This window comes from Hemiscyllium ocellatum, chromosome 17, assembly GCF_020745735.1.
Source record: "Hemiscyllium ocellatum isolate sHemOce1 chromosome 17, sHemOce1.pat.X.cur, whole genome shotgun sequence".
In the NCBI taxonomy this organism is placed as follows: domain Eukaryota; kingdom Metazoa; phylum Chordata; class Chondrichthyes; order Orectolobiformes; family Hemiscylliidae; genus Hemiscyllium; species Hemiscyllium ocellatum.
In genome coordinates, this window is record NC_083417.1 from 11949567 (window position 1) to 12021655 (window position 72089).

Sequence of the window (72089 nt, forward strand, 5' to 3'; positions counted from 1 at the left end):
TGTACCATAGTGATCAAGTTCTGACGAGAAGACAAATCCAATAGCCCATTGGTTTACCTGAGACATCAGCTTGAGAAATAACACAGGGAATATTGGATTGCAAGAGTCCTAAACCAATATGGCAGGGGTGATTTCACCTGGCACATTACAGAGCTTTAATTTCTAAAGAAGTATTACGTAGAGCGCTATCAATCAAATGCAGTCAACGTTCAGAAAAACTAACAAACAAAAAATATTAACAGTGAAATTATTACTTATTTATGGTTGACTTCTGAAATTTTGCAGGATGCATTGTACCACTAAAAAGGACCAAACATATCTCAAAGAGGAAATATATTTGAGGTTAGTATGTTGCCAGTCACAAGAAAGTTGAGGCTATTATTTGTTTGAACTTGAAGAGGTTGCCACCATGATTAAGTTAACAAACTCAAATATTACAGCCCTCACCTGCTTGGTCCAGTGTCACACACTGTAATTCCTAACAGAACTCTGTCAGTCCCAAAAATATCAACCACCTGCCAAAAAATGCTGTTTAGTAAAGATACAGGTCTACTCAGTCCTCACTTATTTCTCTAACCTGTCACGTGGAAGCTTTTGCTGTTAGATTATTAAATTAAGAGCAGAGAAGGCTGAGGGCCGATCTAACTGGTCTCTTGAAAATTGTAAAGGAGATTGATGGTATAGATTTAGAGATGTCTCTACTTGTCAAAGAGATGAAAACTTAAGTCCATAAATACAAGATGTTCACAAATAAAACTATTAAGAATCTAGGCACTATATCTTCACCTGGAAAGTTATGTGAATAAGCAACTTTGTGATTTTGAGGTGAATACATTTGTTATATTGAAGGCAAAGCCAGTGCATGAGAAAGAGTGGAAGGATGGAGTAAATTTGTCCTCAAGTCTGGAGTTTAGACTTACTGAGATGTATAAGGTCCTGAAGGGGCTTGACAAGATGGATGCTGGGAGGTTCTTCCACTGTTTGGTCTATCTAGAACCCAAAGGTACAGTCACAGAATTAGGGTTTAATCATATTGCACTATGATGAAGAGAAACTACTTCAATTAAGGGGTTGAGAATCTATGAAATTCTACGGCCCAAAGAGTTGATGATGCTCCATCATTCAACATATCCAAGGCTGAGATAGACAGATCTTCACATGCTCTGGAATCAAAGGACATAATGGGCAGGACATAAAAATTGAGTGAGGTCCAAGATCCCATGGCATATGGGAGCAGGCTCGGACAGACCATGTGGTCTATTTCTTCTGCTTTTTTTCACATTCATTCATGGGATGTGGGCATCATTGGCTAAGCCAACATTTATTGCCCATGCCTAATTGCTTAGAAAGCAGTTAAGAGCCAACCACTTTGCTGTAGGTCTGGAGTCACGTGTAGGACAGATCAAGTAAGGATGGCAGTTTCCTTCCCTGAATTATATGAGTGAACCAGATGTATTTTTCTGAAAATTGACAGTAGCTTTGTAGTCACCATTAGACTCTTAATCCCAGATATTCATTGAATTCAAATTCCATTTGTCATGGAGGGATTCAAACCTAGGTCCCCAGAACATTACCTGGATTACCAGTTTAATGATAATACCACTAGGCCATTGCCTCCCTATTCTTGCGAAAGAATATGCTGGTAAAGAAGGTTGGGATGATGTTCACACCAGCTTTAACCAGTGAGGCTGAATATCCTGTAATTTCTATGTATTCCAATGGGACCTTTCTCAATAGATTCATGAGTAGGAAAATTAAAAAGAATTCTATACTATGTCTCTAATCAATAAGGCATGTTGACAAGAGTAACCACCAATGATTAATCCATCAGTTTATAAAGTTTCATAAATGAATATCCAATGTCTATTCCAAATTTTTATCTTTATGTACACCTTAAGTCTATTGTTAAACAAGCTAATAGCAATTTGTACATGCTTCAGAAACTGAAATATCATTCTGTCTCCAGGGAATTGGCTGGGAATTAATTATCTGACAGCAGCATGGCATGTACAACATTTGCTAATGTTGAGTCAATGTCAGCAGTAGGTAAATTGATCATGAGCAGTTTTCCTTAAATCGCTGGTTCTAATTTATGCCTTTTGTCTAACCCAGGAACTCCAGGTGTCTCACAGGCAGTAGTTCAGGAAGACGATGATGACTGCTCAGTAGAGGTTGTACAATTTAGCAATGCATCTTCACAAGGCTCCAGTTGTCTACACAACAGCTCAATACTCACCCTTCAGTGGGAACAGTCAGAAAGATGATTGGGTTTTCACACATGCAGTGACTCATATGTAGCAAATGGAGACAACAACAGCAATACAGAGGTTTAATCTTAGAATCATGGAATCCTTACAGTGTGAAAAGAGGTCATTTGGCAGATCGAGTCTCTACCTACCCTCCATAAAGCATCCCACTCAGACCCCTGCCCTATTCCCATAACCCCACATCTACCATGACTAATCTACCTCGCCTGCACATCTGTAGACACATCAGGAAAGTTAGCATGAGCAATCCACTTGCATATCATTGGACAGTGGGAGGAGACAAGAGTACCCGGCAGAAACCCACACAGACCTGGGGAGAATGTGCAAACGCTATGCACTCACCCAAGGTTGGAACCAAACTCAGGTCCCCCGCACTGTGAGGTAGTAGTGCTAACCACTGAGCTACTACGCTGCCCATTATTGTTCATCATATGTGAATATATACAATCTTATAAATCTCCTCAACCAGGCCCTGGAAGGACCCAAAGGTAAATAAGTGAGAGTCAGGGCACAATTGACAGCCCCTAGTAAAGAGTGGCTATCCCAACTCCAGTTGGCAGTTTCACATTCCAGCAGGCTACAATTATCCCTACCTCCTCACATACCATCCTAAGCCCCCTGAGACTCTCACATTCCAACTTGTCTAGACGGTTTCCCCTCAGCTTTACAGGATGTGGCCTCCTGTGATCTGCCCCTTTCAGCTGAGACTACCCCTCTCTCACCCATCCAGTGGGACTGCAGGCCCTGTGAGTACCTGCTGCTCCTGATCCATTTGTAGCTGCTCCAACCAGGCTGTGGTGCTTAGACTGTCCCAAAGTCCAAGGGAAACCAGCCACACTTTACTAAGTGTCATGACCGTGTCCTTGAGTGGGTCACAAGCCTTGCTGGTCTCCACCTCCTGAGCCATTGTCCCACTAATTTGCTCAGATCTTCACCCTCATCCATCGAGCCCAGACTGGAAGGGTGATTGTAACCCTTTATTCCCTCTTTAGACCAGATGAGATTCAGGTTTCTTTGTTGAAATATCTCTTAATGCGTGCGTGGGAGATGCACACAGCAAAAGCTGGCAGATAGCTCAAACTTTATTAATAACAAAAGTTTTATTGCTATTTTACTGATAGCAAGCTTTTCATCATCTATTTCTATAGATTATAATTGCCAGTCAAAGGGTTATGATTTAATCATCTATTTCTCTATCTTGCAGTGTTCACAGTCTACATTTGAGACTAGAATACATGATGATATTATCCAATTATATTAAAGCACATGCAACTAGCTGGCACAGGTTTAGACTGAGAAGGGAAAGATTTAAAAGGGACCTAAGGACAGCTTTTTCACACAGAGGGTGGTGCATGTATGGAATGAGTTGCCAAAGGAAGTGGTGGACGCTGCTACAATAACATTTAAAAGGCATCTGGATGGGTATACGAACATGAAGAGTTTAGAGGGATATGGACCAAATGCTGGAAAGTGGGACTAGATTAATTTAGGATATCTGGTCAGCATGGACGAGTTGGACTGAAGGGTCTGTTTCCGTGGTGTACAGCTCTATGACTGCAAGTGGTTATATTATCCAACTACATGTTCAAATTTTCAAACTGTAAGAACATCTAAACACAGGGAGGTAGCTGTGATTACCAGAAAACCTATACTGCCTCCCCCTTTCAGTGCTCATCAGAGAGGATGAATTTCCCTACTCCCCAACCACCAGACCAGCTGTTGCTGATGGATCATACCCTTTTGTTTTACACAATTACTGAATGGAGATCCCAGGATGCGGCCTCTGGAATGCACAACCAGCTACTTGGAGTCTGAAATGAGAGTGTGAGACTGCCGCCCACCAAATCAAGGATACTAGGCCTTACAAACCTCTCCTATGTATTCCCTTGCCCCCATCATCTTGGCTCTTATCTGACAGTCAATGGAAATGCAATATCAGCTGCCTTCCTGTAGCACACATCAGATGCTCAAACCTACAATGTGTAGGTGTCTCCTTCTAAGTTGAAAAGGTAGCCTCTCTGCCTAACTGCTATGGCCTAATTCTTTCATGCAAGTGACAGAGAAACAGCTGTGGGATGTCTGTACTTATTTCCTTCAACAAAATGCTTTGACTCCCGGCCCCACCCAACCCTCCACGGCTGCTACGTTCACATCTTGCTTTCTTTGTTAAGTTCCGAGAAGTCCACAGTTAAAGCTACATTATTTTCAAGCGGTTGATCGAAATTGCAATTAAAGTTGACGAACCTGCCTCTCATGAAGGGGAGATGCTCACAGCCTGGAGTATTGCAGGTCAATGTGGAAGGTCAGCAGGATTCAGCCACCATACCAACAAGTTTCATTTTCCAGACCTCAAACCACTTTTGCTCCACCCAGCCTCTCTCAGAGGACCATTAATATTTGTTATTCGAATTTCAGCAGACATCAGGTCATTGAATGTATCCAGGCTGAATTCGATGGAGTATTAATTGATGAAAGAGACAAGACATTTAGGGAGTGGACAGGAACATGAGGTTGAGGCCACGTCAGATCAACCATGATCTCATTGAATGGGACAGGGGCATTGGAAAGGCAGAATGGCCTACTGTTCCTCCTAGTTCTTACATTCCTCCTGATTTCAAGCATAAAGAACTACTACAGGACAGATATACCATACAGAGACCGAAACCCAATGAACTGTACCTCAACAAAGGGTTAATTCATAAAGGCTGCTCAGAAAGAGAATAAAGAAAAATAAACTGCATGTATGTGTTTCTGTGAACAAAGGAATGTTCCTTTCATTTCCCACCAATCAGCCTGGTCATTAACACAGGATACATTGTTGAAATTTAACAGAAAGCATAATATTATGTTAACGGTAAGAATTTAATCCAACAGAGCACCATACTTGAGAGATGACAATACGTTGACTTACAACAATGATGGAGATATATCAGCTCTGTCGCAAAATATTAACTACTCCAGTAACTTGACAATGTAGGAGCAAAGCTGAGTCATTTATTACAAGGAGAAATGGAAGAAAAAGTCTAGGGATGATCACAAATTTCTGATCCATCTATGTTTACATTCATGTCTTTCATTCCTTGAAGAGTGTGGTTTAAATGGAGATGAACCTTTACAGAGTAGGTCTTCTGGACAGTGAATTAGTGTATAGGAAAACCTTTGATCCTAGGTATCCTGATCAAAATGAAAGAAGAGCTTACTTTATGCCTCATATTCTAGGATGTCCCAAACACGGTCATACCCAGCTAAAGCTTTTTGAATATTGTTTGTCCATTATGTAAACCATCAACCATTCTGTGGTCACAGTGTGTTCTATTCATAGGTTGCATTGCAGAAAATCACCAGCTGTCTTCAATAGCAGCCCCACCCAAACCCACAATCTACACAATTCCAGAAAGGGTGAGACAGAGGCTTAGTGGCAACATTACTAGACTAGTAAATCCAGGAACCCAGATTAATGGTCTCACACATGGATTTGAATCACATCACAGCAGGTGGTGAAATTTGTATTCAATGAAAATCTAAATCATGTCAGTGTCAATTCTTGTAAAATCCCATTAGATTCACCTTTGCTTCACTCAGGAAACCTGCTGTCCTTATTTGGTCTGGCCTACAGATTCACAACAATGTGGTTAATTCTTAACTGGCCTCTAGGCAATAGGGGTGGAGAATGAATGCTGGCCCAGCCAGCGACTGCACATCCAATACATTAAGAAAATGCACCTGTTGCAAATGGAAGATAATGACTTCATCTCCAAATTCATACACAATCCTGAATGACAATGTCTTCATTATTATGGGATAAATGTACACAGTCAGCAACCCTGCTGTACATAGACAGCGACCCTGCCGTAAACAGTCAGAGACCCTGCTGTACACAGACTGAGACCCTGATGTACAGAGAGACCGTTCCATACAGAGTCAGAGACCCTGCTGTCCACAGTCAGAGACCCAGCTGTACACAGTCAGCAACCCTGCCATACACAGACAGAGACCGTGACGTACACAGACAGCGACCCTGCAGTACAAAGGCAGAGACCTGCTGTACACAGAGACCCTGCTGTACACAGAGAGAGACCCTGTTGTAAACAGTCAGAGACCCTGCTGTACACAGACAGAGACCCTGCCATACACAGACAGAGACCGTTCTGTACGCAGTCAGAAACCATGCCGTACACAGTCAGTGACCCTGCAGTCCACAGACCGAGACCCTGCCGTAAACAGTCAGAGACCATGCTGTACACAGTCAGAGACCCTGCCGTACGCAGACAGAAACCCTGTGCTGTACACAGTCAGAGACCCTGCCATACATAGACAGCGACCCTGCAGTACACAGTCAGAGACCCTGCAGTACCCAGACAGCTGTGAGTCAGAAGGAGGCTCTCCATCATCTTCCCAAAAAAAACAAGGAATTCCATTGACCTCGCCAGCAACATTAACTGAATGATTATTTTTATAAATGCAGCAGACAATTTTCAAGTCATTGTTAAAACAAAAAAATGCGCCAAGTTAATCAACCACATAGATGAATTAGAATTAGAATTGTCTATATTGTCACATGTATTCACATGAGTACAGTGAAAGATGGACAAGTCACCACTTACCGTGACATCGTAGGTACAAAGGTACAGAGGTACAGATACTTAAGTACACATTCTTAGGAAAAAATAGAAACATAAAGAAATAAAATGGCCAGCAATAAATTAGAATAATAGAGCAATTAAAGTTCAGAATGACAGTCCTTCTAAACCAGTCCACGCCAGGCTTCACCATGAGACTGGAAGTGGTAGGAGTTTGTGTTCGCACTGAGGCCAGGAGTTCAAGCCCATACTGAGGCCGGGAGTTTGAGTCCACACTGAGGCCGGGAATTCAAGCCCACACTGAGGCCGGGAATTCAAGCCCACACTGAGGCCGGGAGTTCGAGTCCACACTGAAACCGGAGTCTGTGTCCAGACTGAGGCCGATAGTCCAGTTTCAGACTGAGGCTGGGTGTCCAGGTTCACACTGAAGCCAGGATTCTGTGTCCATGCAAAGACCGGGAGTGTGGGTCCCTATTGAGGCTGAGAGTCTGGGTCCACATTGAGGCCAGGAGTCTGTGTCCATGCTGAGGTCAGGTGCACACCAAGACCATAAGTCTGTGCCCATGCAAAGGCCAGGAGCCCAGGTCCATGCTGAGGCCAAGAGTCTAAGTTCACTCAGAGGCTTGCAGTCCATGTCCATGCTGAGGCTGGGAGTCTGAGTCCACACTGAGGCCTGGAGTCTGAGACCATGCTGAGATGCGGAGTTTGAGTCCACGGTGAGGTCAGGAGTCTATGTCCACTCTGAGGCCGGGGGTTTGATTCCATGTTGAGGCTGCGAGTTTGAGTCTGTGCTGAAGTCGGGAGTCCAAGTCCACACTGAAGCCATGAGTCTGTGACCATGCTGAGGCTGGGAGTTCAAGTCCACACTATGGCCAGGAGTCCATGTTGACTTTCACCTCACACATCGGTGAGGCCACAGGGAGTATTTATGGACAGAAAATCTGTATCAATGTTTCCTATCATTGACTGTTCATATCATAGGTGAAATATTGCTGGGATTGGAGGTACTGGGGGGGTGGGGGGCGGGGATGTGGGGATTATGGGTGCAACTGTGTAACCCCAGAAAGTCAGCTATCTCCCACACAACCAGAAAGAAGTTGGTCCCAGTCGTAATGCTCTGAGGGGTTAAGTGAATGAATGGTAGGACTTTCTGTTCTGTCCCTTAGTGGGAGGAAGTCCTGCCCCCTGGAACGACCTGCCAATTGGTTTGCTTCTGCTGTCCCAGCAGTACCAAGAGCTAATAGCTGCATCCATCCCCAAAAGGAACGTACGCCCTAGGGAACACTCCCAGTCCCTGAAAAGAAAACATACCCACTCTATTTTAAGCACACACCCAGAACATAAACATGCCTGTAGGTGCCACCCAACACCCAGGCTACAAATTGATTCTCTCTCCATCACAGATAGAGTCAGACCTGCTGATTATTTCATCCAATTGCTGGGTTTATACTGCACCCACAGTACTTTTGGTTTTGTAAAAGTCTGATCAATTAACTTTTTGTGATTTTTGTTGAAGGACACGTTTTATTCAAAGCCAGGACTCAGCAATCCCTCGGTGATACTGCTTTTGTCTTTTGCATTGATCAACATAGACATAGAACAGCCGTATCTCCTAACTGTGACACATCAACAAGAGCTCCCCTTACACTGGCATAGTCAGCTTACTTTCATTCATTCATGGGTTGGACGCACTGTTGTCTGGTCCCACAATTATTGTCCATCCTCCATAGCGCTGGAGACAGAGAAGGTGAATTACATTGTTGTGGTTCTGTTCGCCGAGCTGGGAGTTTTTATTGCAAACGTTTCGTCCCCTTTCTAGGTGACATCCTCAGTGCATGGGAGCCTCCTGTGAAGCTCTTCTGTGCTGATTCCTCTGGCATTTATACTGGTTTGAATCTGCCGCTTCCGGTTGTCAGTTGCTGCCCGCTGCAGTGGCCGGTATATAGGGTCTAGGTCGATGTGTCTCTCACCAGACACATCGACCTTGACCCTATATACCGGCCACTGCAGCGGACAGCAACTGACAACCGGAAGCGGCAGATTCAAACCAGTATAAATGCCGGAAGAATCAGCACAGAAGCGCTTCACAGGAGGCTCCCAAGCACTGAAGATGTCACCTAGAAAGGGTACGAAACGTTTGCAACAAAAACTCCCAGCTCGGCGAACAGAACCACAACAATGAGCACCCGAGCTACAAATCTTCTCACAAACTTTGAGGTGAATTACATTCTTGAACCACAGCAGTCTTTGAGGTGTAGGTACAGCCTGAGTGCTGTCAGAAAGAGACACTACACAAATTAAGGAATAGCAATTACAGTTCTTAGTCAGGATACTGTCTGGCTTGGAGGGGATTCTGTAAGTGGTAGTGTTCTCAAGCATTGGTTTTCTTTGTCATCCTCCATGGAGAGGTCACAGGTTTGGTGGGTTGTGCCTGAGGAGTTACAGTGGTGCATCCTGTCAATGGCACATACTGCTGCCACTGTGATGAAAAGAGTGAATGTTAAAGATAGTGGATGAGGTGCCACACAAATAGGCTGCTTTGTCCGAGGTGGTTTCAAGCTTTCTGGAGTTGCACCCATTCAGGAAAGTGTTCCATCAGGTTCCTGACTCATGCCTTGCAGCGAGCAGATAGGCTTTGGGGAGTCAGGAGGTGAGATACTTGCTGTAGGATTCCAAGCCTTTGGCCTGCTCCTGTAGCCATATTATTTATATGGCTTGTTCAGTTCGGTTTCTGGTCAATGGTAAGCCAAGGATGTTGATGGCAAGTGATTCAGCGATAGTGACATGATTGAACATCAAGGACCAACAGTTAGATTCTCTCTTGTCAAAGGTATATGCATGCCAGCTGTTGAACCCACAACCTTGAGTCAGGGAGGAGAGTATTATAAATTAAGTAAAGATACTTTAACGTTCTCATCAATGCTGAACTCTAATTCATATGACATCTGTCCTTGTTACCACTTTCTGTCACCCGATCACCAAGAAAATGAATTGGCCTTTCAAACATCCAGATCAAAATACAAACAATCAATGTGTGGGCAGTCAGCTTACTTTCACAGCCTTGAGACCACTCTCACTGGAAACAACGAGTTGAACACAGACCAGGGACTCTCAGAGTTGAACAATTCACTAAATAAACTCACAAAGCATTCAGGGGAAGTTTACTTTAACATTTTCATTGCAGTGACAGGACTTGAACTGTAATCAGAAATTAAACTACTTTAGCAAGTAAAGTTGAATGATTCTCTCAGTAGAGTTAAATACTGAGACAGACATTAGCAGGCAGTCTCGTAATGTGTCTTATAAATCATGTTGTCATCGGCAAGCCAAACAAATGTTGGCTTGCTAAGTGAGATAACCTGCTATCTCACCCCCAGATGCATTGCTTTCTCCTCCTATTAATTTGCACCTTATCAGCTGATAAAACCAAGAGCATACCAAAATCCTAGGAGGGTTAATTACTGCACATAGAGCAAAACCGTGAATAAATCATACTTAATTTTAAAAATTGCTAGATCATCATTTCAAACTTACTGCTAAATCTCATCTCAATGATTTGTGTTTTTTTGCAGCTTGACTTAGTTGTTTGCAGCTTTGAGTCAAAAGGTTATAGATTCAAATTTGGTCCCAGACTTAAGCACTTAAATTAAGCAGAGATTCCAATGCATTATTGAGGGAGTGCTGCATCACTGAAGGTAGGAAGGCATAAGGTATACTTGCATTTATCAGCAAAAGCATTGAAGACAAGAACAAGGATGTTACAGTGACTTAGTCCACAGCTAGAGTACTGTGTATAGTTCTGGTTGCCACACTATAGGGAGGATGCAGTTGCACTAGAGACAGTGCAGGGTGGATTCACCAGGATGTTCCTGAGTCTGGAACGATTCAGCTGCAAAGAAAAATTCAATAGCTCAGGGTTGGTTTTCTTAGAGCAAAGAAGGCTGTTGTGTACAGAGTTACAAAGAGCATTGACAGAGTCGGGAGGAAGAAATGTTCCATCTTAGTACAGGAGTTAATAAGGAGGGTACAAGGTAAATAAGGAGAAGGAGAGTTAGAGGAAATTTGAGGAAACATCTTTTCACTCAGAAGGTGCACAGTAGCATTCAATCTCAAAAGACAATACCTCATAGAGTCATAGAGATTCTATACAGCTCAGAAAGAGGCCCTTCAACCCATTGTGTCCATGCTAGTCATTCAGCATCTATCCACTCTAATCCTATTTTCCAGCACTCAGTCTTGTATGCTATGGTGTTTCTAGTAGACATCCAAGTAGTTCTTAAATGCTTGAAGGTTTGCATTACCACCTCTCTCTTAGACAGTGGGTTCCAGATACCCAGAACACTCTTGGTGAAAAGCAAATCCTCAAAACCCCTCGAAACCTCCTGCTACTTCGCTTAAAACTGTGCTCCTGAGCATGTGGTTTCAAAAGGATTGGAGGATTTTCTTTTTACAAAGAGAAGGGAACCTTCAAAACATTTACTGATCCTCTACTAATTGAAAAAGTTCCTCTCTATCCATCCTATCTTTGCACCTCAGATCTTTGTTCACCTTATACAGGACCCTTCACACCAAGGTAACAGGAAGTGAGGACTGCAGATGCTGGAGATCAGTTTTGAGAGTGTGGTGCTGGAAAGGCACAGCAGGTCAGGCAGCATCCGAGGAGCAGAAGAATCAACGTTTCAGGTATAAGCCCTTCATCAGGATAAAAGCCCTGAGGTCCTGATGAAGGGCTTATACCTGAATCGTCGATTCTCCTGCTCCTTGGATGCTGCCTGACTTGCTGTGCATTTCCAGCACTCCTTCACACCAAGTCTACTCTGCTCTCAGGAAAGCAGCCTAATCTATCTAGGCTTTCTGCATCCTTCCTCAGATGGAATATCCTTCCTAATTTTGGTCATCAAGATACAAGGGAGACGTTCATCCCTCAAAGCTGGTTAGAGAGACTTGAGTTTATAAAGAAAGACAAGATATCAATGATAGTTAAAAAAAACAGAATGACACTTTCGAATGAACTATGGCATTAAGACAAAGAGATTTCAGTTTCAAACCAGCATAAGAAAACTTTAGAACTGATGTTAGGAAGTTTATCTTAAGGTGAAAAGTGAGTGTGTTGAGTAGATGTTTGCATCTTGCATCAGAGAGAAAAGAAATCTCACTTCTAGAATCATAGTCATAGAGTCATACAGCATGGAAACAGATCCTCTGGTCTAATTAGTCCATGCCAACCTCCCATACTAATCCTACTTGCCTACATTTGGCCTGTAATCCTCCAAATCTCTCCAATTGAAGTACTTACTGTAATTTTTTTTTGTAAATTAGATTCCCTACAGTGTGGAAACAGGTCCTTCAACCCAACAAGTCCACACTGACTCTCTGAAGAGCAACCCACCCAGACCCATTCCACTACATGTACCCCTTTACCCAACACTACGGGCAATTTAGCATGGCCAATTCACCTAACCTGCACATTTTTGGACTGTGGGAGGAAACCCATACAGACACAGGGAGAATGTGCAAACTCCACATGGACAGTTGCCTGAGGCGGGAATTGAACTCAGGTCTTCTGGTGCCGTGAGGCAGCAGTGCTAACCACTGTGCCACTGTGCCGCCCAATTTAGAAGATATCCAAATATCTTCTAAATATTGTAACTGTACCTGCATCCATCACTTTCTATGGCAGTTCATTCCACACATGAACTACTCTCTGTGTAAAAACCCCTCATGTTCATTTTAAACTTTTTCCTCTCTCCTTAAAAATACACCCTATTGTTTTGAGTTCCAACACCTGCGGGAAAAGACCCTTGCTATTTACTTTTTGTATGACTGTTATGACTTTATGTCTGTAAGGTTACCCCTCAACTTTCCACGTTCCATTTAAAAAGGTTCTCACCTATCCAGCCTATTTTTATAAATCAAACTCTCCATTCCCGGCAACATCCTGGTAAATCTTTTCTGACCCCTCGCCAATTGAAGAATATCCTTCCTATAGCAGGGTGACCAGATCTGCACACAGTACTCCAGAAGAGGCCTCACCAACATCAATTACAACCTCAACATGACGTCTCAATTCCCATACACAAAGGTCTGAGCAATGAAGGCAAGCATGTTAAATACATTTTTGACCACCCTATCTATGATGCAAACTTCAAAGAATTATGTCCTCGAACCCCTACGTCTCTCTGTTCTACAACATTAACCAAGGCCTGACCATTAATCGTGTAAATCCTACACTTGTTTGTTTTACCAAAATGCAATACGTTGCATTTATTCAAATTAAACTCCATCTGCCACTCCTCAGTCCATTGACGCAATGGATCAAGATTTCTTTGTAATCTTTACTGTCCACTACACCACTAATTTTGATGTCATTCAAAGACATACTAACCATGCCTCCTATATTCTCATCCAAATCATTTATACAAATGAACAACAAAGTTTTGATTTAAAAGACTCTTGGTCATGGAGATGGGAGAGATGTTTGACTGCATCTAGGTGGATGAGATAAAATGGCTCAATTGATCTTCCACTTTCCTGTCCATTCAAAAATCTGACACACAATAAATGATCTGGTCACACAGACATATATAAAAGGATTCAGGCTTTAGGGCAGGCAAATGGGGAGACCTATTTTGCTGTTAACACAACATACAGATATTGGGAGTCAAGAGTAATAACTTCAAATACTCCCAACTATTTAACTATTAGCCAACTCCCTGGCTGATGTATGTGCACATGATCTTGTTAACGTTAATTTATTAGTGAAGGGTCCCATGGAATCTATGGCTCTGAACTGAGCCTCAATCATAGAATCAGGGAAGATTGGAAAGCTGGTTAATGAGCCTGCAAAGAAGTTTAAGTGTGTGGGAGGCTTAATTGCTATCACAATTTAAGGATAAATTAAGTGTAATTGCTATTAATGGCCACCGGTTTCCTCTGAGACAGCAGCGTTTAAAGTAATGTCTCTCTATATAACACTAATTGAAGGGCTTTTGTGGCACAGTGGTAATGTTCTTATATCTGAGTCAGAGACTGGGGTTCAAGTACCACCTGCTCCAGATGCGTGTCACAATATGTCTGAACAGGTTGATTAAAAATATCTATAATGGTAACTTAGGGACTCTAGTGGCATGCTGGTAGTGTCCCTACTACTGGGCTAGAAGGCCTTGGTTCAAGTTCCACTTACCCCAGAGTTATTTAATAACATATCTGTATAGATTGATTAATAAAATCTGTAATGTTAATGTAGAGCATCAACACTATCCACATTATTCAGCCTCATACAGGCATTGCATTATCACAGGATTGAAGTACTGACATGAATTCACATTTACTTTTTGTGCACTTTGCTATCCTTCATATCATATAAGGGTTAATAGATACAATGCTAATAATTATATTATATCATCAAATAATGTCCTATCACATGTAAGTGGATGATAAAGCCCCACAACAGACTATTCTATGGAAAATAGTTGCCCTTGCCCCTTCCCATCACTCACAACAGCATGATCGGGTCCCCTTTGCTCTCACTTTTCATCCCACCAGCCTCCGAATTCAAAGGATCATTCTCTGCCATTTCAAACACCTCCAGCAGAACGTCACTACCAAACATATTCTCTCCTCACTTGCTCATTTGCATTTTGCAGCGATCATTCCCTCTGAAACATCCTACACTATTCCATGACTGCCAACATCACTCCACCTTCCCGCAGCACCTCCCCATATAACCGCAGGTTGTGCAACACCTGCCCCTTCACCTCCTCCCTGCTCACCATCCAAGGGCCTAAACAGTCTTTCCAGGTGAAGCACATTCCACCCGTACCTCCTCCAATCTTGTGTATTATATTCGCTGCACCCAGTGTGGCCTAATCTACATTGGAGAAACCAAACGCAGACTGGGTGACTGTTTTGTGGAACACTCCAATCCATATGAAAGCATGACCCCAACTTTCCCACAGCCTCATTTTAACACAGCATCCTACTCACATGCCCACGTGTCTGTCCTTGGCATGCTGCAGTACTCCAATGAATCACAACACAAACTAGAGGAACAACATCTTATCTTCAAACTAGGCACTTTACAGTTTCTGGGCTCGATATTGAGTTCAACACCTTCAGATTGTGAACCAATTCCAATTCCTTCCCTTTCTTTTAGCTTTACTTGTTACATTCTCTGTCACCATGTCCTCTCTCACTACCCCCCTCCCAGTGGACCTGTCTGTTTTTTCCAGTCTAGTAGATGGACACACCATTGTTCTGGGAGAAAGTGAGGACTGTAGCTGCTGAAGATCAGAGTTAAAGAGTGTGGTGCTGGAAAAGCACAGCAGGTCAGGCAGCATCCGAGGAGCAGGAGAGTTGATGTTTCGAGCATAGACTCCATTATTCTGTCTTTCTCACATTCTGATCAATTAATGTAGACTATCAACGTCCTTTCTCCCTCAACACTCCACCCGTTCACATTGCATAAACGCGGCCCTCACATCAGCTTCACATCAGCTCTGTTGAAGAGTCATCTAGACTCAAAACATTAGCTTGCTCTCTTTCCATGGATGCTGTCTGACCCGCTGTGATGTACAGTATTTTTTTCTCTTTTCAGCCAATAACTTTGATTAGTTCTTCCAAGTTAATCTGTGGGTGCAACTACTAGGCTAGTTAAAAGACAACAACTCCTTTGTCAGCTTTGCATGGTCAGGGAGGAGAGATCAAATCCAAAGTGAGACACAGTCTGAGTTATTGTCTAGGTCAGGGATCATGGAGAAGTGTGAAATTTCTGCGCAGAGGAGAAAAGGTGCTTTACGTTTGCTTTATTGGTTCATAGTTTGGAAATTCTTTTTAACAGGATAAACTGAAGCCCAGAATCAGGGGTCAGCATAGACCGAAGAGTAACATCACAGGGGTAACATCACAGGAGTAGCACAATAGAACAGACAACAATACATACAACAACACAGAACAGAACAGGCCCTTCAGCCCTCGATGTTGCACCGACCTGTGAACTATTCTCAGCTCGTCCCCCTACACTATCCCAAAATCATCCGTGTGCTTAGCTAAGGATTGTTTAAATCTCCCTAATGTGGCTGAGTTGACTACGTTAGCAGGTAGGGCAATCCATGCTCTTACCACTCTCTGAGTAAAGAATCTGCCTCTGACATCTGTCTTAAATCTATCACCCCTCAATTTGTAGTTATGCCCCCTCGTCCAAGCTGACATCACCAGCCTGTCTACCCTATCTAATCCTCTGATCATCTTATATGTCTCTATCAAATCCCCCCTTAGCCTTCTTCTTTCCAATGGGAACAGACCCACGTCTTTCAGTCTTTCCTCATAAGACCTTCCCTCCAGACCAGACAATATCCTGGTAAACCTCCTCAGCACCTTTTCCAATGCTTCCACATCCTTCCAGTAATGAGGCGACCAGAACTGTACACAATATTCCAAGTGTGGCCTCACCAGCGTTTTGTATTTGTGGGTGCAACTACTAGACTAGTTAAAAGGCAACAACTCCTTTGTAAGCTCTGCATGGTCAGGGCAGAGTAACATCACAGGACACATTCAGAAAAAAGATAAATTGGAGAAATATTTGCAGAATGTAAACTAAAAGACAAAATAGGAAATGTTTAAAAATCAAATTAAGAACTAAGTAAATAAAATAGAGATGCAGGGCTATAATAAAACTGCATAATGTGGGAGCTGGTAGATTCATTTGGAATACTGCACACAGTTCTGGTCCCCACATTACCAAAAGGATGTGGATGCTTTAGAGAAGGTGCAGAGGAGCTTCACCAGAATGTTGCCTGGTATGGAGGGCGCTAGCTATGAAGAGATGTTGAGTAGACTAGGACTATTTTCTTTCGAAAGAGGAAGGTTAAGGGGGAACCTGACTGATGTCTACAAAATCATGAGAGGTACAGATAGGGTGGATAGCAAGAAGCTTTTTCCCAGAGTAGGGTCTCAATTGCTAGGGGTGATGAGTTCAAAGTGAGAGGGGAAACATTTAGGGGAGATATGCATGGAAAGTTCTTTACACAGAGGGTGGTGGGTGCCTGGAAGGCGTTGTCAGCAGAGGTGGTAAAGACAGACACAATAGCGTCTTTTAAGATGTATCTAGACAGACACATGAGTGGACAGAAAGCAGAGGGATACAGATCCTTAGAAAATAAGCGACAGGTTTAGATCGAGGATCTGGATCAGCACAGGTTTGGAGGACCGAAGGGCCTGTTCCCATGCTGTAATCTTCTTTGTTCTTTATTCTTTCAGTCAGCCACACCCGTTAGATTAAAATCTCAAATTCAGTTGGTGGTCAGGCGCAGGAGGGTGTGACTATGAACGAGGCAGGTCGAGGGATCCAGGAGGTCATGCTGAAAGAGCCGCAGCTCTTGAGCTTGTCTAACAAGTTTGAGATTGTTGGTCCCTTTGTGGATGAGAGCAAGGGCTATAGGTAGGATGAGAAAACTGATCATAGCACCATGGTCCACGGAGGCATACAAGAGAGGGGAGAAAAGAGAAATGTGGTTGTAATTGGAGTAGTATAATCAGGGGAATCGACGCAGTTCACGACGGCCAGGACTCTGAGTCCTGAAGACTGTGTTGCCTGCCTGGTACTCGGGTTCAGGACATTCCATCTGGACTACTGAGGAACTTGGAGTGGGAGCGGAAAGATCCATTTGTCACGATCCATGTAGTTACATGGAAAGAAAAAAGAAGTTTTGCTGAGGGAATATGCGCAGCTAGGAGCTAAATTAAAAAGCAGATCCAAAAAGGTAATAATCTCTGGATTTTAAACCAAGCCATCAACTAATTGGCACAGGGTCAACAAGATTAAAGAGGTAAGCACATGGCTCAGAGATTGGTGTGGGAGAAATGGATTTGAACTTTTGGGACAAAGGCACTAGGGACTATTGCAAAGGAATGGTTCCACCTGAATCATGTCGAGATCATAGTCTTGGTGAATCACATATCCAGGACTATGGATAGGACCTCAAACTAAGTAGTGGGACGGTGGATTCCCATTGCATGGAAAATTATAAAACCAAAGGCGAAGGAGAGGATAGATTTGCATGCTCATGATGGGGTTAATTGTCACCAGAAAATAAAAGGAATGGGCAGAATGTGTAAATGTCATGTTGTACTAAGGAATCATAAAAGTGTAGGGAAATGTGATAATAAACAAACACAAAGGCTTTGTATCTTAACTCATGAAGCATTTGGGATAAGATGGATACTTGACAGTGCAAATGAAGGTTTGCAAATATGGTTTCATAGCAATTACAGAAACATGGTTACAAGGAGATGAAAATCAGGAACTAAACCTTCAGGAATATTTAACCAGTCAAGGAGACAGGAAGGATGGAAAAGGTGGTGAGGTAGTACTATTGATAAGAAATGACATGGGAGATGATCTATGTTTGGATGGAAATAAAAGAAATCAGCAAGGGAAAGAAGCCATAGGTAGGAGTAGTGTACAGACGCCCAAACAGTAGCCTCACTGTGGGAAAGGCCATAAATTTACAAGTAATAAGTGTATGTAAAAGAAATTGAGAACATTTATGGGTAACTTTAATCTTCGTGTTGATTGAATTAATCAAATTGGGAAAGTTAATTCCAATCACTAATTCATAGAATGTATTACGGATTGTTTCCTACAGCAATATGTCACACAATCATCCAAGGAACAGATTCTCTTAAATGGTAATGAGGCAGGTTTGATAAATGACCTTAGAGTAAAACGTTCCCTAGGAAGTAGTAACCATGACATGATAGAATTTAATATTCAGTTTGGTAATGAGAAACCTCGGTTAGAAATAACTGTGTTTAACTTAAGTCAAGGGATTTACAATAAAATGAGAATACAGTGAGCTAGAGTGAACTGAGCAGATAGATAAGCAGGATTGACAGTCAGCAAACAGTGCCAGGCATTTATGACTCTCGGCAAACATATATCCCAGCAAGGAAGAAAAATTCTAAGAGAGGGAGAATCCGACCGTGGTAAACTAAGGAAGATGAGGAGAGTATTAAGCTGAAAGAAAAAGCATATATGGAGTCCTTGGATAAATTCAGAAACTAAGGCAGGACTAAAAAGGTGGCATTGTGGCTTAATGGTTAGCACTGCTGCCTCAGAGTGCCAGAGACCTGGGTTTGATTCCAGGCTTGGCGACTGTCTGTGTAGAGTTTGCACGTTCTCCTCGTGTCTGGCTGGTCCAGTATCCTCCCAAAGATGTGCAGATTACATAAATTGGTCATGCTAAGTTGCCCAGAGTGTTCAGGGATGTGTAGGTTAGGTGCACGCCGTGACGTCGAACAATTCTTCCGTCGCCTCTGCCTCCGAGCTTACTTTCACAATCAGGATTCCCGCCCACCTTCCGAGGACCCCTTCGCCCACCTCCAACACACTGCATCCACCTGGACACCCTGTGCTGGCCTATTACCTGCCCTCGGCCCCTTCATTTCCAACTGTCGCCGGGACATTAACCGCCTAAACCTGTCTACCCCCCTTCCCCACTCCAACCTCTCACCCTCACAATGCGCAGCCCTCCAATCCCTCTGCTCCAATCCCAACCTCACCATTAAGCCAGCGGATAAAGGGGGTGCAGTGGTAGTCTGGCGCACTGACCTCTACACCGCTGAAGCCAAATGCCAACTCGAGGACACCTCTTCCTACTGCCTCCTAGACCATGACTCCAACCCCCATCACCAAACCATCATCTCCCAGACCATACAGAACCTCATCACCTCAGGAGATCTCCCACCCACAGCTTCCAACCTCATAGTCCGGGAACCCCGCACTGCCCGGTTCTACCTCCTTCCCAAGATCCACAAGCCTGACCACCCTGGCCGACCCGTTGTCTCAGCATGCTCCTGCCCCACTGAACTCATCTCTACCTACCTCGACACTGTCCTATCCCCCCTAGTCCAGGAACTCACAACATATGTTCGAGACACCACCCACGCCATCCACCTCCTCCAAGACTTCCGTTTCCCCGGCCCACAACGCCTCATCTTCACCATGGATATCCAACCCCTCTACACCTCCATCCGCCATGACCAGGGCCTCCAAGCCCTCTGTTTTTTCCTCTCCAGACATCCCCAACAGTACCCTTCCACCGACACTCTCATTCATTTGGCCGAACTGGTCCTCACCCTTAACAATTTCTCCTTTGAATCCTCCCATGTCCTCCAGACCAAAGGGGTAGCCATGGGCACACGTATGGGCCCCAGCTATGCTTGTCTCTTTGTTGGCTACGTAGAACAGTTGATCTTCCGTAATTACACCAGCACCATTCCCCACCTCTTCCTCCGCTACATTGATGACTGCATTGGCACCACCTCGTGCTCCCACGAGGTGGTTGAGCAATTCATCAACTTCACCAACACATTCCACCCTGACCTTAAATTTACCTGGACCATCTCTGACACCTCCCTCCCCTTCCTGGACCTCTCCATCTCCCTTAATGATGACCGACTTGACACAGACATTTTTTACAAACCCACCGACTCCCACAGCTACTTGGATTACACCTCTTCCCACCCTATGTCTTGAAAAAATGCCATCCTGTATTCCCAATTCCTCCGCCTCAGCCGTATGTGCTCCCAGGAGGACCAGTTCCACCATAGAACACACTAGATGGCCTCCTTCTTTAGAGACTGCAATTTCCCTTCCCACGTGGTTCAAGATGCCCTCCAACGCATCTCGTCCACATCCCGCACCTCCGCCCTCAGACCACACCCCTCCAACCGTAACAAGGACAGAACGCCTCTGGTGCTCAACTTCCACCCTACAAACCTTCGCATAAACCAAATCATCCGCCAACATTTCCGCCACCTCCAAAAAGACCCCACCACCAGGGATATATTTCCCTCCCCACCCCTTTCCGCCTTCCACAAAGACCGTTCCCTCCATGACTACCTGGTCAGGTCCATGCCCCCCTACGACCCACCCTCCCAACCTGGCACTTTCCCCTGCCACCGCAGGAACTGTAAAACCTGTGCTCATACCTCCTCCCTCACCTCTATCCAAGGCCCTAAAGGAGCCTCCCACATCCATCAAAGTTTTACCTGCACATCCACTAATATCATTTATTGTATCCATTGCTCCCGATGCGGTCTCCTCTCCATTGGGGAGACTGGGCGCCTCCTAGCAGAGCGCTTTAGGGAGCATCTCCGAGATACCCTCACCAATCAACCACACCGCCCCGTGGTCCAACATTTCAACTCCCCCTCCCACTCTGCCGAGGACATGGAGGTCCAGGGCCTCCTTCACCGCTACTCCCTCACCACCAGACGCCTGGAGGAAGAACGCCTCATCTTCCGCCTCGGAACACTTCAACCCAGGGCATCAATGTGGACTTCAACAGCTTCCTCATTTCCCCTTCCCCCACCTCATCCTAGTTTCAAACTTCCAACTCTGCACTCCTCCCATGACCTGTCCGAACTTGTCCAACCGGCTTATCTTCTTTTCCACCTATCCACTCCACCTTCTCCTCCCTGACCTATCACCTTCATCTCCTTCCCCACTCACCCATTGTACTCTATGCTACTCTCTCCCCACCCCACCCTGCTCTAGCTTATCTCTCCATGCTTCCAGCTCACTGCCTTTATTCCTGATGAAGGGCTTTTGCCTGAAACGTCGATTTCACTGCTCGTTGGATGCTGCCTGAACTGCTGTGCTCTTCGAGCACCACTAATCCAGAATCTGGTTTCCAGCATCTGCAGTCATTGTTTTTACCTAGGTTAGGTGCATTAGTCAGGGGAAATATAGAGTAATAGAGTTGGGGAGTTGCTCTGGGTGGGATACACTTTAGAGGGTCGGTGTGGACTTGTTGGAACAAAGGACCTGTTTCCACACATTAGGGATTCTAATTCTAAAGATCATAAAGACAGAAAAAATAAATGCAGGATCCATCTAGAGAGGAATATCAAAAACTGACAGTAAGAGCTTCTTTATAATAAAAGAAGAGAGAAGTCAAAGTGAACTTTGAAAATGAAGTTCAGGAAATGTACATTTAAGGAAGGAATGAAGTGGCAGAGTCATTGATATTCTAGAGTCATTGAATTTTTATGTTACAGAAGGAGGCCATTCAGCCCATCATTTCTGTCCTGACTCCTGAAAGAGCTACCCAGCTAGTCCTCCTCTCCAGCCCTATCTCTGTAGCTCTCTAAATTTATTCCTTTCAATTATATATTCAGCTCTCTTTTGAAACCACCTATGGAATCTGACTCCACTATTCTTCCAGGCAGTGCATTCCAAATCTAGACAGCTCTCTGAGTAAAGAAGTTTCTCCACGTCTCATTTCTAGCACTCTTGATGGCAAGCCAGAATTTGTGGCCCTTAGTTACTGACATGCCAACTAGTGGAAACGGAACATCCTTCTTTACCCTGTCAAAATTGTTCATAATTTTGAACACCTCGATAAGGTCACCTCTTAATTTCTTCTGCTTCAAGGACCAATAAGCTCAATTTCTCTAATCATTCTTTGTCTGTAAAATCTCCATGGTGTCCTTTTCCAACTTAATATTGAACTTTATTATGTTATAATCGCTATTTCCCAAATGTTCGCCACTCCAAAGATTTCCACTTGGTGTGTCTTCTTTCCTAGGACCTGATCCAGCACAGCTTCCTGCCTGGCAGAACTGGAAATGTTCTGTTCCAAAATGTTCTCCTGCACACATCGATGGGAATGTTCCCCTTCCATAACCCACTCTGTACTTTTTTCCCAGTCTACTTGATTGTAATTTAAACCACCAACAATCACAATCCTCCTTGTCCTGCAGGTTTCACTGTCTACAAACACTATTTCTTTCTACTTCCTCCCCAACTTTCTCCTCCTACTTCTTGCTTGTCTTCTCCCTAAGATTATAAAGTTAACTCTCTTCTGCCAATATTTTCTGTTTCTATTTTAGATCTCCAAAATAGTCAGTATTTTGCCTATTTGCAACAATATTTCTTATTGCCTCTCCAGTTCTTGAAGAAAACACACCTTCAAATTAAACTGAGTGAAACGTCAACTGATAGGGCTAAAGTGGCCACTTTATATTTTTGGTTCTTCCCAGTAGACTGGCTGACAAAAACTGGTTGTGACCATCAAACATGTAAAGCTGTGGGTTTGAATTTACTCAAAGAAATGAAATGGATGTGCCAGTCAGAAAACATGCAGCAATACATGTCCAATTTTAGCAGAACATCAAGGTTTAAACTTGCAGTTCCAGTATCACTTGTTGGAACGTAGAATGTGAAGAGACTGTCAAGCCTGTTCCCCCATTTCATTAAATCATGGCTTCCTGTCAGTTGCTGTTTTGATTAGAAACTGTTACATAAGTTTAACCTAATTGTGCAAGGGGTGGATTTAGAACATAGAACAGTACAGCACAGAATAGGACCATCAGCCCACGATGTTGTGCCGACCACTGATCCTCATGTATGCACCCTCAAGTTTCTGTGACCATATCATGTCCAGGAGTCTCTTAAAAGTCCCCAATGACCCTGCCTCCACAACTGCTGCTGGCAACACATTCCATGCTCTCACAACTCTCTATGTAAAGAACCCACCTCTGACATCCCCTCTATACTTTCCTCCAACCAGCTTAAAACTATGACCCCTCGTGTTAGTCATTTCTACCCTGGGAAATAGTCTCTGGCTATCGACTCTATGCCTCTCATTATCTTGTATACCTCAATTAGGTCCCCTTTCCTCCCCCTTTTGTCCAATGAAAAAAGTCCGAGCTCAGTCAACCTCTTGGGGTGCTGCATGTTTTATCAATTATCTCCTGCATTGATTCCCTGTGAGATGTGTTTGATGTATTTAGCTCAAACATATTGGAAGAAACTGGTTAAAATTAGGGTTTCCTTTTACATTGCTTTGACATGAAAACTTGCAAAGTAAGATGTCAAAGTGGAGGACTGTGGCAGCGCTGAAAATACAATAAGATTATGGAAGATTAATTTCCAGCAAACGTGCACTGAATGCTTTTCAAAAAACCGAAAGAACTGTGGATGCCGCAAATCAAAAACAAAGCAGAAATTGCTGGAAAAGCTCAGCAGGTCTGGCAGCCTCTGTGAAGAGAAACCAGTGTTAACATTTTGGGTTCAGTGACCCTTCGACAGACCCACAGCAATGTGGTTGACTCTTAACAACCCTCTGGAAGGAGAAAGTGAGTACTGCAGATGCTGGAGATCAGAGTCAAAAAGTATGGCGCTGAAAAAGCACAGCCGATCAGGCAGCATCCCAGGAGCAGCAGACTTGACATTTCAGGCATTAGATCATCATCAGGAATCACATTCAGGATACTGCCTGACCGGTTCTGCTTTTCCAGCACCACACTTTTTGACTTTTAGCCACCCTCTGGGCAATTAAGGATGGGTAATAAATGTTGGTTTAGCCAGCAATGCCTACAATCCCATGAATTAATAAAAAATATGTTAGTTTAAGCAGGGACAATGCACTTGGCTATTGATATCTGATAAAGTGTCTTAAAAATTCTTATTTTTGTCCTTTGTGAAAATTCTAAAAACATAGTGTAGAATTCCTTAATTTTTGCCCAGGTTGTCCGTGACCTACATATTGAGAGAGATGTTGTTTAACACTGTTTGCTTATATTAAGAAGGACGGTAAAGACAAGCCAGGGAACTATTGGCCGGTGAGCCTAACCTCGGTGGTGGGCAAGTTATTGGAGGGAATCCTGAGGGACAGGATGTATATGTATTTGTAAAGGCAAGGACTGATTCGGGATAGTCAACATGGCTTTGTGCGTGGGAAATCATGTCTCATAAACTTGATTGAGTTTTTTGAAGAAGTAACAAAGAATATTGATGAGGGCAGAGCAGTAGATGTGATCTATATGGACTTCAGTAAGGCGTTCGACAAGGTTCCCCATGGGAGACTGATTAGCAAGGTTAGATTTCATGGAATACAGGGAGAACTAGCCATTTGGATACGGAACTGGCTCAAAGGTAGAAGACAGAGGGTGGTGATGGACGGTTGTTTCTCGGACTGGAGGCCTGTGACCAGTGGAGTGCCACAAGGATCGGTGCTGGGTCCTCTACTTTTTGTCATTTACATAAATGATTTGGATGCGAGCATAAGAGGTAGAGTTAGTAAGTTTGCAGATGACACCAAAATTGGAGGTGTCGTGGACAGTGAAGAGGGTTACCTCAGATTACAACAGGATCTGGACCAGATGGGCCAATGGGCTGAGAAGTGGCAGATGGTGTTTAATTCAGATAAATGTGAGATGCTACGTTTTGGAAAAGCAAATCAGCAGGACTTATACACTTAATGGTAAGGTCCTAGGGAGTGTTGCTGAACAAAGAGACCTTGGAGTGCAGGTTCATAGCTCCTTGAAAGTGGAGTCGCAGGTAGATAGGATAGTGGTATGCTTTCCTTTATTGGTCAGCGTATTGAGTACAGGAGTTGGGAGGTCATGTTGCGGCTGTACAGGACATTGGTTAGGCCATTGTTGGAATATTGCGTGCAATTCTGGTCTGCTTCCTATCGGAAAGGTGTTGTAAAACTTGAAAGGGTTCAGAAAAGATTTACAAAGATGTTGCCAGGGTTGGAGGATTTGAATTACAGGGAGAGGCTGAACAGGCTGGGGCTGTTTTCCCTGGAGTGTCGGAGGCTGAGGAGTGACCTTATAGAGGTTTACAAAATTATAAGGGGCATGGATAGGGTAAATAGACAAAGTCTTTTCCCTGGGATTGGTGAGTCCAGAACTAGAGGGCATAGGTTTAGGGTGAGAGGGGAACGATATAAAAGAGACCTAAGGAGTCAGGTGTTACTAGGGGACACAGCTTTAAATTAAGGGATGGTAGGTATAGGACAGATGTTAGGGGTAGATTCTTTACACAGCGGGTTGTGAGTTCATGGAATGCCCTGCCAGTAGCAGTGGTGAACTCTCCTTCTTTATGGTCATTTAAGCGGGCATTGGATAGGCATTTGGAAGTTATTGGGCTAGTGTAGGTTAGGTAGGATTCAGTCGGCGCAACATCGAGGGCCGAAGGGCCTGTACTGCGCTGTATCTTTCTATGTTCTATGTTCTAAGGGACAACTTTTTCATGCAGAGGGTGGTATGTGTCTGGAATGAGCTGCCAGAGGATGTGGTGGAGGCTGGTACAATTGCAACATTTAAGAGGCATTTGGATGGGTATATGAATAGGAAGAGTTTGGAGGGATATGGGCCGGGTGCTGGCAGGTGGAACTAGATTGGGTTGGGATATCTGGTCAGCATGGACGGGTTGGACTGAAGGGTCTGTTTCCATGCTGTACATCTCTATGACTCTATGACTCTATATGACTATTTGATTATTCGACAAATAAATACAAGTTAGTTGTTAATGGGTGAGACATTTTAAAACTTTCGTTTGAAATGATAATTCATTGTGAGAAACAACATTGGAAATTTTACATTCATTAAATCCTATTTAGACTGGTTTCTTCTATCTTCATAGCTTCCTGGCTTCATTCATGGGATGTGGGCATTACTGGCTGGACCAACATTTATTGAAGTCCCCAGTTAGATTAGATTAGACTTACAGTGTGGAAACAGGCCCTTCGGCCCAACAAGTCCACACCGACCCGCCGAAGCGCAACCCACCCATACCCCTACATTTACCCCTTACCTAACACTACGGGCAATTTAGCTTGGCCAATTCACCTGACCCGCACATCTTTGTGACTGTGGGAGGAAACCGGAGCACCCGGAGGAAACCCACGCAGACACGGGGAGAACGTGCAAACTCCACACAGTCAGTCGCCTGAGTCGGGAATTGAACCCGGGTCTACAGGTGCTGTGAGGCAGCAGTGCTAACCACTGTGCCACCGTGCCGCCCCAGTTGCCCTGCTAAAGGTGCTGGTGAGCTGCAGTTTAAATGACTGCTGTCCTCAGTGTGTAGGAGCACCCAAAGTGGCTGTTAGGAAGGCAGGTCCAGGATTTTGACTCAGTGATAGTGAAGGGACATTGATGCATTATCAAATCAGGATGGCGTGTGGTTTGAATGGAAACTCACAAGTGATGGTGTTCACATGCATCTGTTGCTCTTGTCCTTCTAAGTGATAGGGGTGATGGACTTGGGAGGTACTGTTGAAGGAGCCTTGGTGAATTACCACAATGTGTCTTGTAGGTGGCACACACAATGATGCTAATGTGTGATAGTGGTGTAGGGAGGAATGGTGAAAGTGCTGGATATGGTGCAAATCAAGTGGGTCGCTCTTTCCTGGATGGTGCCAAGCTTCTTGTGAGGTTTTAGGAGTTGCGCTCAGCCAAACAAGAGGAGAGTATTGAGGGTCGACGTTTCGGGCATGAGCCCTTCTTCAGGACCCGAAACATCAACTCTCCTGCTCCTTGGATGCTGCCTGACCTGCTGCGCTTTTCCAGCAACACATTTTCAGCTCTGATCTCCAGCATCTGCAGTCCTCACTTTCTCCAAGAGGAGAGTATTCCATCACAATCCTCATTGTTCCTTGTAGATGGTGGACAGACTTAGGTGTGACATGAGGCAAATTACTCACCTCAGAATTCCTAGTCTCTGACCTGCTCCTGTAGCCACATGACTTAAATGATTGGTCCGGTTCAGTTTCTGGTCCTTGGTAAACTCCAAGATATTCATATTATGTACCTGGATGAAAAGTGTAACATTCCTTTTCATTTGTGGAATGCACTTAAAAGATTAGTTTGAACCTGTCATAAAGAATTAATATATATTTAGCTGAAAGAAACCAGCAAAATTTGGGCTGCATAACTACATTGTTGCAATCTAAGTATGAATCTGTATTCACTTAAGTTTAATGAACCTCACAATCCGTGCAGTTCAGTTCAGTTTTAAGGAATCCATGTCTGCCCAAATGGATAGTAGAGCCAAACTCACTCGATCCAGAACATATTAATATTTTTGCCAGTTTCTGCAAAAAATAAGGTTTTCTGCCTTAAACTATTACACAATGCATTCTTTTGGATATGTAGATGACACATTCACAAACTTTGAACCTATAGCCTTTGATTACTGTACCATTTTGTCTATTAGCCATGATCTTCAGTACTCAACCAGCAGGACAGGCAACAGCTGAGTGAAATTATCCTTGGACTGTTAATCCAAGACCCAGGTAATTGCCTGGGGATCGGGGTTCAAATTCCACTACGGCAGATGGTAGAATTTGAATTTAGTAATCTGGCATTAAGAGTCTAAGTTTGTCAATTGCCAATTTTCGGGGAAAACCCATCCCATTCAGTAATACCATTCAGGGAAGGAAACTGCTATCCTTATCTAGTCCCAGAGCGATGTAGTTGACCATTAGCTGCCTCTGGGCAATTAGAGACAGGCAATAAATGCTGGCTTAGCCTCATCCCTGCAATAAATAAAAAAAGAAAGTGGTTGCTGAGCCACTCTTGGCAAGTGATGTTGAGGTCCCTCGCCCAGACGACATTGCAGTGCTCAGTGGCAGTCAGCAGGTGGCTTCCTTGCCCACATTGTCCTGATTCCATGATACTGCATGGAGTCCCGAGTCAATGTGGGGACTCCCAGAACAACTCCCCCTGACTATGTACCAGTGTGCCTTCACATTTGCATCTCTTTTCCCGTCCAGTAGGACAGCACCTGTAAGGGTGTCTGAGGCACTGTCTGTAAGGTATGATTCAATGATCACAACTTTAACCAGGCTGTTGCTTGACTTGTCCTTGAGGCAGATTTCCTGATATTAGTAGAAGCCCCCACTAATGTTAGTAAGGAGGACTTTGAAGGGGTAGTGGACCTCAGTTTGCTGTTGTTGTTTCTGGTGTCATAGTGCAATGCCAGGTGATCCATCTGGGTTCATTCCCTTTTGTTTAAAGGTGTTTCTTAGTTTAGTACAATGGTGTACTCAGCCCCTTCAGAAGGCAGTTAAGAGTTAACCACATAGCCATGGGTCTGGAGTCATATATACCTCCATAGTCTCTGGACTACTTGTCCAGTGACAATACCACTATATCATCACCTCCTAACATGTGGGGAAGAGGTGTACATTGCCAGCAGCTTCTAAATTTCTAGTACTTAACTGAACATGTATGGACCCCAGAAATTGCTATCAATTTCACAGTTGCAATGTTGGCAAATTCTGCCATTTTCATCATTATTGTAACCACTAAATCTGAAGCACACTCACCCAAAGAAGGAAACTTGGATTTAATTATATGCTGCTCTTGACATAGACAAGAACTCATCGTTTGATAATGGGCAATGGACATGATTTAAATTTCATTCTATCACTCAGTTTTTTTGCCACTTTCAGGAAATTTATTACATCTGTTGGCTTCTCATCAGATTTCTTTTGTTGCTGAGCCAGTTTGTTTTACAAGTTTCAAAGCTGCGCGTAGGATACTGCGGGAATCATTGCTTAATCCAGTGCATTGTTGAGGATATCCTGCACCAATTTATGCCAAGCCAAAGTGAACAGTAAAGTTGAGGTTACAGAGGCTTAATGACTTCTGGAAATGGGGTGTTGCACGCTTTGTGCAAATCTCCCACATCCCTTTTCACTCTAGCCTTCACCGATTCATCCTGTGTCCCCGTCTTTCTAGAATAAAGAAATATTTCAGCCATGAATCTTCAATCTTTGAGTTACCACTTCCAGAGAACATTCAGTGAAAGTTGGCATGTCCTAAGTTACAAAGCATTTTTCCTCATTCGTCGTTTCATCAAATTGCTCCCAAAGGGACTTTGGGATGGTGGACTGCAACCTTCCTTAGAACAAATACAGCCATCAACCCCAGAAACTATTCCGCCAACCATGCTACCTACACTCACCACCCACCTATAACCCTATTACTCCCACTTGCCTTTAGCAAGCTGCAGTACTCCAGTAGCAGAAAGCACACAACACTGAACCTCTTCAGATTGCTGTGTGTGGTTCCTGTGGTCTTGAGAAAGAAGGATAGAAGAAACTAAATTGCTTGAAACAAGACCTGGAGGCTCTACAAATAACTTGCCTTGTTATATCAGTTCGGGTGGCTTCAACCACAATCCAGTTTGCATCATTAATACGTAGGAACGCATTCCCAGAACAAATGGGCTCACAATCTCTTAAATGAGGTGATAGACAATAAAAACAGAAGATTCAAAGGCGTAAGCAATGAGTGCTGACAAGTAACTTTTTTATTGGCTTCAAACCAAAACAAACTTCAGAAAAATTCTGTCTCAGTTTGCATGATTTTTAAAGAAAGAAAAATCAATCAGTCTGTTTAGATGTGTTACAACACACCTCCATAGCAGGTAGGGTTTGAACCCTGAATGTCTGGCCTAGAGGTAGAGACACTGCCACTGTGCCCAAGAGCACTCCAAAGAGTCTCCCTCAATCTGCTTGGACATGTTATGTCTAACCTCTGAGGCAGGTGTTGCTTGAATCTGAAACTTGTGTGCCAGAGATAGGATACTACTATTCGACCACAAAGCACCAAATTGCAGACTTTTTATAATAAAACCATAAGATAAGATATAAGAGCATAATTCAGTCTATCAAGTCTGCTCCAATATTTGATCATGGTTGATATGTTTCTCAACCTGATTCTCCTGCCTTCCCTCCATAACCATTGATCCCCTTACTAAGCAAGAACCTATCTACCTCTTTCTGAAATACACTCAATGGCATGGCCTCCACAGCCTTCTGTGGCAATGAGTTCTTCAGATTCACCACCTCCGGCTTAAGGAATTCCTCCTCATCTCAGTTCTAAAGTGTGTTCCCTTCACTTTGAGGCTGTGGCCCCATGTCCCATTCCCTCCTACTAGTGGGCACATCTTTTCCTTGTCCACTCTATCTCAATATTCTGTAAGTTTCAATCAGATTGCCCTCAACATTCTAAACTCCATGGAATGCAGACCCAGAGCCCTCAATAGCTTCTCATATGACAAGCCCTTCATCACCAGGATCATTCTGGTAAACCTCCCTTGAAACCCTTCCAACTCCAGCACATCCTTCCTTTGGTATAGGCCCAAAATTGCTCGTGATATTTCAAATGCAGTCTGATGCAGCCTTATACAGCCTCAGCAGTACTCTTCAGAGGGTTGGTGTGGACTTGTTGGGCCGAAGGGCCTGTTTCTGCACTGTAAGTAATCTAGTCTAACCTAATCTAAAACGTGTATACTGGTCTGATTTGTTTTGCATTCCTCAGAACAGCACTCCAGTGTGACCGGTATGCTCACTTCCACATATTGCTGTGTGTTTACCGAGTGTTATTTTCTGGATAAGGAATCACTGGATATGTGGATTGGCAGGAAAGTGAATTGTGGCTCAAGATTGACCACAGTCATATTGAATGGTAAAGCAAGCTCAAAAAAGCTGCATGGTCTATCCTTGCCATATTTCTTGCGTTCTTAGAACCTTCCTTATATGTACAGACAGTACTAAATTACTGGCATCATGGTTCTCCATCATTAACCTTGATCAGTCATGATGGTGACCATTTCTATTGGAGTAAGTGAGGACTGCAGATGCTGGAGATCAGAGTCAACGTGTGGTGCTGGAAAAGCACAGCAGGTGAGGCAGCATCTGAGGAGCAGGAGAGTCAATGTTTCGGGCATAAGCCCTTCATCAGAACTTTTAGTTGGAGGTAGCTTTCATTTGTGCATCAGGGATTTTCCAATAATTGTCAACCATCCATGAAAAGATGCTCATAGACATTGGCATTATCCTGTGGAGTTGAAGGTTCATTTCTGAGCAACAAAAACATTTTCTGCAGCAAACATCTTCTACAGGGACCTGGGTTCGATTCCAGCCTCAGGTGACTGTGTGCATGGAGTTTGCACATTCTCCCCGTCACTGAGTGCCCAGGTTTCCTCCCACAGTTACAAAGATGCACAGGTTAGGTGGATTAGCCATGTTAAATTATCCATAGCATCCAGAGCTATGCAGACTAAATGGATTAGCCCTGAGATATGCAGAATTACAGGGATAGGGTAGAGGGGTCGGTCTGGATGGGATGGTCTTCTGAGGGCCAGTGTGGACTCGATGGGCTGAATGGTCTGCTTCCACACTGTAGGGGTTCAATGGTTCTACTGCACAGTAAGATATTCCCAACCTTACACTGAATGAATGATTTATTGTCACATACGCCTGGAGAGATACAGTGAAAGGTGCTCTGTTGCTACAATCCGGTGCCATTTTGAGGTAAAAAGAATAAAAAGAAAATACTTCCATAGAGTTGATCTTCATCGGCTGGGTTCCCAACACAACTGCAGTACCACAACCTGGAGCCTCCGCTCTGGACACCGACATCATTTGAATTGGTTGGGACATTTTTCGCTTGAGTACAGGAGTCTGAGGGGTGACCTTGCAGTTTATAAAATCATGAGGGGCATATATAAGATAAACAGCAAGGGTCTTTTCCCATGGTGGAAGAGTTCAGAACTAAAAGCCACATTTTTTAAGGTGAGAGAAGAGAGATTTAAGGAGGACATGAGCCACTTATTTTACACACAGTAGTTCCAATGTGGAATGAACTGCTAGAGGAAGTGGTGGATGCAGGTACAGTTAGAACATTTAAAAGACATTTGGATAGATACATGAATAGGAAAGGTTAGGAAGAATATGGGCCTGGAGCAGGCAGGTGAGACTAGTTTAGTTAGGGATTCTGTTTGGCACGAACTGGTTGGACTGTTGGATCTGTTTTCATGCTGTATGACTCTATGACTCTAATCGACCTCCCGCCATTGCTGAAAGAGTCCACGTTCCGGGCCTACCGCAGCCAGAACAGCCTGCTCTACCATTGCTGCAGTTGATGCTCACCGCCAATTCAAAAGTCTCTGCTTCAGGCCTACAAAACCAGGAGTCACTTCTGAAACTCATGCTGTCTCTCCATGATGTCAGGAAAGCAAAGAAAATAAAAGGAAAAAATGAAAAGAAGAGAGTAAGTGAATGCAGCCAGCCTAGAGCTGATGGGGTCAGCTGTGGTGGTGCCACCATCTTGACATCAATCTCTACTGACAGCTATAACAAACAGTGAGTCTGTGCAAAAGAGCTTACCAAAACAGCAATACTGATAACATTTAATTCTGGCTGAAGTGTCAATGAAGTATCAGGCACAGCATGGAAGGGCAAGGCAAGGTTGTTGCAAGCATTCAGGTAGGTGTTTATGTGAGTGAGCGCTAAGAGAGCGAGCGTGTAATCCTGAGATTCAGGCTGGTCTAATTCCTGAAGTGGGTGCCTATCCTGGTGCAGCCTTTCAATGTTAGTTTCCAATGTACTCTGCAATGCTGCTCTGTCCTTCCTGCAAGTGAATCAGATTTGGGGGTGGGGGGGGGGGGGGGAAGGGGGCAGGCGCCATGAGATTCAGGAAGGTTTGACAAATGTTGAATGTCAACATTCATGGACAATGGGCGCTTGTACCCTGCATGTACCCTGACACATTGTTCAGTGCTGAACACAACACAGCCACAATTCACAGCCAGCAGAGAGCTAAAGATAGCAAGTGCCCTCTCGAGCTTCCATTGTCAAGAATTCTCAACACCTAGTTCATTTGGCAAAACAAGAAGCTGGGTAGTAATGAGGTTGCCAGGGTTGGAGGATCTGAGCTACACGGAGAGGCTTAACAGGCTGGGGCTGTTTTCCCTGGAGCATCGGAGGCTGAGGGGTGACCTTTTGGAGGTTTACAAAATTATGAGGGGCATGGATAGGATAAATAGACAAAGTCTTTTCCCTGGGGTTGGGGAGTCCAGAACTAGAGGGCATAGGTTTAGGGTGAGAGGAGAAAAATATAAAAGAGACCTAAGGGGCAACTTTTTCACACAGAGGGTGGTACGTATTTGGAATGAGCTGCCCGAGGATGTGGTGGAGGTTGGTACAATTGCAACATTTAAGAGGCATTTGGATGGGAATATGAATAGGAAGGTTTTGGAAGGGTATGGGCCGGGTGCTGACAGGTGGGACTAGATTGGGTTGGGATATCTGGTTAGCATGAGCGGGTTGGACTGAAGGGTCTGTTTCCATGCTGTACATCTCTATGACGCTATGACTCTATGTTTTGTGCCACTAAAAAGACATTTAACAAGCTAGAATCCCCCTCAACTTGTAACTCGCCACTTCCAAATGAGAAACTGGCTTTGCTGCTCAGGAAATGCATAAAAGTTGTTCCTGATATTTGAGATAGACCTCACTGAACTTTTTACATGATTCTGCTACAAACTCCCCATACCCAAATCATTCATGCCCCTCTAAGGTTCTACTCACTTTTAGTCTATCTTCCTCTAAACAAACAATTGGTGATAGTTGTCATGGTCAGCATTAGATTCACAGCAAGTTTTGAGAAGATTTGTTCACTGAGTTCAAATTCCACCAATACGTCACGCTGTGTCCCCACAGTATCATCCTGGGACTCTATGTTATTGACATATTGCTAAAGCTGGCAATGGTGACCTGCAATCAGAAAATCTAACAGCTCCGCAGGGAATACACCAACGTTTGCAAATGCTCCCTGGTCAGTTAATGCCGTATGTTGGTTAAACAAAAATCAATTTCTTACAAAATGCGCAGCCAAATGTTTCCACTCCATGTTTCCGCTTATAACAGAAAACAGACATTGAAGCCGTTTCATCATTTCTGTGGGTTTTGGCAGATGTTTCAGAAAGATGTCCTTGAAACCCGTGCCCAGAAGAGAGTATGGATTTACTAATTTATTCTGATATGCCAACAAAAGTATAAAGCTGCAAGGAAATCTCCAGCAATAAAAAAAGTGACAACTTCCATCCTTCCCAAAAGAGAAAAGTAATTGCTGATCAGGTACTATTGCAGAACTAATAGCAAAAATGAATAAAGCATAAACAGTCTCGGACTTTACTTTGGAATGAGATGATTCCAACTTATTATGGATCTTGCTTTGAAGGAGAAATAAGTTTAAACCATGAAGATGCCCTCAAGAATGCACCAAATCCTAGTTATCTCTGGGGTACAGGGGTATGGACCTCCCATAGATAACCCTGATAGTTTTATAATAGAAATTCTCAAATCACCACAAAGGACCTGTCTACTGAGACCTGTCAATTAGGAAAATGAAATTGGATCGAGGGCTGACTTTGCAAGTATGGGAATGTACAAGTCATGAATCCATTAATAAGGAGTGAGTGTAGTTACTGATTAATTAAGCTCATTGTGGTCAGTGTATGCTGAGCTGTGTGCAGTTAGTGCAGAGAATCTGAGTAGCAACGTACAGTGACTGAACAGGGGGAACCACCAATGGAGGAGCTGTAGTGTATTGGTAATGTCATTGGATTGATAATCAAGAGGCCAAGGCTCGTGCAGTGGGACATGGGTTTAAATTTAATGATGAAATTTGGAATTAAGAGCTAGTCTCAAGACTGGAACCAACTACTATAAGAATCCAACCAGTTCACCAATATTAGAAGTAGGTTTTATTGTCACATGTACTCAAGTTACAGAAGTACAGGAGTACAGTGAAAACTGTACAATATCACCATACATGGTGCCATCTTAGGTACAAAGGACCTAGTTACAAATCTTAGCCAGTAAAATAGATAAATAAAGAAAAAAAACAGAAGTGCTACATTACAGTTCTTTGTAGTACAGGTCGTTCTGCTATAATGTGCGTTTTGTTAATATGAATTCACTGTAACACGATTGACGAATTAAGGACACTATTTCTGAAGAGTGAACCTTTGAAACATGTGTTGGCTGTAACACAAGGAGGTGCTGCTTCTCAAGTCTGATTTTTCTATAATTCAGGGTTGCACAAGGATGCAGCCATCGTGTTACAGAAGACTGACCTGTACAGGAAAACAAAGAAATAAAGTTAAAAGATAAACATTATTGTTTTTCCATAGCCTGCAGTCGCTCCACGCTGGGCCTTTCCACACATGGACTTGCTCTCCCTGTCCGGGGTCCACTCCAACCAGACTCGGAAGCCACTGACTACCATCTGTGATAGGCTGAACAAACCAGGTCCCAGTCCGCTGACCACCACCCACCCCATTCCAGACCTCTAGCCCACCGACTACCAACTGCATGTGACAATGTGTTTGACTGATAACCGCCTTCTGAAATGGCCTGGCAAATCATTCAGTTCACGGGGAATTAAGGATGAGCAAGAAATGTTGGCATTGCCAGTGTTGACCACGTCTATTGATCGAAAAATGAGTTTAAACTTCAGTGCAGTCTGAGTCAGTTTATTCTTGGCCAGTTGAGTGAGAATGCTAGTGTACGGTGAGCTGGATGATTGTCGCAATGATAGACCACAAATGCTTGGCAACAACTGTGTAGTGACTTACTCAATCCTCTACTTGGCTGACTTCCCTCTCCTCTGGATAATATTATGAGGAGATTTCAGGAGGCAGCTAGCCAATGGAAGCACGAACACTAGAGGGAGAGCTTTCACTGACTGGAAACAAGGAGCTGAGGATCAGAGAGATAACTGGCTCATTCCCTTATCACTAGAGTCTCTCTAATTGGGGAAAACAAAGCAATTGGGGCTAACATTGTGAGTCACACAGTCACACCCAAAATTTTATTTTTATCTATTCCGCATGCCAACATTTGTTATCCGTTCTTTGAACTGCCCTGGAAGTGAGTGGCTTCCTGAACCATTATAAAGGGCAACTAAGAGTCAACTATATTGAGATGAAAGGTAGGGAAGTTTCCAGTGTTAAGTTGAAAGATAAATGGAACTTCAGTTTTAAAAATCAGAATGAGTGATCCAATGGCATTTAATCTCAAGGAGTCATTCATTATTTATTATTTCAGCTCCTGAGTCTTTCACTGGTTGTGGATTTGTACCATAACAGAAATTGGCAAAGTAGAAAATCCTGAAGGACCGAGCTCATCTCCTGCATCATACACCTCCAGGTAGATGTGCCAAACTGGAAGCCAAGTCATAATGTACTGTATAAACGGTAGAGATGGGAAGCTCTCTGAAATTAATCATCAGGTTATGACGCTAGTTTTCAAGGTGAAGCTAACATAGTGTACATGGAAACATAGAAATTGGGGACAGATGTCAGCTACTCAGCCCTTCTACACTGTTCCACCACTTATTAGCTTCATGGCCAATATGTTTCCCATCTACCTCCAATAACTTACAATTCCCTGGCTGAGCAAGAATCTAACCAACTCCTGCCTAAACATATTCAATTACCCCGCGGTGGTACCCTCTAGGTCAATGAATTCCAAAGACAGACAACCCTCTCAGGGAAATGTGGTGCTACTCATTTCCATCATAAAAGGGCAAGTCCTAATTTTAAAACAGTGGCCTGGACTCACCAGAAGAATAAATGTCCTTTCCACATCATCCTTGCCAGGGCCATTCAACATCTTATACAATTCAATCAAATTATCTTTCACTCTTCACAACTCAAGTGAAAACAAGCCGAGCTGACCAACCTCCGACGACGATGACAAACTTTTCATTCCGGTTATCATTCCAGTAGATCTTCTCTGAACTGCTTCCAATGCGTTTTCATCTCTCCTTAATTAAAGTGGCTAAATACACACTCAGTCGGAGAAAGTGAGGACTGCAGATGTTGGAGATCAGAGTCAAAAGTATGGTGGCAGGAAAAGCTCTGCCAGTCAGGCAGCATCCGAAGAGCAGGAGAATTGACGTTTCAAGCATGACACACTCAGTGTTTGATATAATGACTCACTAATGCCCTGAATAATTTTGAATCTTAATGTCATAGAGTCATAGAGACGTACAGCATGGAATCAGACCCTTCAGTCCAACCCGTCCATGCCGACCAGATGTTCCAACACAATCTAGTCCCACCTGCCACCACCCGGCCCATATCCCTCCAAACCCTGCCTATTCATATACCCATCCAGATGCTTTTTAAATGTTGCAACTGTACTAGCCTCCACCATTTCTTCTGGCAGCTCATTCCATACACATACTTCACTCTGCGTGAGAAAGTTGCCACTAAGGTCTCTTTTATATCTTTCTCCTCCCACCCTAAACCTATGCCCTCTAGTTCTGGACTCCTCCCCCATTCCAGGAAAAGATATTTTCTAGTTATCCTATCCATGCCCCTCATGATTTTATAAACCTCTACAAGGTCACTCCTCAGCCTCTGACGCTCCAGAGAAAACATCCCCATCCTGTTCAACCTCTCCCTATAGCTCAAACCCTCCAACCCTGGCAACATCCTTGTAAATCTTTTCTGAATGCTTTCAAGTTTCACAACATCTTTCCAATAGGAAGGAGACCAGAATTGCACGCAATATTCCAAAAGAGGTCTAATCAATGTCCTGTACAGCCACAACATGACCTCCAAATTGCTGTACATAATACTCTGACCAACAAAGGAAAGCATACCAAAAGACTTCTTCACTATCGTATCCACCTGCAACTCCACTTTAAAGGAGCTATGAATCTGCACTCCAAGGTTTCTTTGTTCAGCAACACTCCCCTAGGACCTTACCATTAAGTGTATAAATCCTGCTATGATTTGCCTTCCCAAAATGCAGCACCTCACATTTATCTAAATTAACCTCCATCTGCCCATCTGATCAAGTTCGCTGTCCACTACAGCTCCAATTTTGGTGTCATCTGTAAACTTAGTAACTATACTTCTAATACTCACATCCAAATAATTTCTAGTGCTTATTTTGAAGTTTAATGGCTGTCAGGGCTGGCACAGTGGCTCAGTGGTTAGGACTGCTGCCTCACAGCACCAGGGTCCCAGGTTCGATTCCAGCCTTGGGTGACTATCTGTGTGGAGTTTGTACATGCTCCCCATGTCTGCGTGGGTTTCCTCCCAGTGCTCTGGTTTCCTCCCACAGTCCAAAGAAATGCAGATCAGGTGAATTGACTATGCTAAATTGCCCCATAGTATTAGGACAATTAGTCAGAGGGAAATGGGTCTGGGTGAGTTACTCTGCGGAGGGTCAGTGTGGACTGGATGGGCTGAAGGGCTTGTTTCCACACTGTAGGGAATCTAATCTAATAAATGATGGCATTCCAATAACTTTCTAAATTTAAAAAAAAACAAAATCAAAATTCAGAAGACACCAGGTTATAGTCCAACAGGTTTCTTTTAAATCACAAGCTTTCGGAGCGCAGCACCTTCCTCAGGAGACAAAATGGAAAGAGCTCGGGTGAGTTCTGACTTTGTCAACCCTAGTCCAACACCAGCACTTCCACATCAAAAAAGCAAAAATCAGTAGATGTTGAAAGTCAGAAACAAAATCAGAAATTGCTGGAAAAACTCAGCAGGTCAGGCAGCAGCAGTGGAGACAAAGCAGAATTAACATTTTGGTATCAATGACCCTTCTACAGAACTGATTGCAGCCAGGAATGGTAGGTATGTATGCTAGAGATGGAGTGGGGGAGGGAGAAGGAGATAGAGTCATAAGAGAGAGAAAAAAACAGTTGGGCAGACAAAGGAGTGGTTAAAAATTAGTCTGGGAGAATGATCTGAGCGCACAACTAAGGCTGGCATTCCAAGGCATTACTCACAGAGAGCTGCACAGTTGGTGGGTATGAATTTAGTTAAGGCCATGTAAACTGAATGTTGAATGGCACTCACACCCACACAAGCATTATTTAAAGATGAAGAGACTTCCTTCCGATATTGGCCTTTCAACTGAATAAAACATTGAAGTAAGTGCTGCTTGTTACATCTTGCTGTATACAAAGTGCCTGCTATATTCTGCTTACTGACAAGTGTTGCTTCAATTCATCATGTGATGAAGGCTTTGCGATGTTCTATAGTTATTATTATTACTTGGGAAATGAATTTGGGATATAGGGCAAATGAAAATAGGGTGTGGACATGGCTGGCTAGGCCAGCATTTATTGTCCATCTCTAATTGACCTGGTGAGCTGTCTCTTGAATCCCATTACAGGTCCTGGTCTTCGTCAAGTGTGTGCCTGTTGGAGAACTGAGCACATCTCATCCAATGGAAATGGTGTGTTATTCTGTTCAGTGAACAAAAAAGCACAATCCTTTTTTCCAGCATTTGCAGAATTATTGAAAAGACTAATAACTCTTTTCTGGACTCTGAAATATGCTGCCATTTTAAAAGCTTTTAAACAAAGCTTAGAAAAACCTGTATAACAGAATTTGTCTGGCTGTGATGGTTTCCGTCAGTGTCCACTGAGCGTTCAAAGACATTAGCTGCTGAGTTGTAAGGACTGGAGAATGTTAAGTGCCCCAGGCACCACTCTCTCTGTTTAGGAGTGAACTGGTGAATGTGTGACTGAGAATGTGAAGCCCGATTGTTAAAAAGCTGACAACTATCAGGGAAGCAAGTGATTATAGTGATTCTGGCAAATCCTTCCTGTGATTATGCAGCTTTCCATTCTCAGGGGTGTGATTATGGATGAGGTTTAGGAATTGCTTTTCGCAAAACGAGTCAAAGAGAGATTAAAGCTCACAGGCTTCCGCCACAAACAGTGTGACCTTGTCTGTTAAAAGTTCAACAGGGAAATGACTCTGGATAAGCTGCCGGCAAAGAAGAGACAGGTGTTGTGCCAAAGCTTGATCTCGGATATGTGAGGGCATTATTTTGGGTCAATGCTAAAACCGAAAGTGCAGGAGAAACTCAGCAAGTCTGGCAGCATCTGCTGAGACAGAAACAGAAATACCAATTCAGTCAAATGACATGTTCTGTCCAATTCAGTATGATCATGACAGTGATAACCCAACATTGCAACAACTTTCATTATTATTGATGACTGCTTAGTACAGTAACATAATTTAATGAATATTTTGGTGAGTCTCTGTGGAGAACTGTGACTTCAGTAGTTCATTTGTTAGTGTTTCAGTAAGCCATACAGCTTGAGATTTCCTACTCCACAGTTTTGCGTGTACAATGTAGCAATGCATAAGATAAGGTAAAGTCATCACAGTCTTACTAGTCCAAAGGGCTGCTCTTTCATTAGAGAGAGATATGACTGGTGATGGTTTAACTGCAGGTCACCACATCTCAGGCAACGTGAGAGATTGAGGAGGACAGTCCTTCAGCTGGTGCAGAAATTGAACCCACACTGTTGGCATCAGTCTGCATTGCAAACTAGCCATCCAACTGAGCTCATCAAATCTCTGCAGCAAATGGATTAACAGTTAGGGGGAGGTCCAAACTGAGCTTGTAATGAGGCCTGAGAAACCCACACAAAGAGCAATCAACCACTGAGAAATGCATGTGTTTTTAAGGAAGACCTGTATTTACACAATGCCCACATAACTGCAGAATGTCCCGAAAGGTTTTATAGTCAATGAAGCACATTTGAGATGTAGTCACTGCTATAATCTCGAAGCAATGCCAGCTAACTTGTGGACAGCAAAAGCCCATGAACAGCAATATGATAATGACAAGGTAGATTTATTTTTAATTGATCTGTTTCAGGATGTTATGACACAATTGTGAGGTCCCATGTCCTGAGGTGCAACTGTAGCCTTGACTTTCTGATGTAGAGACACAACAACTGCACCTCAAGATGCTCCCAAGATGTTTTTTATCCACTTGTTGGATCATGATATGGCTCAGCTTCTGGGCTGGTGGGTCCTGAACTCAGACCTTCTCATTCAAAGATAGAGACACCACAAGATACGAGATAATCGGATTTGAGTAATGTTGGTTGAGGAACAAGTATTGAACAGAATAAATATTGACTAGGAATTATTCTCCTGCTGTTTTCTCAAATAAATCCGTCAGATCTTTTACATTTATCCCTAAACTTTTGACTCAGAGGTGAGACAATAAACATATGAGCATAAGAAATAAGGGCAGGAATAGACCATGCATCTCAGTTCTGCTAATCAATACACACATGGCTGATCTATTGCCTCAACACTTTCCTACCAGCTCTCCATATCCATTGAATCCTTGAAAAATCCAAAATTGATCTCAGCCTAAATATATTCAGTGTTGGAATGACATTTGCAAGTTCCCCTCCAAGACATTATCATCCTGATTTGGAAATTTATCGCCGTTTCTTCACTGTCATTGGGTCACAATCATGGAATTCTCTCCCTCATGGCATTATGGACCAACCCACAGTATTTGGACTGCAGGAGTTCAAGAAGGCAGCTCGCCACCACCAGTGAGGGATGGGCAATATATGCTGACCCAGCCAGCAATGTCCACATCCCACAAGAGAATAAAAAATAAAATGGAGTGGAATTCTCTGTGACTCAGTCTAAGTTTGACAGTGGGCACCACTTCTGCTCAGGAGCAGGTCAGCTTTCCTCACATGGTTATGCAGTCTTCAGGTCATTACAAATGGATGGCACAAGGTTCAAGATGAATCCTGTGATGGGGCAGTCAGAAGGTCAGTGCTCCTGCTTTCACTCTAAGGGGTTTGATGTTCTTGGTGCCATGTTTAACAGGTATCCAGACCAATATTCATCCCTTGCCAGCCAAGAGCAGCACTCAGGGTCTTGAAGTGAATAACTGTGTGAAATAGTTTGACTTTCTATCCTTTCACAAATCAAGCTTCCTCCTCTCTCCAGTCGGTTTGCCTCCCTTGGCCAGATAGGGGTCCATCTTGAATTATCCCATTTGCCTTATGCTCATTACATTCCAGGCTCACTCCTTTGGTCATTTCCCCATGCACAGTTCAACTCAGACCACTGACACTCAATCCAAAACATAGTCTGGGATAGATAACTTCTCCCAAGAAGGACAAAGCAGTGAGTACTCACTCACTAATCACTAACTGAAGGAATTGGAAGGTGCAAATTCTCATGAAGAGAATATATTTGCAAGGAAGTCTCCCTTCTGGTGAGGTGAACATTGAATGAGTATGTATGATATGCCAAGGCATGCAAAATGTCTTTCCAATATCAGGAAACTCAAGAAATCTGTTGAGTTTCGATAACCTAATTGTAAAAATAATCCCACATAGGACTTTTGAACTCTTGCATTATTACATTTTCTGCCTTTTTTGCTTCCCATTACCAAGTAATGTAAAGCTTCATCCTTGGCCTCAGCTAGATCTTCTCCAGAAGCCTCTCTCGGTCCAACCACAGGGTTGGGCAATCAAGTTACAGCGATTAGATAATAAATCAGTCTAATCAAACACAGATGGAACAAAACTTTGAACACTGCACTCAGTCCAGAGATGTGGTCATCTCTGCCATGTCGTGTCCAGCCCTAACAACGTTGAAGTGGTCTAGGGTTCTCTAAGCACACCTTCAGTCCATGAAACTGCTCCTACAATGCATACAACAATGTCTTACTCGGTCACTTCAGAAGGCAGTTCAGTTTGGTAAGAGACTAGAGGCAAATATAAGCCAGGCCAAGTATAGGGCTCCAGATCTCCTCCTCTTAAACAAATCAAGAAACCAGTTCTCTTTTTCCAACAGCTTCAGGGTCACTTCTACTGAATTTAAATTACAAAAAAATGGATTTTGAACTCTGTCTCTCCAGATGATTAGACGGAAGTGGGTACTGCAGGTGCTGGAGGTTAGAGTCAAGATTAGAGTGGTGCTGGAAAGGCACAGCAGGTCAGGCAGCATCCGAGGAGCTGGAAAATCAACATTTCAGGCAAAAGTCCTTCATCAGGAATGAGGCTGGGAGCCTTAGGAATGGAGAGATAAAAAAAATCCAGATGATTAGTCAAGCTGCAAAACCATGACAGTAACATATATCACACTTGTGTTTTTACTTATTTTAATTGCTACCAACAAAGGAAAAGCGACCTTCGTCTTTTGCCAAGGCGTAATGCTACTTTCCAAGTTGCTGAGCAATTTGTGAGTTATTGGTGCTATGAGTCCAGGACTGCTTTGAATAATATTGTCCATGCCATTTAATTCACAAGAATTGCCCAGAAAGGATGCTGAATTGCCAACTAATTCTGAATGTTCTGGAAGACAATACTGAGGTACTTCCTAGTATCTCTAACAGTCAATTAAAATATCATGTGCTTCGCTATGTCTTGCCAGAGGCAAACAAGGGACAATAATGTCTCTGCCCTGCTAAACTTCAGGAATAAGAGATGTAAGGCAGAGACCAGCATTTCCAGTCACCTTCGGCACAGCCATGGGTAGAGTGAATAAACAAATGCTCAAAAATGCAACAATATCGATTGCAAACATGAGCACGAAATAGCAATTCATTCTAGCCTCCATGTCCAAGCTAAATTGACACTTCATCCACCTTATTAAATCAAAACGTGGGATTCTTCTGAATCCAAACCATGTTCAGGGACTGGGTGACTGAATGACTATATAGCTGAGCTTAGGCGATAGAGGAAGGTAGCAATGACTTAATTCCAATTGCTGGTGTAGTCAACACAGTAGAAGACAAAGGTGGAACAATCTCACAGGCCCAATCACATTATTCTCAAAACATGAAAACAGAAACAGAGAAGATAGGAGCTGGAGTAGGTCATTAACCCTTTGAGTCTCCATTTAGAAAAAGACTCACTTATTCCTATTCTTATTTCCTGTCTGCTTACCAAGTTTCTATCCATCTCAATACACTACCACAATTTGATGTGCTTTTTAATTTTACATATTGACTTCTTATGTGAGACTTTGACAAAAGCATTCGAAAAGTTCAAATAAACTACCTTCCCCGGTTCCCCTGATCAACTGTACTCATGACATCCTTGAAGAATTCCAATAGAATTATCAATCGTGATTTGTCACCATTTCCAGCAACTTGGGGCAGTCTATGCTCGAGATGGACTCCTCATGGTTTGGATATCGAGTATCCCAAACCTGAGAGATACGCCTCAAGTACCCTTCTCCCTCTTTGTTTGGCAGTGTGAGCTCCTGGAGGATATTGGCAGAAGTCATCCTCACATGAAAATTCAGACCATTGTAACCTTCTGAAATCTCTGCAATCCTCCAGTCTTGGCTTCTTGTCCATCCCCAATTTCATTTGCTTTGTCATTGTTAGCTGCGCCTTCAACTGCCTAAAACCTCAACATCAGGATGCTCTTTCTAAATTGATCTGATTCTCTCTCTCTCTCTCTCTCTCTCTCTCTGTCTTGCCTCTTAAGATGCTCCTTAATGACCTAGCTCTGTGACATTTCTCATACCTTTTGCGTTCCGATGAATAATTTTGTTTAATACGTTTTGAAACCTTGGAACACTTTCTCACATTAGAGGTGCTATACAAATACAAGTTGATGTTGTTGATTTGCACAAGTTTAAGCATAGTTTTTTTGATAATGTAATATCAGTTTCACTAATTTTCCTTTAAATGGGATGAAATAGGGAAATGCCATCTTAAAAAGATGTAACATATTGAACACTTGCTAAATTCAAACCCTACATTACAGATTAATTAATGCTGTCTCTAAATTAAACACATTCGACACTGAAACTCCAATGGAATGTGATGGGAGTGCTGCACAGTTGGAGGAACTAACATTTGAATTTGCCACTGCACCAAAGCCAAGGTTCTGCTCAAATGTCAATGTATTTAGGTTACATGCCATTGTTCAAGCAAAAAGCAGAGATTTCCCAATGGTCTGACCAATAGTTAAGCTAACAACACTTAAGACTGACTACCTGCTTATTATAGGCAAAAAGTGAAGACTGCAGATGCTGGAAATCAGAGTCTATACTAGAGTGGTGCTGAAAAAGTACAGCAGGTCAGGCAGTATCCGAGAAGCAGGAAAATTAACGTTTCGGGCCCAAGCTGTTCATTATGTCATTGCTATTTGTGGGAACTTGCTTTGCAGGAATTGGTGACCATATTGTCTACATTACACTTCAAAAGGAATCAATGGGGCAGTAAGGAACTTTGAGATAATCTCTGATTGAGAATATAAATCTAAGTCTTTCTATCTTCATCACACAGTCTGCGATAACACGTTCCAACATGGATCATCTTCATCTCGCAAAATTACTCTTTATACCAGCAACTTCCAACCTGTTAGCAATTAGAATTTACTTGAAAGAATTCAATTTTTATTTCAACACTGTTCTAATTAAGTTGTTTTATAGTAAGTTGCTTTATGGGAATTGCAATGGTATAAGCATTCTGAGTACCATCTCCAACAATGATTGAATACACAATAACAATAAAATGGTATGAATTTTATACAAATTCAGTACTTTTATTGCACTGCAGATACACAGTAATGTAATAATTAAACAAATTTAGGGAGCTTAGAAAAAGCAATTAACCCTTTATGCACTGCAGAAAAAAAATACACATTTCAGCTCATGGCTCTTCTGGGCATCAATTAGACCATACAACCATAAGATATAGGAGCTGAATTAGGCCATTTGGCTCATCAAGTCTGTTCCATCATTCAATTTATGGCTGATGCGTTTCTCAACCTCATTCTTTTGCTTTCTCTCCAAAATCTTTGATCCCCTTATGCTTCAAGAATCTATCTCTGTCTTAAATACACCCAATGGCTTGACTTCCACTGCCTTCTGCACTAATGAGTTCCATAGATTCACCACCCTCTGGCTGAAGAAATTCCTCTTCATCTAAATTCTAATGGATTGCCCCTTCAGTCTGAGTCTATGCCTCAGGGTCCTAGTATCTTCTCCTAGTGGAAACATCTTCTCGACATCCACTCTATCCAGGACCTTCAGTATTGCACAAGTTTCAGTCAGATCCCCCTTCATTCTTCTAAACTCCATCAAGTAGAGACCAAGAGTCCTCAACCATTCTTCATATGACAAACCCTTCATCCCTTGGATCATTCTTGTAAACTTCCTCCAAGATGGGGGGAGGGGGGGGGGGTCCAAAACTACTCACATTATTTCAAATGCAGTCTGACCAGAACCTTATAGACTCAGCAGTACACCTCTGCTCTGATATTCTAGCCCTCTTGAAATGAATGCTAATGTTACATTTGCCTTCCTAACCACCAACTGAACCTGCATATTAACCTTAAGAGAACACTAAACTTAGACTCCCAAATCAGATTTCCAAAGCCTTTCCCCATTTAGAAAATAGCCCGTGCTTCTATGTTTTCTACTAAGATGCATAGCTTCACACTTTCCCACATTGTATTCCACTGTGTTGTATTAATGAAACAGCACAGAACAACAGTCCAAGTTTGCATGTTAACAACATATAGACTTGAGTGCAAGGGAGCTTCTAAACAAGAATGAGTTCAGATCAAAGAAAGGACATTCATTGGCCATGATCTCAGGTTGGTATTAGCACCTTCAGAAAAGAAAATCAATAATGGCCAGCATTCAGTGTCTATTCCTCAATGCCTTTGACTGAGAGGCCATTTCAGACAACAATTAAAAATTAACCACGTACAGTAGTCTGATGTTGCATGTGAGCCAGACTAGGTAAGGGTAACAGATTTCCTTTCCCAAAGGAGATTGTAAACCAGTCCCAGTTTTTTTTAATGAAATGTAGCAGTTACATTACAGCAATTAGCTTTCAATGCCAAATTCCAGTAATTGAAGCTAATTTCACTCGATTGTACCACAATGGGAGTTGAAAACTCACACTGCAGAAGCATTAGCCAGCAAGTATCATTACCACAACACTACTATCTCCCCCCAGGCTTGAAAGAGCTGAATATCAATATTTGCATTTCGAGTTGTGAACATTATGCTGCATGGAACACTTGTTAGCATTTTCATCACCTATTCATTTAACCTGCTGCAATTTTCAGCCCATTACAAGGAATCAGCAAAAGTGAAAAAGACTTAGAATTATGAGACACCTTCGACAGCCTTAATATGTTCCAAAGCATTTTACAACCAGCAAAATAGTTTTGACAAGCTGCATTTGGAAAACAAGGCAACTATGCTGGTAAATATTTATTCATCAATACTCTCACTAAAAACAGATTATCTGGTGATTGCCACATTGTTATTGGTTTGAAAAGAGCCAGTGGACTCAAAAGGCCTGTCAAATCCAGCATCTTTGGCTGTTCATAAGCCCCAGTGTTTAGATACTTCATGATAGACATTGCAAAGTAACTTGCGATTTTATTGCGTATTTCAAACAATAAATATCCTCTTAAAACGCAGGTATGTCATAACACGACTTGCACGTTGTAGAGGAGCATAGAAGCAGCAGTTCTTAAAGTTGCACCACTAGTCTAGAGCATTGCTGGCCACCTACCTCAAGCCATTTTCCTGTGCTATCACGTATGTTTTGATGTCATCAGTAACTTTAAATTTATCGACAGAAGTCATGATTTAGGGATGCCGGTGTTGGACTGGTGTGTACAAAGTTAAAAATCACACAACACCAGGTTATAGTCCAACAGGTTTAATTGGAACCACATTAGCTTTCGGAGCGATGTTCCTTCTTCAGGTGATAAGGAGCATCGCTCTGAAAGCTAGTGTGCTTCCAATTAAACCTGTTGGACTATAACCTGGTGTTGTGTGATTTTTGACTTTAAATTTATCAATCTCTAACTTGAACTTATTAAATTACCGAGTCTTCATAGCTTGCTAGGGCAGTGAATTCAGAGGATTCAAAAACCACTGAGTGACAAAATGCCTCCTCATCTCAGTTCTAAATCTCTGAAACTCTGTCCCCTGTTTTCAGCATCAAATAGCACAGAAACAGACCCTTTTCATCCAACTCTTCCATGCCAACCAAGTTTCCCAAACTAAATTAGTCCCACTTACCTGTATTTGACTCATATCCCACTAAACTTTTCCTATTTATCTCTCTGTCCAAATCCCTTTTAAATGTTGTAACTATACCTGAATCTATCACTTCCTTTGGTGGTTTATTCCATATATGAACGACCCTCTGTGTGAATACGTTACCCCTCAGGTCTCTTTTAAATCTTTTTCTTCTCACTATAAAAGTATGTCCCATTGGTTTGAACTCCCCTGTCCTAGGGAAAAGACATTTGCTATTCACCTTATGTTTGCCACTTTTGATGTTCTAAACCTCTCTAGGTCATACTTCATTTCCTGCATCTAACCTGTCTAACCATTTTTTAAAAAATTATGTTTCCGTGAGATCTCCTCTTATTCCACTAAAGGCAAGAGAATCTAGGCATTGCCTCTTCAATTTGTCCTCAGGGAACTTCCATCTTGCAATCCAAGGGATCTTTCTGGTGAACCTTTGCTGCACTCTCTCTATGCCAAGTATATCTTTCCTTAGGCAAGGGGACCAAAATGGCACCCAACATTTCTGTCTCCTGTGCAACTGAAGCAAGGTATCTTTGTTACTGAAATCAAATCCTCTTACACTTAGTCTTCCATTTGTCTTCCAAACTGCTTGCTGCACTTGAAAGTTAACTCTTGGTGACTTATGAACAGAGGCATCGAGCTGACTGAATATTGGATACTTTCCAATCTCTCATCCTTTCAGAAATTCTTTATACCTCAGTTCCACCTATCAAAGTGGATAGCATTTCATTTGCCCACATTGTATTCCAACTGCTCTGTTCTTGCCCAATTACTCAGCCTCTGAATCCCCTTGAAGTCTCTTTGCACTATCTTCGCAATACACAGTCCTACCTAGTTTTGTGTCATTCAGAAACTTGGAAATATCACATTTGCATACCAATGATATAGACTGTGAACATTTGGAGACAGGGTACAGATTTCTGTGGTACCCAATATCCCAGTCACAACCTGCCAGCCTGAGAATGACTGCTCAGCCTTTCTTCTTATCCTTTAAATAAGCAGGGGTCAGAGTTTCAGAGTGAAGACTCAGAGATTTAGGATTGAGATGAGGATGCATTTTGTCACTCAATGGTACATGAATCCTCTGAATTTGCTACCCTAGCAAGCTAAGAAGATGCAGTAATTCAGTAAGCTTATCCAACACTTCAAATCCCTTCCCTCTCCGCCACGGACATGCAGGTCCTGGGCCTCCTCCATCGCCTGGAGGAAGAACGCCTCATCTTTCAACTTGGGACCCTCCAACCACACAAGCATTAATGTGGATATCACCGGTTTCCCCATTTCTTTTCCCCCCACCTTATCCCAGTTCCAACCTTCCAACTTGACACTGCCCTCATGACCTGTCCTACCTGTTCATTTTCCTTCTCACCTATCTGCTCCACCCTCCTCTCCAACCTATCACCATTACCCCCACTTCCGTCTACCTATTGCACTCTCAGCTACCTTCCTGCCAGTCAATGCTCCCATTTATCTCTCCATCCCCTCGGCTCACAAGGCCCACTCCTAATGAAGGGCTCTTGCCCAAATTGTCAATTCTTCTGCTCCTGAGATGCTATCTGACCTGCTGTGCTTTTCCAGCACTACTGTCTTGATTCTGCTTATCCTTTCTATCTATTAACTCAATCCATGCTGGTGCATACCCTCTACTTTTGTTTAACAACCTCCTGCATTCGGCCTAATCGAAAGCTCTCTGTAAATTCGAATGTGCGACATCCCCTTGATTTCCCTTCTCTTCTTTGCCATCAACATCTTCAAAATACTTGAGCAGCTTTGTCAAATGAGATTTCTATTTTGTAAATGCGTGTTGACTCTGTCCAATCTGATTGTTATTTTCTCAGCATTTAGTTATAATCAATTCTTGCAATGTCCCTGGACTGATGTCAGGTGAACAGTCTGTCATTCCTCATTTTCTCTCTCTCTTCGTTCTTGAATACAGAGCGGCATGGTAACTCACAGTGCCAGGGTCCCAGGTTCGATGCCAGCCTCAGGCGACTGTCGGTGTGGAGCGTGCACATTCTCCCTGTGGTTGCGTGAGTTTCCACTGGTGCTCTGGTATCCTCCTGCAGGTGAGGTGAATTAGCCATGCTAAATTGCCCACAGTATTCAGGGATGTGTAGGTTAGGTGCATTAGTCAGGGTTAATATAGAGTAATGGGGAATGGGTTTGGGTGTGGACTTGTTGGGCAGAAGGGCCTGTTTCGACACTGTAGAGATTCTGTGATTTGCCCCTTCAAATCTGCACACACCATTCCAAAACCTATAGAATTTTGAAAGAAGATTATCAATGCATCTCCACAGCTCACTTTTTAAAGCTTTGGGAGATGTCCTGGGAATTTGTCAATGTTCAAGTCCATTAATTTCTCCAATATCTTTTTTTTACTCCTATTCAGTTCCTCATTCTCACTAGTCTGTTTGATCCCGATTATTTCTGGACATTTTTTTGTATGGTGTATTCTAGTGATTAAAATTAATTTTAAACAATCCTTTCCTAACTTGAAGGCAATGTCCTATTCCTCTACTGTTGTTCAATGTTTATATCGATACGACAATGACTATACTTCAAAAGTATTTAACTAGCTGGAAAGCTCATTGGAATAGCCCAAGTTTCTGAAAAGTGCTATGCAAATGCAAGTTCTTCTTTTCAAGCTGGCTTAGAATATATTTGTGAGCAGCTCAAAACACAAAGTAACATTTAATTCTACATTGTAAGGTAAAGACACCAGAGTCCCAAATTAGAGAGAGAGAGAGAGAGAGAGAGAGAGATAGAGAGAGAGAGAGAGAGAGAGAGACATAGAGACAGTTAGTGGTGGTCACCACATCTCAGGCTTGCGGCGAGATTGAGAAGACATCACCTTCATGGCAACCTCATCCAGTGATGAAATTGAACCCGTTCTGTTGGCATCACTCTGCATTACAAACCAGCCATCCAGACAACAGAATCTATCGGAATACTGCATACAATTCTGGTCTCCCTGCTTTAAGAAGGATGCTATGAAACATGGAAGGGTTCAGAAAAGATGTTGCCAGGGTTGGAAGAATTGAGCTATAGGAAGAGGCTGACTAGACTGGGGCTTTTTTCCCTAGAGAGTAGAAGGCTGAGGGGTGACCTTGTAGAGGTTTATAAATCATGTGGGGCATGGATAAAGTAAATAGACAAGATCGTTTCCCCAGGTAGAGGGCATCAGTTTAAAGTTAGAGAGGAAAGATTTATAAAGGGCCTAAGAGACAGCTTTTTCACACAGTATGTGTTTGTATGGAATGAGCTGCCAGAGGAAGTGGTGGGGCTGGTACAATTATAGCATTCAAAAGAATGGATATGTGAATACGAATGTTTTAGAGGGATAAGGGCCAAGTGCTGGAAAATAGGATTCAATTACTTTAGGATATCTGGTCATCATGGACAAGTTGGACCAAAGGGTCTGTTTCCGTGTTGTATATATCTAATATTGTATGACTCTAGTTAAAAATATCACACAACACCAGGTTTATTTGGAAGTACCAGCTTTCGGAGCGCTGCTTCTTCATCAGGTCAACCTGGTGTTGTGTGATTTGTCCACCGCAGTCCAACACTGGCACCTCCACATCATGCCTATGACTCTGTTCAGTCGTAGATATGTCGACATCTTTTAAAGCAAAGTGTAATGTTAGCACTCTTACACTAGAAGCAATGCCGAAGTATCTTATAACCTGCTCTGATGATCTGCACTTTTCCAAACATTGCTCCACAAGTTTGATCAGCCCAAACTCAAGCCAAATTCCTACTTGGATTAACTGAGATATCGAATGGAAAACAAGTGATGGTTTCACACGATGAGTTGTGAAAGACGCTGATGTATAATCACAAACAGCACTATTAGTCAGAGCAATGACACAAGTCATTGATGGCTAAGCACATTGTGGGAGAGAATAATGCAATCCAGGTTTGTGAGCCCTTTTACATGATGTTCCTAATACAATTTGGGCTGATGCAGCAGGAAAATCCCAAGATCGGGCCAACTACATCCCATACAGATAATGTCAGAGGGACTGCCCCACTGCTGTGAACACTCCTAATCTTTGGCTCAGTGACAACTCTTATCTCTGACTCACTCTTTTTTGGCTTCAAACCACAAGTATGTAATCCAGGCAGTAGAGATGGAGGGTTATTCTGTCAGAATCATAGAAGGGTTAGAATACAGAAGGAAACCTTTCAACCCATCATATTTAGAGGGGTTGCAGAAGAGGTTTACCAGGATGCTGCCTGGATTAGAGGACAAGAGCTATGGGAAGAGGCTAGAAAAACCCGAGTTGTTTTCTCTGGAGTGGGGGAGGCTGAGGGAAAGCTTGATAGTCTAAGGAGTGACCTTGCAGAGGTTTATAAAATCATAAGGGCCATTATTAGGGTAAAGAGACAAGGTCTTTTCCCTGGGCTGAAGGAATCCAGAATCCAGAGCATAGGTTTAGGGTGAGAGGGGAAAAATTTAAAAGGGACCTAAGGGGAAATTCTTTCAAGCAGAGGGTAGTATGTGTATGGAATGAGCTGTCAGAAGAAGTGGTGGAGGCTGGTACAATTACTACATTTTAAAGGCAATGGAAGGGTACATGAATAGAAAGGGTTTAGAGGGATATAGGCCAAGTGCTGACAAACAGGACTAGATTAATTTAGCATATCTGGTTGGCACAGACGAGTTGGACCAAAGGGTCTGTTTCTGTGCTTTGCATCTCTACAAATCTAAGTCTATACAATTATGAAATACATAGATAGGGTTGAAGGTCAGAATATTTCTCCCAGAGTTGAAATGTCTAATACCAGGAGGCATGCATTTAAGGTGAGAGGAGGAAAGTTCATAGGAGATGTGAGGGGCAAGTTTTTTTACACAGTGAGTGGAAGGAGTGTGGAACGTGCTACCAAGGGCAGTAGTGGAGGTAGATATGATAGGAGTGTTTAAGGGACCTTTGGATAAGTACATGAATATGCAAGGTGTTATGGTATGGGTAAACACCCCCCTGCTAATTTAAAACTGCAGCACAGAAATGATTTAACCCGTGCTGTAATCTGTGAACATTCAAGATCCGGAAGGTCACTTTTTGACGTAAAAATTAACAGCTTTATTTTTTAAAGTCTAACAGAAAATAATTAATTAACAATGATTTACAATTCCTTTCTCTAACCTATCTTTAACCTTCCCCTTCCACAATACTAATCCGCTAAAACCCCAATTAAGATTTACTAAATAATTCAAATTTCAAAACTCAGCAGCTGTCTTGGTAACTTCTCTTGGTATCTTCCTCTGTAGATTTTCTTCTTCTTAGGGATTTCTGTTTCACAGGTCACTGATCAATAAAGGTACCTTTAAGAGAGCTAATTTTCCAGGCAGTCTTCAGATGTTGGTGGCTTGGCAGTTCTCCCTCAGCTCAACAAGTTTTCCAGTCTTATATCTCCAAGGCATCAGGTTATGTCATTGGCTTTTAATATTGTCAGTATACAAAATTCAAACTTGATTAGAGGTTGGTATTTTTAGGGTATAATTTAAACTGATTGACCAAATTTGAATTTGTTTTTTGTATTCAGGCAACTAGCTACTCTAGCTGCTGGATCAATGTAACTTCTCCAGCACTCTGTGTGCCTCTCTAAGTCCTTCACTCTCTTAAAGGTACAGTACACTTCTACACCTTCATAACAAAGGAATGGAGGTATATGGACCAAGGACAGGCATAGGCTTTAGTTTAATTTGATGTCATGTTCAGCACAACATTTTTGGCCAAAGACCCTATTCCTGTGCTGTACTGTTTTATATTGTATGTTCTATATCTATTTGAGCCAGCTCCATGACATAACAATTCAACCAATGTCACGCCCTGTCTTTTATCTATGGCCTTATAAATCTTTACTCTTCAGATATTAATCTTCTGAAAATCTCGATTGAATTAGCCACTGCCACATTTACAGTCAGTTCTTTCAGATCCAAACATACTCAGTGTGAAATTCCATCTTTCCATATGAGTTGCTAAAGCAGAGACTTGTCTGATATCTCAGAGAGCTATTAAAGAAAGAAGATCCATTAGCAGTATTCCAGAGAATAGTAAGGGAATTGTCCCTGGTGGTCAGCCAACATTTATCCTTTAGTTAAAAGCTAAATGTAATGGATGCTGGAAGTCTGACACAGACACAGAAAATACTGGAGAAACTCAGCAGGTGTGGCAGCACCTGTGGAGAGAGAAACAAAGGTAATGTTTTGAGTCCAGTATGACTCTTTTTAAAAAGTTACCACTGAAACACTAATTCTGTTTATCTCTCCACAGATGCTACCAGACGTGATGAGTTTTTCAAAGAAGCATCTTGCATTGACTTAGCGCCTCGCATGGCTTTGCAATGCCCCAAAGTGATTTACAGTATGCTCTGTGTACAATAAGCACCCAATGCCCCAAAGTGATTTACAGCATGATCTGTGCACAATAAGCAATCACTACAATTCACACATTGAGTTGTCAAAGGAGCTGATGTATAATCACAAACAGTGCTATTAGTCAGAGCTGTGACACAAGTCATGGATGGGTAAGCACATTGTGGGAGAGAGTAATGTAATCCAGATTTATAAGCCCTGTCACATGACGTGTGAAAATAATCAGCTTTACTGATGACTGCAGGATATACACAGAAAGTGCTGGAGAAACTCAGCATGTCTGACAGCATCTGTGGAGAGATAAACAGAGGTAACATTTTGAGTCCAGTATGTCTCTTTTTCAGAAGTTACTTCTGAAACACTAATTCTGTTTATCTATCTACAGACGGGCAGCACGGTGGCACAGTGGGGGCAGCACGGTGGCACAGCGGGGCAGCACGGTGGCACAGTGGGGGCAGCACGGTGGCACAGTTGGGGCAGCACGGTGGCACAGTGGGGGCAGCACGGTGGCACAGTGGGGGGCAGCACGGTGGCACAGTGGTTAGCACTGCTGCCTCACAGCGCCAGGGACCTGGGTTCAATTCCCGCCTCAGGCGACTGACTGTGTGGAGTTTGCACGTTCTCCCCGTGTCTGCGTGGGTTTCCTCCGGGTGCTCCGGTTTCCTCCCACAGACCAAAAGATGTGCGGGTCAGGTGAATTGGCCATGTTAAATTGTCCGTAGTGTTAGGTAAGGGGTAAATGTAGGGGTATGGGTGGGTTGCGCTTCGGCGGGTCGGTGTGGACTTGTTGGGCCGAAGGGCCTGTTTCCACACTGTAAGTCTAATCTAAAAAAAAAATCATCAGTAAAGCTGATTATTTTCACACGTCATATGACAGGACTTAAAAACCTGGATCTTATTACTGTCTCCCACAATATGCTTACCCATCAATGACTTGTGTCACTGCTTTGATAAATAACACTGTTTGTGATTATACATCAGCTTGTGGTCATCCACAACAAGCTTTCTTGGACTCTTCATGTGGATGCACTGGTTACAAAGGCCCAACAACATCCCTTCTTCCTCAGGCAGCAGAGAAAATTTGGCGTGACGGCGAATACCCTTGCCAACTTTTATAGGTACGCCATCGAGAGCATTCTGTCTGGATGTATCACTACCTGGTATGGCAACTTTACCAGTCAACATTGGAGACGGTTACAGAGAGTGGTGAACCCGACCCAGGCAATCACAAAGGCCAACCTGCCATCATTCAAATCCATCTACCACGCCCACTGTCAAGGAAAGGCTGTCAGCATTCTTAAAGATCCTCATAGAAATAAATCTTTGGTACCTGTACAGTTGGTCATGCTGTTCATATACATTGCATGTCTTAACATTACAGAGAACAGATTGAGTTCTCGTATTTACAGTTCTGTTTATTAACCATCCAGTCTCTTAGTATTTAGCTGAGGCTTCAGCAAAACCCAACTACTGAGTGGGCCCCCTGTTATACGATAGCAAAGGAACCTTCTTTAACCCCCAGTTTATGGGGTTACCATTGTCCATTTGACTGTCCTGTCTCTTGGGTAGCTGTCTGCATCCCCATGGTGAGCACGAACTGCTGGACCCTCACTGGGCTGAGGTAGCCTGTAGTTGTGCTTTTATTTTTGCCGCTGTTTACTTATCATTTACTATCTATGCTACTTAAGTATGTGACCTGCTTGTATTGCTCGCAAGACAAAGCTTTTCACTGTGCCTCGGTACACATGTCAATAAATTCAATTCAATTCAATTCAACTCTTTGACAACTCATTGTGAAAATCATTGTGATTGGGCACTTATTGTGCACAGATCACGTCATTGGCTGTAAATTACTTTATGACATCGCAAAGCCATGCAAGGCACTATGTCAATGCAAGTTCTTTCTTCGAATCAGGACTGCCGATTGTGAGGACTCATTAAAACATTAAAAGTGGCTTCCCTTACAGAGAGCAGCTGATGTGCTAAGCACTTTCTTCGTTATAGAACGGCAGGGATTTTGATTTGCCTGCACCGTCGCTGCCAACTGCTCGCCTCGGATGAAGCCGTTGCTCTCCGTGTGGTCTACTTATTATTGTAATCCGCTCATGCACTGGGTCTGAGTGAAGCCTTCAAGCCTCCTCCTCATGTGCATGGCAGGCTTTGTCGGTCATGAAAGATCACTGGTAACAGATTATGGTGGGATATGAGGCCCTTTGTTAGGTTTAGACGAGAGCTTTCATTCATCGTCATACCACTCCTGCACATAACAGCCAAATAAACAACTCAAGGCTGCGTGCCCCCTTTGTAATTTATCCTCATCTGTCCATTATTCCAAACACTGGAACTAGGACAAAGGGTATTCACTTAGCATGAATTCAAAAACCTGAAGTGTTTCATCAACAGCAATCCAATAGGTGTGGATAGGTAATGCTTGATTGTGTTTCAATTTCCATTTATTGAAGAAAAGGCATTCACAAAAGTGGAAATGACTCAGTATATGTCTGAGATCCTTAATTAAAACCTTTTTCTATAAATCTTGACAGGGGATTTTGTTGAAAAACCATGTCTGCTTTTGGCCTCCGTTTAGGTAATCCGAAAGGTACACTGAGAAGAATTTTCTTTCTTTTATTTGGATTGTTTAAGCTCCTTGCCTGTGGGTGGCCTCTTCCTTCTTCAAATAGGCTGTTGTACATCCCTTTCCACCTTCACCTCCTCACCAGCAATCTTGTCTTCAAACTGCTTATAAGGCCCACTGTGAGGTGTTCCTTTGTTAACCCATGCATCTTCTCCCCTTCGAAGGATCTTCTTAAAAGCCACCCACTTCTTTGAACATTTAGTTATCACTTCCAAGATGGCCATAGAGGTCATCGATTCTGGATCAGTGGTGCTGGAAGAGCACAGAAGTTCAGGCAGCATCCAACGAGCAGCGAAATCGACATTTCGGGCAAAAGCCCTTCATCAGGAATGCGATTTCGCTGCTCGTTGGATGCTGCCTGAACTGCTGTGCTCTTCCAGCACCACTGATCCAGAATCTGGTTTCCAGCATCTGCAGTCATTGATTTTACATAGAGGTCATCGAGACATAGTAAAGGGGGGAAATCCCTTTCAGCCCATATTCGCATCCCATTTTCCAGCACTTGGCTTCTCACCTGGTATGCCTCTGTACTTCAAGTGCACATCTAAATACTTCTTAAATGTTATGGGGTTTTCTATCTCCACCACCTTTACAGGCAGTGAGTTCCAGATTCTCACCAGCCTCTGCCTAAAATTATTTTCCCTCAAATCTCCTCTAAACCTTCTGCCCCTTACCTTATATTTGTGTTCCTTGTCATTGATGTTCCTTCACCTTGTCCCTTCCATCAAGGTGAAGTGTTCCTTTCTGTCTACCCTCACATAGTCATAGAGTCATAGAGTCATACAGCATGGAAACAGACCCTTCCGTCCATCTACTCCATGCCAATGTTGTTCCCAAACTAAACTAGTCCCACCTGCCTGAGCTTGGCCCATATCCCTCCAAGTATTTCCTATTCATTTATCTACCCAAATGTCCTTTCAACACTGTAACTGTGCCTGCATCCAGCACCTCCTCTGGTAGTTCATTTCACACATGAACCACTCCCTGTCATTTTTAAAACTTTCTCCTCTCACTTTAAAAATAAACCCCCTTGATTTGAACTCCCCCATTTTAGGGAAAAGACCCTTACTATTCACCTTATCTATGCCCTGCATGACTTAATAAACCTCCATAAGGTCACCCCTCAAATTCTTACATTCCGTTGAAAAAGTCCAAGCCTACCCAGCCTATTTTTATAACTCAAATCTTCCATAACATCCTGGTAAACCTTTTCTGAACCCTCTCCAATTTAGTAATATCCTCCCTATAACAGGGTGGCCAGAACTGCACACAGTATTCCTGAAGAGGCCTCACCAATGTTCTGTACAACCTCATGACACCCCAACTCCAATACTCAAAAGTCTGATGAATGAAGGCAAGTGTGATGTCTCAATCATGACCCACCACCATCCCCACCCCCCGCGCCCCCCACCCCCCCCAAATTTCCTCTGCACCAAGGGAAACAATCACTGTCTGCTCAATTTCTCTTCATAACTATAACTCTCCAGCCCAGACAACATCTTGGTAACATCTCCTCTGCACCTTCCCGAATGGAATTATACTCCTTCTATAATATGGGCTCTGGAACTGCACCCAATACTTGATGAAGGACTTATGCCCAAAATGGACTGTCTTGCTCCTCGGATGCTGCCTGACCAGCTATGCTTTTCCAGCGCCACACTTTTTGACCTTCATTATCGGACTGCAAATCCCACTAATCCATCCAAGGCAGCAGTAAGAGCTGGGCAGTTTCCTGAACTGGCAGAACTACATAACAGATGCAGCACATTAATCTCTCCATGTTAAAAGGCTTACCTGCAGTATCATCGAATCATGGGTTCAAGCAGAGTATAAGAGACCTTTTAGCCCATCGAGTCCATACTATCAAAAATATGCTGCTACGTACATAAAGTGGAAATGGGTATTGCAGATGCTGGAGCTTAGAGTCAAGATTAGAGTGATGCTGGAAAAGCACACCAGGTCAGGCAGCATCCGAGGAGCAAGAGATGAAGAGCTTTTGCCCAGAACGTCGATTTTCCTGCTCCTCGGATGCTGCCTGACCTGCTGTGCTTTTCCAGCACCACACTAACCTTGAGTGCTACCTACATAAGGAGAAAGTGAGGACTGCAGATGATGGAGATCAGAGCTGAAAATGTGTTGCTGGAAAAGCGCAGCAGGTCAGGCAGTATCCAAGGAGTAGGAGAATCGACGTTTTGGGCATGAGCCCTTCTTCATTTTCTTCATGGCTGAAATGCTCCATCTGAGACAACACATCTTATACCCCTCCCCGTGCAATCTCATCCTCCTTGCTTCAAGGAGCTTCCTATAAATGAGAAGGGATGAGCTAAAATGAGGTATAATAGGATCCTGGAAATATAAAAGTAGACTATTTAGTCCACTGAATTTACAAGCAGTCCTTTTGCTTAATATGTCCAATATTTTGTTTTCTACTATATATAAATCAAGCAAAATATGTTAAGTGGTATCCAATAACCTATAATTTTGAACAACGGTTGCATTTTTGCAATATTTTTATGTTAAACATTCCTGGCTTGACACCAATTTAAACCATTTTCCACCTAAAGTTCTGAAGATCCTGGGACATACATGCTACATTGAATTATATTAGCTCTCAATTTCAATTGCTACTATCTCCTGGGCTTGTTTCCATTTCTTATCAATCCTCTTTTCTCTCTTTCTGACTTAAACAGCCAGAATTCATTTTCAATTCCAGTTTTCAGGATCAGAGGCTTCTAAGGTAAGGTTACTATCATAAACATGGCTCCACACCTTCACAAGTTTCCACTCGTTTAACCAGTGGCCCTTAACGTATTACAAATTCTACTTTTAGCAAGTATAATGGTGTCTTATGGTATAGATTCCAGACAAGACAGGTCTGCACCTTTGAGACAGTTATATGATATCATAACATGTGACACTTCAATGTAAAGCTAGCCCTTCACCACATCCTTGACTCACTCACTTTGTGTGATGCAGTCAGTCAGTTATGTTTTTTATAAATGCACTTGTGTGACCTGGGCATTGCTAGCTGACTGGGCTAGTATTTATTGCCCATCCTTAACTGCCCTTGAAAAGCTGCCTTCTTAAATACACATGCTGTAGATTCACCCACAATGCCCTTAGGGAGGGCATTTCAGGATTCTGCCCAGCGACAGTGTAGGAACAGCAAGATATTTCCAAATCAGGATGGTGAGTGACTTGGAGGGGAACTTGCAGGTGGTGATGTTTCCATGTACTGGAAAGTACAGTAACATCAGAAAGCATTCTCTCTTATTCTCTCTCACTCTCTTTCTCTGTCTCTCTCTCTCTCTCACTCACTCTCTTTCTCCCTTTCTCTCTCATTCACTGTCTCTCTCTCTCTCTCTCCCCCACCCTCTCTCTCTCTTTCTAAACTGAGTGACAGGCTATAGCTCCTTACAAGTTGGAGAGCATGCTATTGGCTGTTATACCTCTGGTGATATGCATAGTGATTGTAATGAGGTCAGCCAGGTGAACCAGAATATGAGTTCCCTGGTTGGGGCTGTTAATCTGGTCCTGGCTGATCGATAAGGACAGGCATGTCCGAGGTTCTGTTCACTATGAGACCCTCACCCTGATGGCCACCTTTGTGTGTGGCTGCATCAAGCTGTGTGTGGATTCCCCGGTACGCAAACACCAAGTGTCACTACATACTGAGGTTCTACCTGTCACTGGTGTTACGAAGGATGGGCCTAGCCTTGCTGCCGCGGAACGCTCCGAGTAGTTGGACCTTTCCGTACCACCTGTCGTTCATGGAAAAGTTTATGAAGAAATACGCCTTTGACCACAAGTCCATCAGGAAGTGGTCAGCACATAGTGTCCTTGAGACCCTTTGGGAAAAGGAGAGGGTGGGTCCTATCGAGCGGTTCTCTGAGCAGACTGTCAAAGCCATTTGGCAGAATGCCTCATCGCCAGAACTTTCCAACAAGCACCAAGACATGGCTTGGCTGGTGGTGAGAAGGGCTCTACCTGTGAGATCATTTATGCATGCCCGGACTCTCAGCCGCACCGCACACTGCCCTTGAAGCGGCTGCGGTGGGGGCACGAGACTGTTACACACCTCCTTCTGGAATGTGCCTACGCAGAAGAAGTCTGGAGAGGAATGCAGTGGGGTTTGTCGAGGTTCGTCCCGAGCAGCGCCGTGACACGGGACTACCGAGACGAACATCAACTGTGCCTGGAGGATCATCAACTTCGTGAAGGACGCTCTCTGGGCGATCCAAAACCTGTTGATCTTCCAGCTGAAGGAGTTGACCCCGACTGAGTGTTGCAGACTGGCACATTCCGTGGTCCAGGACTACGTGTTGAGGGACGCGCTGAAGCTTGGAGCAACTGCCGCCAAGGCGCAGTGGGGAAAGACTACCGTGTAACATCTGCCTGTCTAAAGAAGAACAGGGGGCCCATGCAGTCATTTGGGCTCCACTGACGCCTCAGCTAAAAATGTAATCGGACAGACCTGTAAATAGGAATGATTACTCTGCTTCGATATGCAAAGAAATGGAATGTTTACATATGTATGGCATGTCCAGTTGTATAGATCATCAAAGTATTTTATGAATAAAGTATATTTTTAAAATAAAAAAAAGCTGGCTCTGAGGAAGATGGATCAGTGTCATGGACTCTCCACATGTAAATAAAGGGGGAAATGATGACAAGATACTGGACTCTATGGAGTTATTTCAGTATGGACATTGTGATTTCTCTTCTTTATAACAGACATAGCTGTTAACCTTCTGCCCTCATAATCTGCTGTAGATGCAGCAATAAGCATTTTAATATTTAGCAGGATATTTGTACCTTCATATTAGCTCCTGAAACACAGGAACTAGCCCTGAGTAATGTTGAACCAAAAGATTCAACAGACACTTTTTAGAATTCCTGTCATTTAGATATGTGTTACAACAGCAGACCCTGCAGTGTCTGAGCTGGTACTGAACAATTTGGTTACAATCTGCTGCTTTCTTCCCTCAGTATGCCATGCTACAAGTGGTCCCATTAAGATGGAGAATGTGACCTGTATACCATCAGTCACATGCTGGGAGATGACAATGGTATCATAAGCATATCTATTTAATGTAAGTGCCCTATTAACTGTGAGATATACTACAACAACAAAGGCCTACTTGTGAACTTATCCTGTAGTCACTAATTGGGCTAATCAAAGAAAAACCATTTTGCTGAGGAACTGTGCTCACTGCACAGTGTGGGTTCAGGATCTACCTTTAACCCCACCATTGGGTTCCTGTCTTGGGAATGCCGTGATGGTACATTGTGAAAAGTCTTTGTGCCTCACCACCTATACTCCTCATCTTGAGAGCTCGAAATGTGCATAAAAACATGTCACCATCTTATTCTTCAGTGGTGAAAGGAGTTAAGTGATGAAACACAATATATTGTCGCAATTCGTGAGAATGAGTCAATGTTGTTTATTGAGAACAATAGCTTGCTTCATGTCAGATACAGTAAGGTACATATATATGCTGCCTTTATTGTTTTACTCATTTAGGTCTCACAAAGCTGTGAAAGCGAACAGGATTGTATTGCACTTTCTCATGTTGAGATTCAGTGACTTCAGTGATGGAGTGATCACTGTATAAATACCCAGGTAACTTTAAACTTCTAACCTTGTCCTGCTGTTACAACATTGAAAGCTAAAAACTTAATTATAAAATCACCGAAACTGTTGGAAATGAACAAAGGTGCTTTCTCCCTGTTATTTCCTCTCGGGCGACAAATTAATTGGCAACAGTCGAATGATACACCCTTTTTGCAGTCAGGATATTCTCTGCAAGGGAAGCTTTGAAGCATGGGCTGGCACTTCTTCTGACTGTGAGAGCTGGGGGCTGTGAAAGGAATAGAATTGATCGGGACTTTAAAGGAACAATTGTGGAAAGAAGTCATGGCAAACTTCACTGATCAATACTTCAGGAAATTCCATTGCTCAAATTATTTCTGCCATTCTCCAAAAGGTATTTACATTAATATAGCACCTTTCATGACCAAGCAATGTGAAGTCAATTTTGAGATACAGTTATTGTTGTAACGCAGCAGCAAATCTGTGCACAGAAAGCTCCCATGAATAGTAATATGACAGTGACTAGATAATCTATTTCAGCGATAATTGTAAGGACAAATATTGGGTAAGGGACCAGGAAGGAACTGCCCCGATCTTCTTTGGTATTATGCCGTGGGATCTTTTACGTGCACCAAAGAGGTTGTACAGAACCTCAATTAAAAGTTTCATTAAAAAGTTCGGTGTCTCCTACAATGCAGTAATCCATCGGTGCAGCAACTGAAAGCTACCTTGGATAATGTGTTCCCATATGCACAACCTCTAACTTAGAGGGGCAAAAGAGCTACCTACAAGGCAATGGATGGCACATTGCACGAAGTGTATGTCTGAGCTGTGCTTCCCACTATGACCTCACTGAGGTCAGCACTGCAAACTGATAAAGATTGCACTACCCATCGCTAAGGAGCTATACATTATTGTGGCAACACAATATCCCACTGGACAATCCTCTTTGATACCACTTCAAGAGATCTTCATTGTCCCAATAACCTCTGTAAATCAATCAATCAAACCTCCAAAACTACTTACAAATCCATATCTCTCAAAGTTCAGACACAAGCGTCATGTCAAGTTTACGTTTTCCAAAAAGGAATTTTAAAATGTTGTCATAAATTTTATATAAATCGGTAAGTATTGCTTTTCATTTTAATAGTTAATTTCCACAAAACCCAAGATGATGCCCATCCATCCACATCAAATCCCCTGGACAATCTTCATGCCATACAAACTAAAAGCTATTTCTATTAACATCAGCTTAGCCAGTCCATTTCACAAGCACAGCTATGGGACCAGTGAGTTAATCTTAAATGAAGGGAGCATGTAAATGTGGGGGACTAATGATGTCCTTCCAAGCTGTAATTGTTCTGCTCTTTGAGACCGCTACATCAGTTAAGACAATTATAATTGATCAATCACTTCAGTGCATAACCCTTTACACGATTGGTAATCAACAAGCTATGAATTTCTAACATAAACATACTCAAAGTTTCCAAACTCTGAGTTTCCAAAGCCCTCTCCAGTACAGTGGTTAGCACTGTTGCTTCATAGAAACAGGGACCCAGGTTTGATTCCAGCCTTGAGTGACTGTGTGGAATTTGCATGTTCTCCTGTGTCAGTGTGGATTTCCACATGATGCTCCTGTTTCCTCCCATTGTCACACAATGTGCAGGGTTAGGTGGATTAGCCATATAGAGGGTAAATTTCCCCATAGTGACAGGGGATGTGCAGGCTTGGTGGATTAACCATATGCAGGGTTGTGGAGTTGGGGTGGGATGCTCTTCGAAGGGTCAGTACAGACTCGGTGGGCTGAATGGCCTCTTTATGTGTCCTCGGGATTCAATGATTCTAGAGATTTCTAAAGATTGGCAGCATTCATTAAAATAATTTCTCATCAACTCTGTCCGAAGCGATAGGTAGAGGCTGAATAGGCTGGGGCTATTTCCCTGAGCTGAGGGGTGACCTTTCTAGAGGTTTATAGAGGGGCATAGATAAGATGAATAGCCAAGGTGTTTTCCTCAGGGCAGGGGAGTCCAAAACTAGAGGGCATAGGTTTAAAGTGAGAGGGGAAAGATTTAAAAGTGACTTGAGAGGCAACATTTTCATGCAGAGGGTGTTGCGTGTATGGAATGAGCTGTCAGAGCAAGCTGGTGGAGGCTGATACAATTACAACATTTAAAAGGCACCTGGATGGGTATATGAATAGGAAGGGTTTAGAGGGATATGGGCCAAGTTCTGGCAAATGGATTAAATTAACTTAGGATATCTGGTCGGCATGGACAAGTTGGACCAAAGAGTTTGACTCCATGGTGCACAGTTCTATGAATCTATGACTCTAAGTGACATTCCCCTTATTTTTAAACTGTGACTTCTGTTTCTAGAGTTCCCAACCAAGAGAAACACCTTACCTGCATCTACCCTGTCTATCCCTTTAAGAATTTTGAAGGCTTCAAGAAAATCGCCTCATTCTTTAAAATTCGAGAGAATGCAGATCCAGTTTGACCGATCTCCCTTCTCAGGACAGTTCCATCACATCAGCTGAACTTTCATTGCACTCCCTCTATTGCCAATAACATCTCTCCTAAGATAAGGAGATGAAACTGTACACAGTACTCCAGGTGTGCTCTCACCAAGCTCCTGTACAACTGAAGCATGTCTCTTTATTTTAACTCACTCATAAGATTGGGGGTGTCACTGGCTGGACAAGCATTTATTGCCCATCCCTGGTTCCCCCTGAGAAGGTGGTGGTGAGCTTCCTACCTGAACTGCTGCAGTCTTTATGCTGTAGGTAGACCAACAGTGTCATTAAGGAGGAAATGCCATGATCTTGATCCGAATACTAAGATCCAGTAAGTTTAGCTTGTGAGCATTTTTAATCAACCTGTTGAGATGTGTTATGGCTCATCTCTGATGTAGGTGGAGCTTGAACCCAGATTTCTGACCCAGAGGTCAGGATACTACTACTTTCATGAGTTCACTACTCCAGTACTCAAATCCTTGTGTGGTAAAAGCTAACACTGATTAACCTTCCTAATAACTTGCTGCATCTGTATATTAGCCTTTAGTGACTCATTGGCAAGGACACCTTGGAAAATCTCTGCATTTTGAAATCTACCAACCTTTAAGAATATTTAAGAAATATTCTATACCTTTGTTCCTCTGACTAAAGTCGATTACCTCAGAGTTTTCCAAATTATATTCCATGTTCTTCCCTAACCACTGTGGACTTGCCCAACTGCCCACGTCCTCATGAAACTGCTATACATATTTATAGTGCATTTTCTTACTTAGCTTTGTATTATTCACAAATTTGGAAATATTCCATTTCATCGCCATATTCAAATCATTATTGTATGTTGTGAGCAGCTGGGGCCCAAGTACTTATCGTTACAGCATTTTTTTTAATTTCAAAAATATACTTTATTCGTAAAATATTCATAAAATAATTTGATGGACTGTACATTAGGTAATGTCATGCATATTTCCACATTTACATACACAGCTCAGAATTATCATTATTACATACAGGTCTGTGCATTTCTCGCTCATATGCCCATATATTGAGCTGAGGCATCAGCAGAGCCCAAATGACTGCATGGGCCCCCTGTTCTTCTTTAGACAGGTAGATGTTAAATGGTGGTCTTTCCCCACCGCGCCTTGGCGGCAGCTGCCCCAACCTTCAGTGCGTCCCTCAACACGTAGTCCTGGACCTTGGAATGTGCCAGTCTGCAACACTCAGTCGGGGTCAACTCCTTCAGCTGGAAGATCAACAGAGTTCCAGAGAGCGTCCTTCACCGAGTTGATGATCCTCCAGGCGCAGTTGATGTTTGTCTCGGTGTGCGTCCCGGGGAACAGGCCGTAGAGCACGGAGTCCTGCGTCACGGCGCTGCTCGGGAGAAACTCGACAAACCCCACTGCATTCCTCTCCAGACTTCCTCTGCATAGGCACATTCCAGAAGGAGGTGTGTGACAGTCTCGTTCCCCCCCCCCGCAGCCGCTTCAAGGGCAGCGTGCGGTGCGGCTGAGAGTCCGGGCGTGCATAAATGATCTCACAGGTAGAGCCCTTCTCACCACCAGCCAAGCCATGTCTTGGTGCTTGTTGGAAAGTTCTGGCGATGAGGCATTCTGCCAAATTGCTTTGACAGTCTGCTCAAGGAACCACTCGACAGGATCTGCCCTCTCCTTTTCCCGAAGGGTCTCAAGGATGCTACGTGCTGACCACTTCCTGATGGACTTGTGGTCAAAAGTGCTTTTCTTCAAAAATTTCTCCACGAAGGACAGGTGGTACGGAACGGTCCAACTACTCGGAGCGTTCTGCGGCAGCGAGGCCAGGCCCATCCTTCGCAACACCGGGGACAGGTAGAACCTCAGTACGTAGTGACACTTCGTGTTTGCGTACCGGGGATCCACGCACAGCTTGATGCAGCCACACACAAAGGTGGCCATCAGGGTGAGGGTGGCATTGGGTGTATTTTTTCCCCCGTTGCCCAGATCTTTGTATAGTGAGTCCCTTCGGACCCGGTCCATCTTTGAACTCCATTTAAACTGGAAGATGGCCCGGGTGACTGCAGCGGCGCAGGTTCTGGGAATAGGCCAGACCTGTGCCACGTACAACAGCAATGACAGTGCCTCACACCTGATGACCAGGTTTTTTCCCGTGATGGAGAGTGACCGTAGCCTCCATCTGCCCAGTTTCTGCCTCACTTTACTGATACGCTCCTCCCAAGACTTGGTGCACGCCCCAGCCCCCCCGAACCAAACACCCAGCACCTTCAGGTGGTCGGTCCTGACGGTGAAGAGGATCGAGGATTGGTCGGCCCAGTTCCCGAAGAGCATGGCCTCGCTCTTGCCTCAGTTTACCTTGGCCCCCGAGGCCCGTTCGAACTGGTCACAAATGCACATGAGTCTGCGCACGGACAGCGGATCCGAGCAGAAAATGGCGACGTCATCCACGTACAGGGAGGCCTTAACCTACAGGTCCCCGCTGCCCGGAATAGTCAACCCTCTCAGGCTCGCATCCTTCCTGATGGACTCGGCAAATGGCTCTATGCAGCACACAAACAAGGCAAGAGAGAGAGGGAAGCCCTGCCTGACTCCAGATCTGACTGGGAAGCTATCTGATTCCCACCCATTGATTGAGACTGCACTGACGATGTTGGTGTAGAGCAGTCTGATCCAATTGCAGATTCCCTCCCCAAACCCTATTTTGGAGAGAACATCTCTCATGTACCTGATATCCTGTCAAAGGCTTTCTCCTGGTCCAGGCCGATCAGGCAGGCGTCCAACCCTCTGTCCTGCACGTAGGCGATTGTATCCCTGAGGCGTGCGAGACTCTCAGCGATCTTCCTGCCCGGCACAGCACAGGTTTGGTCAGGGTGGATCACCGACCCCAGAGCTGACCTGACCCGGTTGGCGATTACCTTTGACAGGATTTTGTAATCCGCATTCATGTGATCGGTCTCCAATTTTTGAGTTCCTCCCTCTCCGCCAGCATCCAACACATCGCAGTAGTTTAATTCATATTCTCAGTTTTCTGCCTGTGACTCAAACATTAGTCCACATTAGTACATCCCCCATCTCACGTGCTGTATGTTTGTTAACCAGCTGCATTTGGGAGACTTTAGGAAAGGTCTTCTACAAATCTTACACCCTGTGACTCCCAATTATCAAAACATAACATAATCAAAACATCAGAACATCCTCAAAAACCTCCAACAGGCTTGTCAAATATGATTTTCTATTTGCAAATCCATGTTGGTGATGTCCAATCAGATCATTTTCATCACATCCTTTAGAACCGAGTCGAGCATTTTCCCTCCTACTGATGCAAGACTGAAAGGGTTGCAGTTTCCCGATTTCTTTCTCAAATGAGGAGAGAGAATTTAAATTGGATTCAATTCAAAAGGGGTAGAGGGGCAGAGAGAAGGGGGTATATGTGCACAAATTAAAGTTGGCAGGTCAGCTTGTAAAATGGTTGATAAAGCATACAACACACTCATCTTTACAAATAAGAACATAGGATATAACAGAAGGGAAGCTATAATAAACCTGCATTATGTGCTGTTCCAGCCTCAATTCAACTGTATGCAATTGTAGCAAGGACATTATAAGATGATGAAAGCACTGGAGGGCACAGAAAAAGTCACAAGCTTTGTTATAGGAATGAGAAACTTCAGTTCAGTAGGTAGATTGCAGATGATTTTAAACTTGAAGAAGACAAGACGAGGAGAAGATTTGATTGAGTTGTTTAAAATCATGAGGCATCTGTGATGTGGAGATGCCAGTGTTGGACTGGGATGGAAGGACTTTTGCCCGAAACGTCGATTTCGCTGCACATTGGATGCTGCCTGAACTGCTGTGCTCTTCCAGCACCACTAATCCAGAACCTTGGACTGGGATGGACAGGGTCAGAAGTCACATGACATCAGGTTATAGTCCAACAGGTTTTTTTGAAATCACAAGCTTTCTAGCACGGCCCCTTCATCAGGTGAAGGTGTCATGTGACTTCTGACAATGACCCATCTGGACATGTGGGTGGCACAATGGCACAGTGGTTAGCACTGCTCCCTCACAGAGCTAGAGACCTGGGTTCAATTCCCGCCTCAGGCAACTCTCTGTGTGGAGTTTGCACATTCTCCATTTGTCTGTGTGGATCTCCTTCGGTTGCTCCAGTTTCCTCCCACAGTCCAAAGATGTGCAGGTCAGGGGGAATGGGTCTGGGTTGGTTGCTCTTTGGTGAGTCAGTGTGGACATGTTGGGCTGAAGGGCCTGTTTCCACACTGTAAGTATTCGAATCTAACCATAACAGCAAGGAAGAAAATGTTCCCATTGTGTTAGCATTAAGAACGAGAGGCCACTGACTTTATGGCATTGTCAAAAGAAACAAGGACAAGACAAGGGAAAAAGTTTTGTTCACTGTAAATGTTTAGGAAATGGATTGCACTGCCTGAGAATCGACCAAAGACAGATTCAGTCAAGGCTTTCAAAAGAAAATTGGATATGATAATTATCTCAAGAGAAATGGCAGGTTATGGGGCAAATGGTGACTATGGATAAAAGGGGAGGAAGTGGGTCTGGGTGAACTGCTCTTGCAAAGATTCAGTATGAAAACAAAAGCTGAATGGCTATCTTCTGTGCGGAGACCTATGAGCAATACATTTATTGTCCTTTGTGCAATGAATAGCAAAGTTATCAATCTTTTACAGGTTGTTCTCCTGTAACACCATGGTTGCAATCCAGTGAAATGTCAATTAATAGAAAATCACTTAATATAAATAATGGGGCCTATGGGAAAAGTGGGGTTAGAGACAGGCAGTTAAAAAATACCAGTCATGTTCGCTCAAACATCACCTAAAATTCTAATCCAAAGTATAGTACAACCTGAATGAAGGATGAAATCAGACTTATTAACAAACAAAAGCAAGGCTGCTCTCTGTTCAAGACCTCTCACAGAAAGCTGCTCTATCAGCAGCTGACATTGGCGCAGAACGGCACAAAGATTTCTGCGAGTATATCCACACATGCACAGAATGGAGCATACAAACCAATTCCCACTGGAATCGCACTATAGCCGATGGAGGTAAGTATTCCCAGATTCTTCCGTGACGTTATAGCGAAATCACATTGCTGAAATGCATGTTATCCCAGAACTACCTGTATTAGAGTCATAGAGTCATAGAGATGTACAGCACGGAAACAGATCTTTCGGTCCAACCCGTCCATGCCGACCAGATATTCCAACCCAATCTAGTCCCACCTGCCAGCGACCGGCCCATATCCCTCCAAACCCTTCCTATTCATATACCCATCCAAATGCCTCTTAAAAGTTACAATTGTACTAGCCTCCACCACATCCTCTGGCAGCTCATTCCATACACATACCACACTCTGCGTGAAAAAGTTGCCCCTTAGGTCTCTTTTATATCTTTCCCCTCTCACCCTAAACATGTGCCCTCTAGTTCTGGACTCACCAATCCCAGGGAAAAGACTTTGTCTATTTATCCTATCCATGCCCCTCATAATTTTGTAAAGCTCTATTAGGTCACCCCTCAGCCTCTGACGCTCCAGGGAAAACAGCCCCAGCCTGTTCAGCCTCTCTGTGTAGCTCAAATCCTCCAACCCTGGCAACATCCTTGTAAATCTTTTCTGAACCTTTTCAAGTTTCACAACATCTTTCCGATAGGAAGCAGACCAGAATTGTATGCAATATTCCAACAGTGGCCTAACCATTGTCCTGTACAGCCGCAACATGACCTCCCAACCCCTGTACTCAATACTCTGACCAATAAAGGAAAGCATACCAAACGCAGCCTTCACTATCCTATCTACCTACAACTCCGTTCTGAAAGAGCTATGAACCTGCACTCCAAGGTCTCTTTGTTCAGCAACGCACCCTAGGACCTTACCATTAAGTGTATAAGTCCTGCTAAGATTTGCTTTCCCAAAATGCAGTACCTCACATTTATCAGACTTAAACTCCATCTGCCACTTCTCAGACCACTGGCCCATCTAGTCCAGATCCTGTTGTAATCTGAGGTAACCCTCTTCGCTGTCCACGACACCTCCAATTTTGGTGTTATCTGCAAACTTACTAACTCTATCTCTTATGCTCGCATCCAAATCATTTATGTAAATGACAAAAAGTAGAGGGCCCAGCGCCGATCCTTCTGGCAATCCACTGGTCACAGGCCTTCAATCTGAAAAACAACCCTCCACCACCACCCTCTGTCTTCTACCTTTCAGCCAGTTCTGTTTCCAAATTCCATGAGAGCTAACCTTGCTAATCAGTCTCCCATGGGGAACCTTGTCGAATGCCTTACTGAAGTCCATATAGATCACATCTACTGCTCTGCCCTCATCAATCTTCTTTGTTACTTCTTCAAAAAACTCAATCAAGTTTGTGAGACATGATTTCTCATGCACAAAGCCATGTTGATTATCCCAAATCAATCCTTGCCTTTCCAAATACGTGTACATCCTGTCCCTCAGGATTCCCTCCAACAACTTGCCCACCACCGAGGTCAGGCTCACCGATCTATAGTTCCCGGCTTGTCTTTACCGCTCTTTTTAAACAGTGGCATCACGTTTGCCAACCTCCAGTCTTCTGTGACTATCAATAATACAAATATCTCAACAAGAAGCCCA